General features: G+C 47.0%; 5 protein-coding genes and 1 pseudogene across 5 annotated transcripts; 1 reads left to right on the forward strand and 5 right to left on the reverse strand.

Annotated features, from left to right (window-relative positions):
• Positions 1-3,582: 3,582 nt before the first annotated feature.
• LOC132592043 (olfactory receptor 52K1-like) lies at positions 3,583-4,578 on the reverse strand. Its single transcript, XM_060274018.1, has one exon. The coding sequence runs from the start codon at positions 4,576-4,578 to the stop codon at positions 3,583-3,585; it is 996 nt and encodes a 331-aa protein (XP_060130001.1).
• An 8,092-nt stretch (positions 4,579-12,670) lies between these two features.
• LOC132592044 (olfactory receptor 52K1-like) lies at positions 12,671-13,666 on the reverse strand. Its single transcript, XM_060274019.1, has one exon. The coding sequence runs from the start codon at positions 13,664-13,666 to the stop codon at positions 12,671-12,673; it is 996 nt and encodes a 331-aa protein (XP_060130002.1).
• A 4,649-nt stretch (positions 13,667-18,315) lies between these two features.
• LOC132592045 (olfactory receptor 52K1-like) lies at positions 18,316-19,288 on the reverse strand (annotated as a pseudogene).
• Positions 19,289-34,565: 15,277 nt separating this feature from the next.
• Positions 34,566-35,528, forward strand: LOC118085000 (olfactory receptor 52M1-like). Its single transcript, XM_035115247.2, has one exon. The coding sequence runs from the start codon at positions 34,566-34,568 to the stop codon at positions 35,526-35,528; it is 963 nt and encodes a 320-aa protein (XP_034971138.1).
• A 6,024-nt stretch (positions 35,529-41,552) lies between these two features.
• Positions 41,553-42,500, reverse strand: LOC118084999 (olfactory receptor 52I2-like). The gene has a single exon (XM_035115244.1). The coding sequence runs from the start codon at positions 42,498-42,500 to the stop codon at positions 41,553-41,555; it is 948 nt and encodes a 315-aa protein (XP_034971135.1).
• A 7,525-nt stretch (positions 42,501-50,025) lies between these two features.
• Positions 50,026-56,371, reverse strand: LOC118084696 (olfactory receptor 52P1-like). The gene is made up of 2 exons (XM_060274162.1): positions 55,460-56,371; positions 50,026-52,463 (listed from the first exon to the last, which is right to left on the reverse strand). The coding sequence occupies exons 1-2, from the start codon at positions 56,369-56,371 to the stop codon at positions 52,407-52,409; spliced, it is 969 nt and encodes a 322-aa protein (XP_060130145.1). The 3' UTR covers positions 50,026-52,406.
• Between the last annotated feature and the right edge of the window lie 11,623 nt (positions 56,372-67,994).

Consider the following 67,994-nt stretch of genomic DNA (forward strand, 5'->3'; position numbering starts at 1 on the left):
TATTCTGCTCTGGTCAGACCTCACCTGGAGTACTGTGTCCAGTTCTGGGCACCACAGTTCAAGAAGGATACTGACAAGCTGGAACGTGTCCAGAGGAGGGCAACCAAAATGGTCAAAGGCCTGGAAACAATGCCTTATGAGGAACGGCTTAGGGAGCTGGGTATGTTTAGCCTGGAGAAGAGAAGGTCAAGGGGTGATATGATAGCCATGTTCAAATATATGAAAGGATGTCATATGGAGGAGGGAGAAAGGTTGTTTTCTGCTGCTACAGAGGATGAGGAGGAGCCATTGATGAGCACCCTTTGGGTTCGGTCACTAAGCCAGTTACAAATCCACTGAATAGTAGCATTGTCTAGCCCGCATTTTACCAGCTTCTTTACAAGAATATCATGGGGCACCTTGTCAAAGGCCTTGCTGAAATCCAGATAGGCTACATCCACAGCGTTCCCTTCATCTACCAGGCTTGTAATTCTGTCCAAAAATGAGATCAGATTAGTCTGACATGACTTATTTTTCAGAAACCCATGCTGACTTTTAGTGATCACACCGTTTCTTTCTAGGTGCTCACAGACCGTTTGCTTAATGATCTGCTCTAGAATCTTTCCTGGTATTGACTCTAGAATCTTTCCTGGTATTGAGAAGGTTAAGGGGTGATATGATAGCCATGTTCAAATATATAAAAGGATGTCATATAGAGGAGGGAGAAAGGTTGTTTTCTGCTGCTCCAGAGAAGCGGACACGGAGCAATGGATTCAAACTACAAGAAAGAAGATTCCACCTAAACATTAGGAAGAACTTCCTGACAGTAAGAGCTGTTCGGCAGTGGAATTTGCTGCCAAGAAGTGTGGTGGAGTCTCCTTCTTTGGAGGTCTTTAAGCAGAGGCTTGACAGACATATGTCAAGAATGCTTTGATGGTGTTTCCTGCTTGGCAGGGGGTTGGACTGGATGGCCCTTGTGGTCTCTTCCAACTCTATGATTCTATGAGACAGGCACATCTCGCAAGGGAGAGCGTTCCACAAATGGGGAAGCACAACTAAAAAGGGCTTACAAGCTCGGTGGCGGCACCACCAAGACTCACCTGCCAATCCTAGGTTGCCAGGTGGTTGATAATTGGGAAGGTGCTCTTTTAGGTCCTTGGGTCCCAAGCCGTTTAGGGCTTTACATGCTAGTACTAACCTTGAATTGGGCCCAGTAGCTCACTGGCAGTCAGTGCCGTGTTTTCAGGACTCGTGGGACATGGGGCTGCCCCACTTGCCAGCCTGGCAGCCTCTGGACCTTCAAGGGCAGCCCCACAGGAAGTGGGTTACAGTAGTCCAAGTGGGATGTCATTGGGGTGTGGACCATGGAGACCAGGCTATCCTGTTCCAGGAACAACCATGGCTGCTAAGCCAGTCCAAGCCAGGCATAAGGGTACCAATGGTACCAAGTTGTATGGGAAACAGCCCTGCTAGAAAAACTAACCAGTAAGCTGAAACTGACACGGGGACAAACAGAAGAAGACACCTTCACCCCAGTATGGTTCCCCTTCATCACTTATACAACCCAACAGGACAATGACAAAAACTTACCGTCAACATACAAATCAATATGGCTAACCTGATCAAAACATCCTCCCTCCCCACTCACGCAAGAAACTAAGGATCATCACAGCCAACCACAAATGAACAACCACATTCTGAGACAAATCCTGACCTCTCTCACCAACAGAGAAGCACGAACAAACAACAGAGAACCTGCACAAACGACGCTGACGTCGAACCCCTACACATACCAAGAAAACAGAAACATCGGCAATCCACCACACCCAACTCCCCATCCCACCCACCTCTTTCCCCCCCTTCCTCATAATGTCTCAACAAGTAAAATTGATGTGTAAAAATGATGCATGGGGGAAAAAATGAGACATTGCACTACCTTTGTAACCCAAGAAAATCTTTAATAAAAATAATTACAAAAATATATATATAAGGACTCCTAGCCACAGAAACCACTCGGGGTGACAAGTTGGAATTTCAGGCTACAGTGTCGAAAGCCACTGAAATGAAGGAGAAACTGGATGACTGGTGGTGCCCAAACCAGGCCTGGATCCCACTGGAATGGATATAGGAAGGGTTCCCAAATTTTGGGGAGCGACTCCCCGTTTGGTTTCATAAACTCCTCCCCAGTGCCCCATACCTTAATATAAAAAAGCATTCAGAGTAGCTGTTTGCATTACCCTATAAGGAAAGCAATAGCTGGTCACTTAATTGTCCTTGTCACTATCCCCAAAGAATGAGCCCAGCTGGAAGAGCTACAGCCAAATGGTGCCCTCCAGGCCTTTCTTCCAGTCTCCTCACCTAGCTGCTACCTAGAAAAGGAGCCAGAGAGCTGAGTGTGAGCTGAGCTGGGAGCAGGCTGGGAGCTGGAGACACAGAAACCTGCTTGCCCTGTGCTGGATCCAAAGCTGCGAAGAACTGTTGGGGTGTTGATGCTGTGAGCCTCTCAGTCTTATCCTCTGGTTGTAGATATGGGGAAAGAAAACCATCTATCCTAAAGACACCACAGTCTCCGCTGACCTTCATTCCAAGGAAACCAAACCTGGGTAAATAAGTGGAACCCCCGGAGACTCTCACTGCTCAGAGATTGGGGTGGCAGATAACAATATTTGTATACCCTCCATGCTGTTTGATGCCTGTGCTACTTATTTAAAAGGAAAGGTCCCTGTTCTAAGGTGGGTCACCTGGTCACGAAGCAGCTCCCATGTTGCCATTATTATTATTATTATTATTATTATTATTATTATTCTCCACTCATCTGACTAGGTTGCCCCAGCCGCTCTGGGCAGCTTCCAGCACATACAAAAGCATAGTAAAACGTCAAACATTAAAAACTTCCCTATTCAGATGTCTTCTAAAAGGTGTGTAGTTCTTTATCTCCTTGACATCTGCATTCTACAAGGTGGGTGCCACTACCAAGAAGGCCCTCTGCCTGGTTCCCTGTAGCTCCAGAGAAGGGTAACTTGTGTGGGGTGTGAGGAGAGAGGTAGGTAGTACCTGTAGTGGGGGACAGCATCATCATCATGCTAAGCATTGTAATGAAGTGAGTGGTTCTGAGCCTGCACAGACTGACTTTCCCAAGCTGCAGATTGGCAGAAGCCTAGGATTAGGAACCCAAAGGCATAGTTTTTCAGGAAGGTTCAGCCAAAAGTATTAACCCCTTCTTGCCTAATTCATTTGGCCCAGCCACTCTGTGGGACAACAAAATCAATTCAGGTGACAAGGATACTGTCTGATCATTCCTCTGCTAAGGCAGATGAAGCTGCTTGCCCAGACACAAACCTGGAGCAAAAAGCCAGCAGTCCTCTGACTCTAATGATGGCCAGGGCAGGACCTTCAAAGGAATGTGTTGCAGAATTCTTCCATGGAGGTTAAAAGAGACCCAACCTGCAGACTTCTGTCATTCGTTCCCTGTGCCTTATGAACACCCTTGAAAACCCCTTTACATTAATCTAGACAAGACTTGGAGAACCTGGTCACCAAGTGTGGAATGTCTGCTCTAGATAGTTCTGCTAAACCCGCCTCGTATCCACACATACAGATTGATCACTTGATTCTGCTCACAGCCACAGCTTTCCTGGGGACCAAATGAGCCCATTTCCTCCTGAGCAGCTTCCAGAGACTGTCCTGGATCTCCTTAGTCCTCATGCCATAAATGATGGGGTGCAGGACCCAGGGAAGAAACAGGTAGATCGCGCTGATGAGATTGTGGACGTCCTGGCTGGCTGACTTGGCTAAGCGGTAGACAATGGAGGAGATGATTCTGGAAGAGTAGGTTGTGAAGATGACCATGAGGTGGGTGCCGCAGGTGTGGAAGGCCTTGTGTCGGGCGTGGCCAGAGCTCATCTGCATGGACACCTGGAGGATGCAGCCGTAAGAACCCAGGAGGAAGCCAAAGTCAAAGAGGGCGGTGATGGTTCTTGCTGCCAGGCCTAGGAGCTTGTTCCTGGAGATGTCGCCACAGGACAACCTCATGAGGGCCATGTGCTCACAGGCAAAATGCCCAATGATGTTGGACCGGCAGAACCTCACCTGGGAAGCCAGGATCACTACTGGGCCGACGAAAGCCACGCCCCGGGCAAGAGCGACCAGTGTCAATATCACCAGGAGCTTCTTCGTCATGATGTCTGCGTAGTGCAGAGGGTGACAAATGGCCACGTACCTGTCCAGAGCCATCAGGAGAAGAAGATTGCAGTCCTGCATGGTGGCAAAGTAGAGGAAGAACATCTGGAGCAGGCACTCCGTCAGGGAGATGTGGCTGACTCCGAGAAGGAAGCTAAGGAGCATCTTGGGAAGGATGACGGTGGAGCCACAGAGGTTGACCGCGAAGAGCAAAGCAATCAGGACGTACATAGGCGAATGGAGACTGTGATCTGTCCTGACGGTGTAGATCAGGATGGAGTTCCCTGCAACAATCATGAGGTAAAGGCAGAAGAAAGGGATGGCGAGGAGATATCTGGACTCTTGGAGGCCTGGGAAGGCGAGCAGAAGGAATTCTGTGTAGGAGACGTTGCCTGTTCCGTTCTGGTCCCCTCCAGCCATCTTGGCGCTGATTGGAGGTAACAATCCTTAGATCTGAAAAGAGGGAAGAGAGGAACAGTTCCACCGTCCTATTTTTGTTGTTAGGTAGCCTCAGAATCAATTCCCATCTGTAAAACAGGAGCATCTAAATGCTGGAGAGGCTGCAACTCCATAGGCACATGCCTGCACATGAGGTGGAAATGCCCCAAAGTTCATTCCTACAGGAAATCTCCAAAATAACGAAAGAGATAATAAAAGTAAACTGCAGAAGAACTAGCCCAATGAAATACGGCATCTTCCAGGACAACAATGCACTCATACATGTCGAAGAACTCATAAGACACTTACTTTCAGCAGCTAGAAACACCACAATTTGATGCTTGCTTTCTCCTGCTCTGAGGGAGCAATGGCTTCAAGTTACAAGACTGGAGATTCCAACAAATCACCAGGAAGAACTTTCTTATGGTAAGAGCTGTTCAGCAGTGGAACAGGCTCCCATGAGTGGCGGTGGGCTCTCCTTCCTTGGAGGATTTTAAACAGAGGCTGGATGGGCCATCTGTCATGGATGCTTTAGCTGAGATTCCTGCATTGCAGGGGGTTGGACTGGATGACCCTTTGGGGGTCCCTTCCAACTCTATGATTCTATGACACTGGAAGGACCTATCAGGAGTGAGCATAGACCAGGCGTATGGGAAACCACCCTAGCAGCAGCTAGACTGGTGGCTGGGAGCGGCCGCCGAGACCACATAACACCGGTCTTGAAAGATCTACATTGGCTCCCAGTACGTTTCCGAGCACAATCCAAAGTGTTGGTGCTGACCTTTAAAGCCCTAAATGGCCTCGGTCCAGTATACCTGAAGGAGCGTCTCCACCTCCATCGTTCTGCCCGGACACTGAGGTCCAGCACTGAGGGCCTTCTGGTGGTTCCCTCGTTGCAAGAAGCCAAGTTGCAGGGAACTAGGCAGGGAGCCTTCTCGGTGGTGGCGCCTGCCCTGTGGAACGCCCTCCCAAAAGATGTGAAAGAGGAAAACAATTACCAGACTTTTAGAAGACATGTGAAGGCAGCCCTGTTCAGGGAGGCTTTTAATGTTTAATAGATTACTGTGTTTTATTTTTCTGTTGGAAGCCGCCCAGGGTGGCTGGGGAAACCCAGCCAGATAGGCGGGGTATAAATAAATTATTATTATTATTATTATTATTATTATTATTATTATTATTATCTATTAGAGAAGTTAACCAACAAACTTAAATTAGCACTGGGACAAGCAAAGGAAGCTACCTTCATCCCAGTGTGGTTCACCTTCATCACATACACAGCACAACGAGACAATGTCCTGTTCCCCACTACAGCATATGAATCAATAAGTCACCTGACCCAACAACCCACCTCACCCTCCATACAGACAAGCCACATGGCAACCAATTGAATGGAACCGACCAAACTCTGGACCCTTCAACACCCCCCCCCATGCCAATAAAAATAAGTAAGGAAGTAAATAGGTAAATTGGCAAAGGACCTACCCCTGTGATGCTGACACGAATGCCCACACTAGTACTAAGAAATTGAATGATAGAACAATGCCCTCATCTCTCTCCCCCTTTTCTTCCCCCCTTCTCTCCCCCCAACTGTAAGATGTTTCTGACATTAGTGTCATACTGAACATTAACAAACTGTGAAACAGACTCCAGGAATTCAAAGTGGAGATGCCATATGGACTTTCCCTTGTCTATTTGTTTATTTTGTAAAACAAGAAAATCTTCAGTAAAAACAAAACAAAACAGCAGCTCTTTCCTTTCTCCCTTCGAGGTGTGGACAAGACAGACTCAAGAGAGCAAGATCTCAGCAGCTGAATCAGACCGAAAGACTCTCCCGCCCACCATCCTGTTCTCACAGTGGCGCCTTCTGCTTTTGGACTCCCCATCACCCCTGACCACTGGTCCTGCTAGTCAGAGATGATGGGAGTGGTAGTCTAAATCCCAAGACCCAAGTTCGGGAAAGGCCACAAGCAGGATCTGAGCCCTCCCCAGCATCTTGCCCCTTATCCTGAAAGGAGGACACAGTCATTATGACTGAGGCCCGTATCCTCCAAGAACTTCCTGAGTCACTTCCAAGGCAAATATCAACTAACCTTTACAAATGAGCAACTTGCAAGAAGCCAAGACTTCCTGCTGACAGTCCTTTATTCAGACCAGGCGCTCCTGCACAAAACCTTGGACTTGAAATGAGGCTGGATCTGTTCCAAGGTTGGTCTGAAGACCCACCGACCCAGGGAGCAAGATTCTGCTGCCAGTTCTGAAGGCAGGGCACAGAATGTGTGGAAAGCATCTACAAAGCATTCCTGGAAGGGACCTCCAACTTTCCCTGGAATATACATCCAAGGACTAAAGGAGAGCCTGCTGGATCCGGCCAATGGTTCTCACAGGGGCCGACCAGATGCCCCAAGCAGGACCTCCTCCCCACCTGCATTTTCCAGCGACTGGAATTCAGAAACTTTGCTGCCTCCAGCTGTGAAGAGCAGAGCAGAGCCATCCTGGCTAATAGCCATTGACAGGAATCAAGTGGCGCAACAGACCTAGGCAAACTCGCTTTCCACCCCTCCTTTTCTCCACAACTTTCCTCCTTACATCTTCCTCCAGATTCTCCCCTAAATCCACATCAAATCAGCTCTTCTTGAAAGAGGGTGCCCAAAATAGAATGTGGGCTTTCCAGACTCTTGTCTGTCCAACTTTGAGCCTTGTAAGTCCTGCATAAGGCAACCTGGATAATGTTACAACTAAAACAGGAGCCCAGCACCCTAGTTTGACTCAGCCACGTCCCTTCCCTTGTCCTCTTTCATTTCAGCATCCTCCTTTAGGGATATAGATGCTGCAGTTTTACCTACCTTGATGGCTGAGAAGCATCCAAGGGCCCAGCAGAGCTTGAAGGATGCCGTTGAGCCAGACAGGATTAAGTAAGCTCAGCTCTGTTCTCGGAGGAGTCCCAGGCAAGATGGTCCCCTCTTGGGAGCCGTAATTGATGGAGTCCAAATGGGAAACGCTGGCCTGCGAGCTCTCCAGTTGGAGAACAGCCTTTACCAAAGGTGTCATGGGCTTTGAAGACACTCGAACTCAGGACGCAAGGGAGAAATGTGCTAAGAGGAAGGCACACTTGGCAAATCCGCACCATGATCAACTCCAGCCCAGAAACCATTGGCCCCACTGTGGAAGGATGTGTGGATCCAGAATTGGCCTCCACAGTCACTTAGGGACCCATTGTTAAAATTGTGCTTATGGAAGACAATCTTACTCAGATATGAGGGATAGAAGAAGAAGAAGAAGAAGAAGAAGAAGAAGAAGAAGAAGAAGAAGAAGAAGAAGAAGAAGAAGAAGAAGAAGAAGAAGAAGAAGAAGAAGAAGTGGCTGAGACACTGGGCTAAAAATCCAGAAGCCCACAGTTTGGCTCTCCCTTTTGCCATGAAGGCATGAGGAAGGCTCCGCTTGGGGCAAATAATACGGTAATTCCAAAAGTCTTTACAGTGCTGCTGTAAGGACTATGACAATATAGTCCATGAAACTGCCCTAACCATTACAACAAGGTAGTGTTTGTACACCACCATTCCCAAATCCTCATCGGGCAAGTCCAATGTCTTTGTGTTTATATGAGGCCCTGAGAACTTTGGTCCGGGATATCCTGAAGACCACCTCATATGATAATAGAATTGTAGGGTAGGAAGGGACCCCAAGAGTCTTCTAGTCCAATCTCGGCCTGGAAGCCAAGCCTGATGAGGAACTGTTGAGGGCCTTGGGTACGTTTAGCCTGGAAAAGAGGAGACTGAGAAGGAGATATGATAGCCATCTTCAAATATCTCAAGGGTTGTCGCATGAAAGATGGAGCAAGCTTGTTTTCTCCTGCTCTGCAGGGTAGGACTCGAACCCCTGGCTTCAAGTTATGAAAAAGAAGATTCCCCTAAACATCAGGGGAAACTTTCTGACAGTAAGAGTTGTTTGACAGTGGGATGGACTCTCCTCCCTTGGAGGTTTTTAAGGAGAGGTTGGAAGGTCATCTGCCATGGATGCTTGAGCTGAGATTCCTGCATTTCAAAGGGATGGACTAGATGGCCCTTGGAGTCCCTTCCAACGCCACAACTCTATGATTCTATATGCAGGCTTGATCACTGAGATAATCCAGAAGAGCACTGTTAATTGTCCCCTGTGGTGCAGATGCCCAATTGGCTTCAACCAGAATTTGGGCATTTTGTGTCCCTGCTCCCATACTGTGGGAAATGTTTCCAGGAGAGATTCAGGAGGCAACCTCAATCGCACTCCCCTTTAAAATTAAACTAAATTTCATAAAACACTCACTTTGAGACACAGCGCCAAATCTCGCTTAGTATTTTTTGCTGGCAATTTAAGTTATTTTTCAGTTGAAACAGTTTATTTATTTTTTACATATTGTATCTAGGACAGTTTACAAGTCATAAGATATGTAGCGTAACGTTTATCATTTATACAGTGATGAAAATAATATAAAAGAATACCAACACCATATTGCAACAGTGCATGTTCTCCGGGAGCTTAGGATTCCAAAACATAATAAAAAAATGACTATTATTCAATAGATGATGTTTGCTGATTCTTTTTTCTTTCCTGTGATAGTAAGTTTTGAGAATGTTCCTACATTCCATATTCTTTCAAAGACTGAAGTTGCTGTGTTGTGCCGCTGCGAGAGCTATTTTGGCTGCAATCAGTACACTATTAATTTATCAAACGTATAACAAACTAACAAAATATTCCAACAATTGAAAGAAAGAAAGAAAGAAAGAAAGAAAGAAAGAAAGAAAGAAAGAAAGAAAGAAAGAAAGAAAGAGTGTGCGCCTAACAAACTCTGTCATGTAAATTCACCATCTTCACTTTTGGCTTCCAGGCTCCTCTTGAAGACTGAGAGCGGTCAGGCTGAGCTGGGAGAAACCCTTCATCTCCCAGATGCCCTCTGGCCCTAATGCTTCAGGGCAGGACCTTCAGAAGAATAATAAAAAAATTCCTTCAGTAGCACCTTAAAGACCAACTAAGTTTTTATTTTGGTATGAGCTTTCGTGTGCATGCACACTTCTTCAGATACAGTGAAATGGAAGTTTCCAGGCACTTATGTAGAGAAGGGGTGGGGAGGGGTGGGGATGGGGAGGGGGGATCACTCAGAAGGGTGGTGGAAATGGGTGATTGACTGACTGATAGCTGTTGATGACCGCAAACGACTGCAAATGGTTTTGCATGAAAAAGCAAGGGTTGAGATGGCTGAAGATCGCTTATCATGTATAATGAGATAAGAACCCGATATCTCTGTTCAAACCAGGTCCCTCCATGGTTTTGAGCTTGGTGATAAGTTGCAATTCAGCAACTTCTCTTTCCAGTTTATTTCTGAAATTCTTTTGTAGTAAGACAGCTACTTTGAGATCTTGTATAGAATGTCCTGGGAGATTGAAGTGTTCTCCTACTGGTTTTTCTGTCTTCTGGTTCCTGATGTCAGATTTATGTCCATTTATCCTTTGGCGTAGGGTTTGGCCTGTTTGTCCAATATAGAGAGCTGAAGGGCACTGTTGGCATTTGATGGCATACACAATGTTAGAGGATGAGCAATTAAATAGTCCTGAGATGGTATGTTGGATGTTGTTGGGGCCAGTAATGGTGTTGTCTGGGTGTATGTGGCAGCAAAGTTGGCATCTGGGTTTATTGCAGGCTCTGGTACCAGTGTCCATGTTAAGTCTGGTGGTTGTATTATTGTGGGTGAGGAGTTGTTTAAGATTGGGTGGCTGTCTGTAGGCAATGAAAGGTCTTCCTCCCAGAGCTTGAGAAAGGGAGCGGTCATTGTCCAGGAGAGGCTGTAGATCTCTGATGATGCGTTGTACTGTTTTAGCTTGGGAGCTGTATGTGATGACTAGTGGTGTTCTGTTATTTTCTTTTTTGGGTCTGTCTTGCAGCAGGTTCTCTCTAGGTATCTGTCTGGCTCTGTTGATCTGTTGTTTAACTTCATCAGGTGGATATTTTAGTTCTAAAAAGGTTTGCTGTAGATCTCTTAGGTGAGATTCTCTGTCTGTAGAGTTGGAACAGATGCGGTTGTAACGTAAGGCCTGGCTGTATACGATGGATTGTTTGGTATGTTTGGGATGGTAGCTAGAAGCATGTAGATATGTTTGTCGGTCAGTTGGTTTTCTGTATAAGGTGGTGTCTATACGTCCATCCTGTATTTTTATAGTAGTGTCCAAAAAATGTATTTCTTGCATAGATTGGTTCATTGTTAGGTTGATGGTGGGGTGAAAGTCATTGAATGTCTGGTGGAAGGTTTCCAGGGTCTGTTGTCCATGTGTCCAGATAATAAAAATATCGTCAATGTATCGCAGGTACAGGAGAGGTTTGAGTGGGTAGGAGTTAAGGAAACGTTGTTCTAAATCTGCCATGAAGATGTTGGCATACTGTGGGGCCATGCGGGTGCCCATGGCTGTGCCGCTGATCTGGAGGAACAGGTCATCACCAAATTTGAAGTGGTTGTGGGTAAGGACAAAGTGGCAGAGTTTGGTAGCAAAGTCCGCTGTGGTTTTATCTGAAATGGTGTTCCTTATGGCTTGTAAACCATCATTGTGTGGGATGTTGGTATATAGAGATTCCACATCCATAGTGGCTAGTATAGTATTGTTAGGAAGATTGTTCAAATATTGTATTTTCCTCAGAAAATCTGTGGTGTCACGTACGTAGCTGGGAGCACTGATAGCATATGGTTTCAGAACAGAGTCCATATAGCCGGAAACACCCACTGTAATGGTGCCAATACCTGAGATGATGGGGCGTCCTGGGTTTCCTGGTTTGTGTATTTTGGGTAGAAGATAGAAAGTTCCTGGCCGAGGTTCCGCTGGTGTGTTTGTGAGGATCTGTTCTTGGATGTGTAGGGGTAGCTCCTTAATAATCTTGTTCAGTTCTTTTTTGTATGCTTGTGTGGGGTCTGAGTCCAATTTCATGTAAAAGGCAGTATTGGAAAGTTGTCTGTGGGCCTCTTGGATGTAATCAGTTTTGTTCATGATGACGACAGCTCCACCCTTGTCTGCCTCTTTAATTATAATGTCTGGGTTGTTCCTGAGATTTTCTATGGCTCTCCTTTCAGCATGGTTTAGATTTTGTTGTAAGCGATGGTGTTTTCTGGTCACATCCGTTTGGATTCTGTGGCGGAAGCATTCGATGTACAGATCTAGTGTGGTATTGCGTCCATCAGGAGGGGTCCATGTGGAGTCCCTTTTTGTGTAACTTCTTTTCGGTGGTAGTTGGTGGTCAATGTTCTGTTCATTGATGCGTTTGGAGGGTGATGGTTGTTCCCCAGTAAGTTGAGAGGTGTTGTGTTGTGGGGATGTAGTTTGTTCTACTTTGTCTTGTTCTTGTGTGTGATGAAAATACTCCTTCAGGCGTAAACGGCGGAAAAATGCTTCCAGGTCCCCGCAGAACTGAATCATGTGTTGGGATTTGGCAGGGCAGAATGATAGTCCCCGTGAAAGGACGGATTCCTCAGCTGGGCTGAGTGTTTGCTGTGAAAGATTGACAATGTTGTTGATCTTGTTTTGATTGGTGGCCTGTAGGTTGGAAAGGTTGCAGAGTTTTTTATTTTTCTGGTTCTTCAGTAACTCCAGTTGAGAGTGGTAAATGGTTTGTTTTTCCTTGTGGAACTTCTGCCAGGCCGGGTGATTCCTGATGGAGTTCTCCAGTGCAGAGAGTTCCTCCTTTATTAACTTCTGTTTGGAATACAGAACGCCGATAAGATGTTTCAGCAGTTTCTTAGATAAAGTCTTCAGAAGAATGTTTGGCAGAATCCTTCCACAGCCTTTCAAGAAAGACCCAAGCAGTAGACTTTTGTCATTTGATCCCTGTGCCTCATGAACACCCTTGAAATCGTCTCAGGTGGCTACCTGTTTGCATGGTTCCAGACCAGCCTGGGTCGACCTTCTGCAGCCCTCCATATGTTTTGGACTATAGCCCCCATCATGCTGGCTGGGGCTGGTGGGAGTTGTAGTCAAAAACAGTTGCAGGGTAGCAGATGTACAACGTCTGCTCTAGATGGTTCTGCTAAACCTGGCAGGTATCCCCACAGGCAGATCGGTCACTTGGTTCTGCTCACAGCCGCTGCTTTGCTGGGGACCAAATGAGCCCATTTCCTCCTGAGCAGCTTCCAAAGACTGTCTTGGATCTCCTTAGTCCTCATGCCATAAATGATGGGGTTGAGGATCCAGGGAAGAAACAGGTATACTGCGCTGAGCAGATTGTGGACATCCTGGCTGGCTGACTTGGCTAAGCGGAAGACAAGAGAGGAGACCAGGCTGCAGGAGTAGACTGTAAGGATGACCATGAGGTGGGTGCCACAGGTGTGGAAGGCCTTGTGTCGGGCGTGGCCAGAGCTCATCTGCATGGACACCTGGAGGATGCAGCCGTAAGAACCCAGGAGGAATCCAAAGTCAAAGAGGATAGTGATGGTTCTTGCTGCCAGGCCTACGACCTTGTTCCTGGAGATGTCGCCACAGGACAACTTCATGAGGGCCATGTGCTCACAGGCAAAATGCCCAATGATGTTGGACCGGCAGAACCTCACCTGGGAAGCCAGGATTACCACTGGGCCCACTACAGCCAGGCTCCGGGCGAGAGCAGTGATCGTCAATATCGCCAGGAGCTTCTTCGTCATGATACCTGCGTAGTGCAGAGGGTGGCAAATGGCCACGTACCTGTCCAAAGCCATCAGGAGCAGAACATTGCAGTCCAACATGAGGACAAAGTAGATGAAAAACATCTGGACCAAGCACTCCGTCAGGGAGATGTGGCTGACTCCGAGAAGGAAGCTAAGGAGCATCTTGGGAAGGATGACGGTGGAGCCACAGAGGTTGACCGCGAAGAGCAAAGCAATCAGGACGTACATAGGCGAATGGAGACTGTGATCTGTCCTGACGGTGTAGATCAGGATGGAGTTCCCTGCAACAATCATGAGGTAAAGGCAGAAGAAAGGGATGGCGAGGAGATATCTGGACTCTTGGAGGCCTGGGAAGGCGAGCAGAAGGAAGTCTGTGTAGGAGACGTTGCCTGTTCCGTTCTGGTCCCCTCCAGCCATCTTGGCGCTGATTGGAGGTAACAATCCTTAGATCTGAAAAGAGGGAAGAGAGGAACATTTCACTTGTTATTTTACAATCTGTGGGTAGTATGGCAGCAGCGACCATTCCTGGACTGGGAGAGCTTGGCCACAGTAGTTCAAGCACCGGCAGCTTTAAGACTGGATCAGTGCAACAGATTCCATATGTAGCCCCCCTTGTGCTCAATTCAGAAGGTGCAGTTTGTGCGGAATGCTGCAGCGCAATTGCTTGCAGAGTGAGACCCTGTCATCTTTTAGCACCTCTGCTCAGAGATCTGCACTGGCTGCCAATTGGTTACAAGACCAAGTTCCAGGTGTTACTATCAGTACTTAAAGAACTTTCCACTTTGCTCCTGGATTTGCCTCACTGCATAGGAATCTACTTTATACCTGTTCTGCAGCTGTAAGAAATTAATCTTTTAAAGTGTGGCATCACCTCCCCTCTGAAATTCCCTGCCTTTTGATGTTTGCCGGGCATCTTCACTGCTAAAAAAAAATCTGTTCAGGCAAGCCTCTCCAGATACGTACATGTTGTTGTGCTTTAATCTCTTTTTGCTTACTTTTGATTTTAATAGCCTTTTGAATGTTTTTTTTTAAATCTGTCTTTTGTTAATCATTTTACTGCTTTTTTTTTGGGGGGGGGGTAAACTGCTTAGAGGTTTTATTATAGTCAAGCAGTTTGTTAATGTTGTGAGGAGAAGCACATGAAGTTGTTTGGTCCCTCTAATCTCAATATTGCCCACACTGACTCAGGGGCGAATGAAGGCTAACCGACACCCGGGGAGGGGCAAACCACCGGCTGCCCATGCGTTGCGCCACTATGTACGATGCATGCATGGCGTCACAACATAGGGCGCATGTGCAGCGTCGCTACGTACAGCGCATGCGTGCGACACCGCACGTGCATTGTATGTAGAGGTTTGCTGCCGGTGCCGCTCAAACGCCGTATGGACGGTGGTAGGATCCTTTGCTCATGGCTGCAGCCGCAAACAGAATCCTCCACATGCGGTTGTGGCGGTGCAATGGCTGCTCGCGCCGCCTCACCTGAGGGCGGCGGGGTGCCTTCTTGTCACCTCCCAGACATGGCACCCGGGGCACACCACCCCACGCCCCCCCTTGCAACGCCACTGCACTGATTAGCCATGGCTGTCCAGGGTTTCTGGCAAGGGGAACCTCCAACCCTACTTTCAGTTGCTGGGCTTGCAAGGGTTGATGGTAGTTGTAATCCAAAATATATTGGTGGTTGGTGGAGGCTGATATGAACGGCAGGGAAAGATAGACACTAGAAATAAAAGGAGGCAAGATGGCACCACGATGAAAGGGAGGGGGAGGTATCTTGCGGGTAAAAGGGATCATTCCCAAGCAGCAAAAAAAAGGAACTCAGGATCAGTCCCCATCTGTAAAATGGGAGCAGCAGCCTGAGCCAGTTCCAGACAGTTGCGATTTTCAGGTGGGGTTCGATTACATACTGGCAAATTCAGGTTGTGTAGTTAAAGGTGGTTTGGCTCTCTTGTGCAACAAACCCAGCTCCCCACAAAATAACCAGCATTTTGGGGTGAGGAGAGTGACAGGAACATGCCTTCGAGAGACAGGTGGGCGGGAGGCAGGTAGCAATTGCTTGTAAGGACCAAAGATGCGATATGTCTTTGCCGCAGAGCTCTGCTTATCACCAGATGCAGTTTGACACATATTTTTCCCGGTCTTGTGTAGGCATACTACATTACCATATATTAGTTTCAGGTAGGTAGACGTGTTGGTCTGACATAGTCGACACAAAAAATAAAAAAAATCCTTCCAGTAGCACCTTAGAGACCAACTAAGTTTGTCATAGGTATGAACTTTTGTGTGCATGCACACTTCTTCAGATACACTGAAACGGAAGTCACCGCCCACCAAAACCTCCTCGAGTGGCAAGTGAGATTCTGGGGGTTCCATGCATTCATCCAGGGGTTGTAAGACATGGTGTGTTTTTTTGAGAAAAAAATTAATATAAGACATGTCTTATAATATGAGAAACACGGTATCACCCCTTAACCTTCTCTTCTCCAGGCTAAACATACCCAGCTCCTTAAGCCGTTCCTCATAAGGCATTGTTTCCAGGCCTTTGACCATTTTGGTTACCCTCCTCTGGACACGTTCCAGCTTGTCAGTATCCTTCTTGAACTGTGGTGCCCAGAACTGGACACAGTACTCCAGGTGAGGTCTGACCAGAGCGGAATACAGTGGTACTATTACTTCCCTTGATCTAGACGCTATACTCCTATTGATGCAGCCCAGAATTGCATTGGCTTTTTTAGCTGCTGCATCACACTGCTGAATCATGTCAAGTTTCTGGTCTACCAAGACTCCTAGATCTTTTTCACATGTACTGCTCTCAAGCCAGGTGTCACCCATCCTGTATTTGTGCCCAGAGGGTGCCCAAAATAGAATGTGGGCTTTCCAGACTCTTGTCTGTCCAACTTTGAGCCTTGTAAGTCCTGCATAAGGCAACCTGGATAATGTTACAACTAAAACAGGAGCCCAGCACCCTAGTTTGACTCAGCCACGTCCCTTCCCTTGTCCTCTTTCATTTCAGCATCCTCCTTTAGGGATATAGATGCTGCAGTTTTACCTACCTTGATGGCTGAGAAGCACCCAAGAGCCCAGCAGAGTCTGAAGGATGCCGTTGAGCCCGACAGGATTAAGTAAGCTCAGCTCTGTTCTCGGAGGAGTCCCAGGCAAGATGGTCCCCTCTTGGGAGCCGTAATTGATGGAACCTTTTTTTAGCCTCTAGTTGGGAATTGGCACAGCTCTATCACTCTTGGGCGGGAGATGATGATCAGGCATCATGGTCCATTTGTAGCTCAACCCAAAAATGGGTGCCAGTCGTTCAGGCACTACAAATGAAGAAGACACACAAAATTCTACCTAATGCCCTCAGAGCCAAGTTATTCTCGAAGTGGGAATCTTCCTCATGTAGCCAAACCACCCATCCCCATCCACACACAAGAGGGAGTCACCAGATTTGGGGGAATCCCAAGGTTTGCTGAAATATACTCAGAGTCAAGTGTGAATTTCATGCTCTTTATTCAGCTTGAAGTAGCAATGAATGACTCTTTCCCCAAAACGTCTAGCTGTACAATATATACATTATTTACACAATGGGCCCTGCTTGTTTGGCTAATTCCGGGCTGCTCCTGTAGGCCAATCAGGTTGCGGATTCACTTCCTCCAGAAGCCTGATTGGCTGCCCCTGCAGGCCAATCAGATCACTGATTCACTTCCACCTGGAGCTGGATTGGGTGGCTCCTGCGGACCAATCAGACTGCTGCATTCTGGATCCTATTGTTCTAGGATTCAGCTCAGTACATAACATTTGCGGAAGTACAAACGAATCCCTGGTTATCTCCCGCTTGGACTACTGCAATGCGCTCTACGTGGGGCTACCTTTGAAGGTGACCTGGAAACTGCAATTAATCCAGAATGCGGCAGCTAGACTAGTGACTGGGAGTGGCCGCCGGGACCACATAACACCGGTCCTGAGAGATCTACACTGGCTCCCAGTACGTTTCTGAGCACAATTCAAAGTGTTGGTACTGACCTTTAAAGCCCTAAACGGCCTCAGTTCTGTATACCTGAAGGAGCGTCTCCACCCCCATCATTCAGCCCGGACACTGCGATTCAGCACCGAGGTCCTTCTGGCGGTTCCCTCATTGCAAGAAGTGAGGTTACAGGGAACCAGGCAGAGGGCCTTCTCGGTAGTGGCACCTGCCCTGCGGAACGCCCTCCCAGCACATGTCAAGGCAATAAGCAACTATTTTACTTTTAGAAGACAACTGAAGGCAGCCCTGTTTAGGGAAGTTTTTAATGTTTGATGCTGTACTGTTTTTAATATTCGGTTGGAAGCCCTGGAGGAATGGCAGACAAAGATAATGGATTATGCAGAACTGGCAAAACTGACCTGCAGAGTCTGAAACCAGGACGAATCAAAATTCCAAAGAGACTGGAGTAAATTCATTGACTATATTAATAATAACTGTAGAAGCTTGAAGACACTAGTGGGATTGAAATAAAGCCTACAACATGGACTTGATTTAAAAGACGAAATTGTGAGATATAGACTGGAAAAGGGAAAACCAGATGGCAGGAGGGAAGGAAGTCATAGGCTTGGCAGAGTGGAGGGGAATGAGACTGAGTGATAGATGTTGGAATTTATTGTTTTATGTTTAAAGTGAAAATTTAATAAAAATTAACAACAACAACAACAACAACAACAACAACAACAACAACAACAACAACTACATAGCTGATGATAAGGGATTAAGATCAGGACAATGTAATTGGATTAAGACTTTGGAAACGGGAGGAAATAAAAACTTTGCACCCTGAAACCCAGCACACAGGAAGTCACACAAAATGTACAATTGGCTTTATAATTGATATATATTTGGATGTGAATTGTAATTTGACACTGATAAAATGTGGCTGTTATTGGATTTTGGTAATGAAAATTAATAAAAATGATTTACAAAAAAAGAAAGAAATTGCAACAAGATGCCTTGTACGGTAGGACGTATCCCTCCTTCGTGAATGGACCCTGTAAGCACCCCAGTCCCTAGCTGCAGATGGTCCAAGCTTTCATGAATGAACTGGTCACCTTTTATTGCTCACAGAAGCCAAGACCAGGCCTTTTCTCTGGAAGAGTTTCAAGACGTTCTCCCTGATCTCTTTGGTTCTCATGCCATAGATGACATGGTTGACCGGCCAAGGGAGCATAAGTTAGACAACGCTGATCAGGTTGTGGACGTCTTCAGAGGCTGTCTTGACCACCCGAAAGACGATGGAAGACGACAGAGTGGTGGAATAGGTGATGTGATGATGATGAGGTGTGTGCCACAGGTGTGGAAGGCCTTGTTCCTGTTGGCGCCGGATGAGATCTTGAGGGCTGCGTGGATGATGCGGCTGTAGGAAGCCAGGAGGAAGCTGACATCAAAGAGGATCGTGACCGACCTCAGCAGCATCCCCACAATCTTGTTCCTGGAGAGGACAACCTCATCAGGGCCATGTGCTTGCAAGCAAAGTGGCCAATGATGTTGGAGCGGCAGAAGCTCACCTGGGAAGCCAAGATGATGACTGGGGCGACGAAGAAGATGCTGCGGAGCAGGGAGATGAAGATCAGCAGCGCCAGGAGCTTGTTGGTCATGAGGTCCACGTAGCGCAGCGGGTAGCAGATGGCCAGGAACCTGTCCAGAGCCATCATGAGGAGGACGTTGCAGTCAAATATGAGTATGCAGTAGATGAAGAACATCTGTGTGAGGCAGCTGGTCAGGGAGATGAAGGTGGCCCCAAGGATGAAGCTGAGGAGCATCCTAGGCAGGATTTTGATGATCCCACAGATGTTGACCGCGAAAAGCAAGGCGATGAGCATGTACATGGGGGAATGGAGGGTCTTCTCCACCTTCACGATGTAGATCAGGATGGAGTTGGCCGTGATGATCATGGCAAACAGGCAGAAGAAAGGGATGGCCAAAAAGGGCTGGATGGACTCCTGGAGGCCGGGGAAGGCAAGTAAGCGGAATTCTGTGTAGGAGACATTGACGGGTTCAGTCGGGCTGCCTCTTGCCATCCCACCAGGGCAAGGGACCTGCAGCTGGGAGTAGAAAAGGAAGGGGGGGAAAGCCACTTCAGATTCCAAACAGCACCTTTAGGGGTGATTCCAGCACTGGAGGACTCAGAAATATGTCTCTAGGGATTACCTGTGCTTTCCAGAACCAGAGCCATGGCTTAAGACCTGCTCAAAGTTCTCTGGAAGGTCATGATCTGTGCCGCGATAAAGTAGGAGACAAATGTTATTCAATAGCTTTCGGATTTAATATCTGGGCATAAGCAAGCAGATCGAAGACCACTGATGGTGACTCACCTGTTCCAGGTTCAGAATCTCATTCACAGAGACCAGGTGTCTCCCACCCCCTGGCTTAGCAAGTAATTTAGAAATTGATTTCTGCTCCCTGAGTACAAAATTGTGTTAGTTATCAATGACGCACATATACAGTGAACTCACATTTTTTATTCCAACTTACTTGTGGGCAAAAAAGCCTTGTATTCATGTACTTTGAAGGGGACACGGTAGGATAACTGAGCACTTTTGCAACTGTCATAAGACATGCATATTTTGGGTTTGGGTATCAGAATAGCCCTGAGTTCCCTAGTCTGACACCTACATGATAGATAGTAGATAGATAGATAGATAGATAGATAGATAGATAGATAGATAGATAGATAGATGATAGATAGATATAGACCTGCCAACCTATGGCTTCCCTTCTCTCAGATACATGATACGTGTGTGAATCTAAACTCTTGCAAAATGGACCATTACTTGTTTCTCTGTGTAGATCATCTCTGGCTGCTGGTGTGATGAGCTTTGCTACGAGCAAATTAGGCCATCTTTTTGCCAAGATGGGCTGCGATGGCTTATGATTGATTGATTGATTTCTGAATCACCTTTGACATGTGCAAACATATAATAAGATCAGCTGAAATAGTGTTGTTGTTGTTTTTTAAAAAAACAACAGCCCCAAAATATCATCAATTCTCCATCATGCTGTTGATTTGCATTGTCCTTCCGCCCCTCCCTCCGCATCCGTGCATTGCAACTGATTCTGAGCAAGCGAAGACATCACATGCTTAATTCAACATTTATGGATGGCCTTCCAGGGATGAACCCCTCCAAAGGCACCTCAGACCTTCACTGGGGCTGATTTCCACTCCAGTTCAGTTTGATTTTGCACTTGGAAACAGATCTCTAAACACCAAGGACACACCCTCCGCATAGCTTATGGACGGGAGTTGGTGCAAGCAAAAGAGAGTCAAGTGAGGAGACCCTCCTGGCTTGCTGACTGAGGACCACATTTGCCTCTCAGGGTGAGGAAGGGTTTCCTACCTTCATGGAGAGGCGATGTGACTCAGGGTTTTGCACGCAGGAGGTTCCAGGCTCGATCCCCAAGCTCTCCAGTTAAAAGGAGACTGTGCTTTCCTGCAACTGGGATTGAGAAACATGTTGTGAACTGCCCTGAGATCTTTGGATGAAGGGTGATATATAAATTTTAAAAATAGTAATCATAACAACAAAGTGGCCTCTTGACCATCAATGCTGATGACAAGACACATTTGCCACAAGAAGACTGTGTTTGTATTCCTTCTTCACACAGCAGGTCTATCTATTAATGTTTGATTCCCTGGTCCTGAATGGGGTAACTGTGCCCCTGAAGGACCAGGTGCGCAGCCTGGGAGTCATTTTGGACTCACAGCTGTCCATAGAGGCGCAGGTCAATTCCGTGTCCAGGGCAGCTGTCCATCAGCTCCATCTGGTACGCAAGCTGAGACCCTACCTGCCCGCAGACTGTCTCGCCAGAGTGGTGCATGCTCTAGTTATCTCTCGCTTGGACTACTGCAATGCGCTCTACGTGGGGCTACCTTTGAAGGTGACCCGGAAACTACAACTAATCCAGAATGCGGCAGCTAGACTGGTGACTGGGAGTGGCCGCTGAGACCGCATAACACCAGTCTTGAAAGACCTCCCGGTACGTTTCCGAGCACAATTCAAAGTGTTGGTGCTGACCTTTGAAAGCCCTAAACGGCTTCGGCCCAGGATACCTGAAGGAGCATCTCCACCCCCATAATTCAGTCCGGACACTGAGGTCCAGCTCCATGAACTTCTGGTGGTTCCCTCACTTTCAGAAGTGAGATTACAGGGAACCAGGCAGAGGGCCTTCTCGGTGGTGGCTCCCACCCTGTGGAACGCCCTCCCACCAGATGTCAAGGAAACAAACAACTTTCTGACTTTTAGAAGACATGTGAAGGTAGCCCTGTTTAGGGAAACTTTTAATGTTTGTTGGACTACTGTAGTTTTTAATGACTGATGTTTTAATGTATTTTTAATCTTTTGTTGGAAGCCGCCCAGGGTGGTTGGGGAGACCCAGCCAGATGGGCAGAATACTACTACTACTACTACTACTACTAATAATAATAATAATACTTCTGTTGGGAGCCACCCAGAGTGGCAGGGGAAACCCAGCCAGATTGGTGGGGTATAAATAATAAATATATTATTATTATTATTATTATTATTATTATTATTATTATTATTATTATCCCCCTCTGTCAAAACAGGAAGAGCCCTTTGCTGGAGGTTTTAAAACAGAGATTGGACAGCCACCTGTCAGGGATTCTGCAGCCACGATTCCTGCATTGCAGGGGGTTGGACTAGATGACCCTTGGGGACCCTTCCAACTATATGAATCTGCGAAAATGACATCAGCATTTATTGCCAACTTCTGTGCAAAACTTCCTCATAGCACAACCCGAAATGGCCGCAGTGCCGCCCTCCCCTCCCTCCTGCAGGAATGGTGGGACCCTCAAGATTCCCAGCACCGTAGAAAAGGGCAGGCTGCCTATTTTCTGGCCTGCCGTTCACTTTCAGTTACTGGAATCCAGAAGTGGACAAAGTTAGAAGTTTCTAAAGTTGTTGCTGCTGTTTATCTCCGCTGTCCTTTCGCACCTCCCTGCGGGTGCAGCCAAGACCGCCGAGTCCAATTAGCCTTAACGAGCTGGACAATAACAGTGGCAGAGTCTGGGGGCCGCAGCGGACTTGATTCTCCCTGGCCTGTGTGGCCCCCACGGCCCCTGCCTGTTTGCAGATGGCTCAATTAGCTGCCCTGTTGTAACAATTGCCACCTGCCTCCCTGCGGGGCCAATTTTCCGCAGAGCAAAACGCCTTTCCCTTCAGACCTGAAGTTGCTGTTCGGACCTGTGGAGGGAGAGAGAGAAAACTTTCCTTTAGAGTCCCAAGTTTGCCATGTGGCCCCACACCTCTGCCTTTTCTGCATGGCAAAGCAGTGCAGTACACTGGTTACAGTTAGATTAAAAAATTAAGGATTAAAAAAGTTAGGACCTGGGAGAGACTTGGGTTCGCATCACCCACTCTGCCACGGAGCTTTCACTGGGCTAAGCCTTGGGGACCAGTCCCTCGCTCTTGGCCTGACCTGCCTCACAGGGCTAGTGTTGTGGAGGTTAAATGAGGAGGGGGGTGAACTATGCATGCCACCTTGAGCTCCTTGAAAAGGAGAGATAGAAATGCAATACATTTAAAAGAATGAATAAACCTCCAAGGAACACTACATGGGTTGTAGAATCTGGTCCCGTCTCAGGGTCAATTGCAACATTGAACCGTTCACTTTTGAACGAGTGATGAAATGTGACTTTGAGCCAACAGACCCTCCAAGTGTCCCTATTTTCCAGGGATGTCCCTGATTTAGAGAAGCCGTCCCGGTTTCTGATTTGACCCCAGAATGTCCCGCTTTTCCTTAGGTTGTCCCTGTTTTCACTGGAGAAATGTTGGAGGGTATGGAGTTACCTGGCCCCCGAGCTGCCTGAATACAATCCTGTATAGGGAAGTTTTTAAATAAAAAAATTAAATGTTTTATTATGTATTTATATATGCTGGAAGCTGCCCAGAGTAGCTGGGGCAACCCAGTTTGATGTGCGGGGTATAAATAGTAAAATTATCATTAGGGAATGGGGCATCCCTAATTTTCATTGGAGAAATGTTGGAGGGTATGGGACAATCCAGGCTCCTCATGTATTCTGGGGACAAGCTCAAAGGTCGGATCCTAAGTGGGGGTGGAGACAATAGACACGATGCTTTAAGGCTGCGGTGCAATCCTATGCGCTCGCCTTCCCCAACCGGGTGCCCTCCAAATGTCCCTAAGGACTGGAATCTTAACAGCAATGGACTATTAATTCAGGCTGCTATTATATATATTTTCTTTATGTCAGTGCATGCTATGCTGGTGTGCCAGGAGAAGATGGCAAGTGCGGCAGGAAGATTCAAGGACCATCAAAGAAGCATTTAAAGTTCTTATGCAGCTTGTAGCTGCATTGTTTCAAACTTTCTGGAAGTCCCACAGTCATCATATTACAAAGCCGTTGTGTTCTGTGTTACAAATCAAGCACTACGAAGAGCTTTTCCTTTTCAGTTTTGCAATGTATTTCTTATCAATAAAAAAATAGTTGTGGTGCCAGCAAATTTTTATTCTGGAAGTGAGGCCCAGAGGGAAAAAAGCTTGAGAACCAGTGATTTATGTACCGTATTGGCCTGAATATAAGCCTCACTTCCCCCCCAAAAATTCTGACTGCGAAAAGTTAAAGTGTGGCTTCAATTCACGACCTTACAAAAATGGGCTTTTACGATATCGCTGCTGAAACAGACATATGGTAAAACGCAACGGGTGTGAGTGCCTGCAGAATTTTAAGGGAGCGGTGCCGGCTCTTTTTTCTCTCTCCCCCCTTGAATTTTAAAGGTGCGGCTTATATTTGGGCCAATACGGTAAATCATTTCTCTCCCCATGGCGTTTGGCAGGATGGTCCTTTAGGATGGCTTTCCAGTGGTACAAAATGAAGTCAGCCCACCCAAGAAACAATAGCCCAGTTGTAGGCCTGAAAATGCGTATACTCAAACCGCCCCTGCAAAATCATCCTTAGCCTTCCAGAGCCAGCGTGCTTGAGGGGCAAGGCGGACCCAGAGCCAAAAGACCATTTAAGCTTCCCTGCCTTGCTTGGTGGTTGGGGGAAAGGCCTGCCCCACAGCGCCCCAGATCCGGAAGGCTTTTGATGCTCATTCAAGATCTCGTGGGAATTTGAACAGCGCCGCCAGATCTTGTCAGAGCATCCCAGAACCAGCGTGCCGAGAGGGTCCTGCCATCCCCCTAAGCAAGGCAGGAAGACTAAAGGCTCTTTTCGAGCTTCTTAAGCTTTCTGGCATGCTTGCGTCCGACTTGTAGGATTTCAACTAGCTGTCCTTCAGCCGTGTATGATTGAAATTGCACCAGGTTAAATGCACAGAAGATGTGATTGTACCATATAAAACAACAAATCAACAACCCTGCAGATAAAACATTGAGCAAGCAGATTGTCCAAATGAAATATCTGATAAAAGTAATAGAATCATAGAATTGTAGAGCTGGAAGGGACACCAATGGCCATCTAGTCCAACCCCCTGCAATGCAGGAATCTCAGCCAAAGCATCCATGACAGATGGCGGCCCAACATTGAAGTCTAAATAACTAGCTAAAGCCTATAAACACACACACACACACACACTGGTGTTAATATTTTGTTGCATTTGTAATTGTTTTAATTTTGTGTAGTATTTTTATTTTTTCCTCTGTATTAATAAACATGCATGCACACATGATGGGATTGATTTTGTGTTGCATATTTGTTTAAACTTTGTTTTTTATTTTTTACACGGACAAGCATATTGTGTGTTTGTTCTGGTATCTATTCAGTTTAGGTTTCAAAAGATAATTCAATGTAAGATAATTCAATGTAAGGTATCTGGTTTCTGCACATTTTCAAAAATAACTGCTGTTTTCCCAAAACCCACTAGGTGGCACTGCGGTTTAATTTGTTTGAGTTTGTGAGTCCAATACTGTAGCTACAAGAGAGACAAAAACAGAGAGATATAGGTAGGTAGCCTGTTGGTCTGAGTCGAAGCAAAATAAAAAAATTCCTTCAGTAGCACCTTAAAGACCAACTAAGTTTATATTTTGGTATGAGCTTTCGTGTGCATGCACACTTCTTCAGATACACAGAGAGATATAACCTTCATTATTCATTATTCCTGTTTAAAAACTTACTTGCCTCTTTCTGTAACAGAAGTGTCCAGACTTAAAATTAATTTCCTGCGTCATCTGAACTGTGTTATTATTGTAGACTGCTTTGATGTTTTTAAACGATCAAGCAGTGTATCATTTTTCTGAATTACATTGCCTCAGTTTCCCTTTTAGAGTTTTTCGCTGCAGGAAGGTAGTTGTTTCATTGTAGTGGGCTTGGTGTGAATAATTCTTTTATGCCTCTTGTATGCTGCAAAGGAATCCCTTTTGGAAACAGGGTGGCTTACAAATATCTCCAATGAAATAAAACAAAACACAACGCTTTATTCTTTTATGACAGAAGTTGCAGAGTGCCTTGAAATCTAATTTGATGCAGGGCAGAAATGCTGGCAACAAAATTATGCATGGTCGATCTGTGGTTCCTTACTTTGGTGTTTGCTACGTATGGCGGGTGAGAGGAATGGCAGATCTGTGTTTTGAGCCTCCGTCCAATCTTACAGTTCTCCAGTTTCTTTCTTTTTTTTTAGCTCAACCTGAACCCCTGGGGCCCGGCTGCAACCTAGGATGCCGCCCCAGGCAGTGGTGGCACAATGGCTAGAGCGCTGGGCCTGCGAGAGACCAGGCTTCAAATCCCCACTTTGCCATGGAGCCACTGGGCCACCTTGGCCCAGCCACTACCTCACAACAGGGCTGGCCGCAAATGAGGCATGGGGACAGCAGGCAGGGACAACAGATCCAGGCCCCTAGAAGTGTGCCTCTTGCCAGGGGCACCATCTCCTAGGGACCAAGCTCTTTTGCTGACCCCCAATGTCCAAAAGTGGTGGAAGAGGCCAAGCACAAAGCCGAGTGTGGCCCCCAGATGTCTCCTCCTCCTTTTCCTCCTGAACCGCCCTGAGACCTCTGGGTATAGGTAAAGGTAAATGTACCGCTGACCGTTAGGTCCAGTCGCGGATGACTCTGGGGTTGCGGCGCTCATCTTGCTTTACTAGCCGAGGGAGCCGGCGTACAGCTTCCGGGTCATGTGGCCAGCATGACTAAGCCGCTTCTGGCGAACCAGAGCAGCACACGGAAACGCCGTTTACCTTCCCACTGTAGCGGTACCTATTTATCTACTTGCACTTTTACGTGCTTTCGAACTGCTAGGTGGGCAGGAGCAAGGACTGAGCAACGGGAGCTCACCCCATTGCAGGGATTCGAACCGCTGACCTTCTGATCAGCAAGCCCTAGGCTCTGTGGTTTAACCCACAGAGCCACCCACGTTTAGTTAGTATAAAAGGTAAAGGGACCCCTGACCATTAGGTCCAGTCGTGACCGACTCTGGGGTTGCGCGCTCCTCTCGCGTTATTGGCCGAGGGAGCCGGCGTACAGCTTCCGGGTCATGTGGCCAGCATGTCAAAGCCGCTTCTACCTGCACTTTGACGTGCTTTCGAATTGCTAGGTGGGCAGGAGCTGGGACCGAGCAACGGGAGCTCAAACCGCCGACCTTCTGATCGGCAAGCCCTAGGCTCTGTGGTTTAGACCACAGCGCCACCCGTGTTCTGGGTATAGGGCGGTATATAAATTCAATAAATGAAAAACAACAACAACAATGGAGGCGGGAAGCAGCCCCAGGCCGGTGGCGGCAGCAAGAGGAGCCACAGCCATTGAAGAAACACTGCTGCCACGTTTAGCTCCACCCCCAGCTCCTCCCACATCCTGAAGCCATGCTCAGAGCGTCAGATGTTGTGCATGTGTGAGGGTCACATGCTACATGCCACCTGCCCCCCCGGCTCTTCTTGGGAAGCTGGCGGCTCTGTCCCCTGCTGTCTCCTGGACTTGTCACCCTCCTCTTCCTCCTCTTTTCTCCCCCAGTACCGGAAATGCGCTGGGGCTTCCCTGGGCCACACACAGAGGTCTCAGGTGGCAGTATGGCAACAGAGGAGGAAGCATCAGGGGGGCGTCAGGGGGGGAGGTTTTGAGGCGGTGGAAGCAGGAGCAGCAGTGGGGTGCCAGCCACCACGAATGGGACTTACTTCCAAGTAAATGCAGACAGGATTGAGGTGGCAGCATTTATGGGGTTGGCAGGAGAGGCTATGAGCACACAGTGGCAGGTCTTCCTCTTAGTGACTGACACCCCCATCTTTCTCCCCCCACCCTGGTTGTATTGTCATTACACACCTTTCGGCGACAGGGGAAAACGTCCCTTTTTAACCAGGCCTTTGCTTGACCCGATCAACCTCCCATGCCCTTTTAAAACGTGGCTCTTTTTTGGGTGGGGGAGGGGTATTATTTATTGGGTTATTGCTTTTATTTTAATTTTATATACTGGGATCTTTTTATGCGAATCGCCCCGAGGCCTCCAGGTATAGGGCGGCATATAAATTCAATAAATGAAAAATAATAACTGATATTCCCGACAAGACCGGAATAATTGGTAATTGCTTTTGAAATTTACAATAAGGTTTTTAATTTAAGAAAATGACAGAGGTTCTCGGGGTGGAGAGGGAGGGAGGTGCTGGGTTTTTAGAACGAGATCCTTGCTGCATATTCTGCTGTCCTTTGCAACAGTCAGCTCTGCAAAAGTTCCTTTTGGTGCCCAAAGGTCACATTAAAAGTTCCTCAAGCCGACAAGTTTGCAAATGAGTCGTGGTGCCCAGGGCTTAATTACGTGGCCTCTGTTCTCCGCTCTCCAGTGGCCGAGTCCGGCCGGCACTAATGAGGCTGGAGCTATTAAGCATCGCTGGTAAACAAAGGAAGGATCCTGTCTCCTCTGGGCCCCACTTAACGGCGAGTGGACAAACATGTCGGCCTCAGGAGCAGGTGGGTGCGGGGAGATTTGCCTGCTGCCAACATCTGACCCCCCTGTGCCCAAGGCTGGCTGGCTGGCAGGCAGCAGGTCCCCAGATGGCTGCTATGTGGAAAACAAGAGCACTGAGCTATGACTTTTCTGCAGAAATCTAAAAATATACTACACACACCAGAATAAGAATGCTAAGAAAAGACATGAACAAGAAGTGAGCTCTCTTGGTAAAAAATAAAAAAAAAACACGCAGGCTGTTCCTTTCCGTGCAGGACACAGAAAGTTTCCCAAAGTGGTTCAGAAAAGTGAGTGCGGCAGCCCCTAAAGGCCTTTGCTAATTGCAGGTGGGATTTCTCAGGACCCCTTTCCTCTTGTGGGCAAGGCTGTGCAAGGAGCAGAGTTGATCCCTAGTGCCCTTTCCAGCCTCAGGTGGAGGTGGGGTAGCTTGCAGCCCGATCTTCTCCCACACGATGGAGCCCTTTCCGCAGACGAGAGAAGCAGGATAAACTCCTTTACCTGCTTCCCCCCTTTTTCCGCTGAGAAGAACTTGAAAATCAAGAACAGGGATTTTCATAAAGACACAGGCTGGACGGAAATTGCGATGGGTCCTTTCTGCAAGCCCAAATTGCCGACTGCCCTGCCTGCAAAACTTTGCACCTTTAATTTGGTTTGATATGCTTTTCCAGCAACAGATGTCAAAGTCAAAATGGCTCGTGATCATCACAATAGCATTACAAAACAAACAGGCATTGCAATCACTGTAATATCAAAATGCAGCAGCGTACATAAGTAGAGTAAACAGCAGCAACAACTTCATCACAGCAATTAATACAATTCAATATAATAATAATAATAATAATAATAATAATAATAATAATAATAATATATTATTTATACCCTGCCCATCTGGCTGGGTTTCCCCAGCCACTCTGGGCAGCTTCCAACAGAAATATTAAAATACACTAATTTCTTAAAGATTAAAAACTTCCCTAAACAGGGCTGCCTTTAGGTATTTTCTAAATGTCAGGTAGTTGTTTATCTCTCTGACCTCTGGTGGGAGGGTGTTCCACAGGGCGGGCGCCACCACCGAGAAGGCCCTCTGCCTGCTTCCCCGTAACCTCCCTTCTCACAGGGAGGGAACCGCCAGAAGGCCCTCGGAGCTTGACCTCAGTGTCTGGGCAGAACGATGGGGGTGGAGACGCTCCTTCAGGTATACTGGACCGAGGCTGTTTAGGGCTTTAAAGTCAGCACCAACACTTTGAATTGTGCTCGGAAACATACTGGTCATAGTGATTCTTGTTGTTGTTACTGGCACAATGACCTAGATGTCCTATTCGGGGCTTGAAAGAGGAGCACAGGCCTCAAGCATTCTACAGGCTAAATCCACCTTTGCTAATTTGTTGCTTTCTAGATCCACCTTCCATCTCTCACCCCCCCCCCCCCCCACATCAGACAGTGGTTCAGACAGGGGATGATGGAAGTTGTAGTCCCAAACATCTGGAGGACTACACGTTGACGAAGGCTGGTGCTCATACCGGGGGTGGGGTGGGGGAGAGACCCCAAAGGGGAGAGTAATAAATCGAGACAGGAGGCTTGAGGTAAGGGAACGTGAGCCATTGCTCCTATTTTACAGCTGAGGAACTGAGGCTGAGAAGAGTGACGATGCCTCTACAATTGGAGGCAGTAAACGCTTCTGAATCCCAGTTTCTGGAAAAGGCAGAAAGGGAGAGTTGCTCTTGTGCTCAGGTCCTGCTTGTGGGTTTCGCGCAAGAGGCATCCGGTTGGCCTCTGTGAGAACAGGAAGCTGGACTAGATGGGCCTTTGGCCTGATCCAGCAAGCTGTTCTAAGCTCATGTGGGTTCCTGGGCAGGCCTGGTGCTTAACTTGAATAGAGAGCTCCCCCACCGAATGAACCCATATCTCCTCTGTCCCCTTTCATGTTGAAGGTGGTCTGCATGGTCACATGCAAATTCAGTTCCACGGAGGGATTTTGGAACACATGAAGTGGCCTCCATCTCAGGCGGAGACCCAGGGGGGGCCTCTCAGAGCCATATGAATGCAAGCACAGAAGAGGAGCCTTTTGCAGATATTAATATTGTGTAGCTTGAAGCAATAGGATGTGCAAAAACTAACTCTTTTTGGAATGAAACGTTGTTCAGACGCATTCGATATTATACAAAGCTTTACTTGCAGAACTTTCTTCAAAGCAGAACAAAAAAGTCAAAGATGCACCCAAAGAATTCCATACAATATCTTGTGCCTGTCCGGCACAGGGTCAGCATCTTAGAAGAAAGAAGAGATCATTCCAAGCAGACTGTGTGTGACGGAAAAAGTTTGGTTTTGCTGGGGCTTGTTGGGTCCCCAAGTATTTTCTTTTTCTTTTCCCCGTGCCAGAAAAGGGTTAAAGTACAGCAGCCTCTGCAAGGGCGTACCCAGGATCAAAACTATGGGGGGGGCAAGGGAGGGGAAGAGAGAGGGAGGGAAGGAGGGAGGGAGGGAAGAGAGAGAAGGCAGGCAAGCAGGAAGGGGTGGGTGAGCATAGCTGCCAAGTATCCCGTATCTGCCGGGAAAACCCCTTTTTTCTTACTGTTTCCCAGCGGTCTCCCGTTTGGTGATGAATCCCGGCATTCTCCCTTAAATTCGCTTCTTCCCGGCGGCCATTTTTCTGGTGCCGCTTTGCCATTCTATGGGCACCAGAAAATGGCGGCGCCGGCGCCGGAAGTCGCTTCCGCGCATGACCGGAAGTTGCGTGACGCGACTTCCGGTGGCGCTTCGCCCTTCTATGGGCATCAGAAAATGGCGGCGCCGGAAGTCGCTTTTACGTGTTTCCGGTCATGCACAGAAGCGACTTCCGGCGCTGGCGCCGCCATTTTCTGGTGCCCATAGAATGGCAAAGCGGCACCAGAAAAATGGCCGCCGGGACTTGGCAGCTATGTGGGTGAGAGAGAGAGAAGGAAGGAAGGAAGGAAGGAAGGAAGGAAGGAAGGAAGGAAGGAAGGAAGGAAGGAAGGAAGGAAGGAAAGAAGGGGTGAGAGAGAGAGAGAAGGGAGGGAGAGAGAGAAAAAAAGGAAGGAAGGAAGAGGGGGGAAGGAAGGATGGAGCTCCCGTCTGCCCCCCCCAGCTCAGGTTGCTCCTCCCCCCTCCCACGTTCCTGTCGCTGGCTGCAGCCGCGGAGGGGGTGGAAACAGCCCAATTTCCATAACCTGCAGCAACTTTTCCCCTTCTGTTTTCGGAGGGAAAAAGTGTGGGTTATGGTCCGTAATACGGTATTAATATGGTAAAATACGGTAATTATTATTTTTTGCCTCTGGGGCGGGGCAGCTGCCCCCCCGCCCGTCGCTGGGTACGCCCATGAGCCTCTGCTTGGCCGAGGTTCCAGGAGGGGGAGTTGGAAAGGAGAGGATTTGGAGAGAGCGAGGGAGTTTTAGGGGGAGTGTTGGGATTGGCACCTTCTGTGATGCAGAAATCCTCTCCCTTGCTGGGATGCCATGCCATATTCCAGGGCCAGCCCCCGGCTCTTCAATCTCAGCGTTGGCACTGTGCACACCCCTGGGCAAGCAAGAGGAAGGCAGAGGCCAGGAGCAAGTGCTGTTTTTGTTTGTTTGTTTGTTTGTTTGTTTGTTTACTTCCAATATTTATATGCCTCCTCTGGGTGTTTCACAAGTGAAAACACAAAACACAACAGGAAACTAAAATCTATTACAGACTTAAAAGCAGCATGATGGCCAGTACAACAAATACCGGTACCAAATGCAGTAAAAGAAATATTCACGACTGACAACGTCGCCTTGTAGGCACTGAGCAGACCTCTCTGGGGGTGCCAGCACTGAAAAGGCCCCTGTCTTTAGCAGCCGACCTCTGCCTTGTGTGCCTATGTGGAGGAAGAAATATTCACAGGCCCAAAAAAGTCATGCTCAAGATAATGGGTATGGACTTAAATGAAATTAAATGAAAATCATATTATTTGGAAAGAATTGCTCTCCACAAGAGTTGTTCTCCACAAAGAAGACCCCAACCCACCCCCTTTGAATGACTTCAATGTTGGATGGTCATGGATGCTTTAGATGAAATTCCTGCACTGCAGGAGGTTGGACTAGAGGACCCTGGAGGTCCCCTGAACATTAGGTCCAGTCGCAGACGACTCTGGGGTTGTGGCACTCATCTTGCTTTACTGGCCGAGGGAGCCGGCGTACAGCTTCCAGGTCATGTGGCCAGCATGACTAAGCCACTTATGGCAAACCAAAGCAGCGCACGAAAATGCCATTTACCTTCCTGCCGGAGCGCTACCTATCTGTTTGGCAGTGGAATTTGCTGCCAAGGAGTGTGGTGGAGTCTCCTTCTTTGGAGGTCTTTAAGCAGAGGCTTGACAGCCATCTGTCAGGAATGCTTTGATGGTGTTTCCTGCTTGGCAGGGGGCTGGACTGGATGGCCCTTGTGGTCTCTTCCAACTCTATGATTCTATGATCTATCTACTTGCACTTCATGCTTTTGAACTGCTAGGTTGGCAGGAGCAGGGGCCGAACAACAGGAGCTCACCCCCTCGCGGGGATTCGAACTACCGACCTTCTGATCGGCAAGCCCTAGGCTCTGTGGTTTAACCCACAGTGCCACCTGCGTCCCGGGGGGTCCCTTACAACTCTACAATTCTATGATTCTACACACCACAATGCCCTGAATTGTTTGAGGGAGAAATTGTGCTTTAAAGGTACATAGCCAAAATAAAGAAGACAGTTTTTACAAAGGCTTTCCATTTTCAATATCTGTAGTCCTTGCTTGGTGCTTTGAGGTTTGGCAGCCAAAGAGCCACTAAATTGTCCCAGGCCCCAGTTGGCTTGGAAGGTCCCTCAAGGTCTCTGAAATATGCAGCACAAATACCTCGCCAAATGGCCAAAGCCAGCATTTGCTTAGGAAGGACCAATGCTGGCTCCATAATTTGGTAACTTGAACCTCAGGATCAGACCTGTTGTGAGACAGCTTCCTCAGGAAGTAGGATTTTCGGCGTCAGTAAGGCAAGAAAGGGTTAGCTATTTGATTTATTATTACTGTATATTTTTTGCTGTATATACTGTATATTACTGTATATTTTTTGCTGCCAGAGAGGAGGAGAGGTTCTGGTTGGGTATTCTGCTTCTGCCCAAATTACCTGACTGGTATTGAGTACTTTGAACTGGGTGGGAGGTCCAAAATGTATTGGGTTGTACCTGCTGCAGGCCAATGTCTGTCTGAAAGTAACTCTTCAAGATTTCCAGGACCAGGCGATTTCTTGAAGAAGATTTCACTCTGGTGGGGAACTTGCCACCCACTCAGTCATAGAATAATAGAATTATAGAGTTGGAAGGCACTCCAAGGGCCATCTAGTCCAAGGCTCTGCAATGTAGGAGTCACAGCTAAAGCACCCATGGCAGAATGGCAGGTGGTCATCCATTGATGCTCTTCTTCTTCTTCTTCTTCTTCTTCTTCTTCTTCTTCTTCTTCTTCTTCTTCTTCTTCTTCTTCTTCTTCTTCTTCTTCTTCTTCTTCTTCTTCTTCTTCTTCTTCTTCTCTCAGACTTCCCATGGCTTTCTGCTCCCAAAATCTCAGCCGCCACAGGGCAAAGTGGCTCCCCTCTTTCCACACAACCTGGGTTCAGAAGACCCTCTGGACCAGCACTTGAGATGCAGGTATTCAATAAAACGAGCAGATAAAAAAAATTGTTGGAACAACAGCCTATGGAACACACATTTTACCACTCACTCTGCGCATGGACACCCTGTAACTGCCAGGGTATAAAAGCAACTCAGCTGGCATCTGAAAGAGAAAGTGTTGGCTGCACCTCCGAAGGGGAGGGCATTTCCTAAATGGGATATGCCATCATAGAGAGGGCCTTCTTCCATGTCAAGTTCAAGGTATATTTGGGTTATGTACAAACTTGCATTTGTGAAAACAGTTTATGAAGGTAAGCAGATTTTATCTTCAGCTATGGGTGCTCCTGAATTTCCCTTTTGAATCCCCCATCCCTCCATTGCAGGGGGTGGGGCAAGATGATTCTTGGGGTCACTTCTAATGTTACAGTTCTATGATTCCATTGAAAAGCTTGTAAACACCCGGGAAACATCTTGTAAGGTGATGGATTCTCCTTCCTCGGAGGTTTAAAAGCAGAGGTTGGATGGCCATCTGTCATGGATGCAGGGGGTTGGACTAGATGACCCTTGGGGTCTCTACCAACTCTACAATTCTTAGATTTTATGCCTTCAGTTGCTTCTAAAATACTACAAATAGTGGGTACCTCCCAAGTCTCAGCAGGACAGACTGTTCCACAAATTGGGGGCGGCCTGATCTGAGCTGCTCTTGAGGGACAGCACCTGAGATTTCAGGGTCTTCAAGGAGAAAATGCATTAAGTACAATAACAGGACTTCTCCCCTGATTTGTTTCCAGTCACGTGGAATGATGGTCCCTCCCGTGGCGTAAGATGCCAGCCTTCTACAATGCCTGCATCAGCCCGTCCACCTTCTCCCTCACGGGCATCCCTCAGCTGGAAGCCGCCCATGTCTGGATCTCCATCCCTTTCTGCTCCATGTACGTCATGGCCGTGGTGGGCAACTGCACCATCCTCTTCATCATCCGGGCCGAGCCCAACCTCCACGAGCCCATGTACCTCTTCCTCTCCATGTTGGCCGTCATCGACTTGGTCCTCTCCTCTTCCACCATGCCCAAGCTGCTCAGCATCTTCTGGTTGGACAACAAAGACATTGCCTTCCACTCCTGCCTCCTCCAGATGTTTGTCATCCACTCTTTTGCCACCATTGAATCTGGGATCTTCCTGGCGATGGCCTTTGACCGCTACGTGGCCATATGCACCCCCTTGAGGCATAGGACCATCCTGACCGACTCGGTGGTGGCCAAGATCGGGCTGGCCGCTGCTCTGCGGGGCTTCCTCTACATTGCTCCACTGCCTCTTCTCGCTCATCGATACACCTACTACCACACCAACATCATTGCACACTCCTACTGTGAGCACATGGCTGTGGTGATGCTCTCCTGCGAGGACACCTCCATCAGCAACATCTACGGCATGGCCATTGGCTTCCTGGTACTCATTGTTGACTCCCTGTGCATTGGGGTGTCCTATGTCCTCATCTTCCGGGCAGTGATGAGCTTATCCACCACGGAGGCCCGCCTTAAGACCTTCAGCACTTGCACCTCGCATATCACCGCCATCTTGGCCTTTTACATCCCCATAGCAGTTTCATCTTTGACTCACCGGTTTGGGCACAATGTGGCTCCCCCAACTCACATCCTCCTGGCCAACTTCTATCTCATCTTCCCTCCCGTCTTGAACCCTATCGTGTACGCCGCCCGGACAAAAGAGATCCAAAGAAAATTGGCTAAGATGATGTCTTGGTCCCGGAGACGAGCTAAAGGCCTGATGTGAGCCTCAGGGTGATTTGTGGCTCAAATCAAATGCAAGGAGAAAGCTAGCTCTAGAGGGGGAGTCTGAACTAGCTCTAGAGGGGGAGTCTTTTACCAACCCCCCCCTAGCATATACTAAGGACTAAATTAGTCATAGGATATAAAAGGCTGACCCACGTTAATGGTGTTAAGTATAATTGCTTAATTGACACTGAAATGAAGAATGCTTATGTGCTTTGCTGAAAGGATTTAAGCGGGAGATTCCACTGAAGCTAAAGAACAGCAAGAAGTGGTCTCTGAGCTCCTTGGTGGATTGATAACTCATGAGTGTTTAACCTTAAAGGCAAAGGTACCGCTGACTGTTAGGTCCAGTCGTGGATGATGCTGTGGTTCATCTAGCTCTGTAGACCGGCATGACTAAGCCGCTTCTGGCGAACCAGAACAGTGCATGGAAACGCCATTTCCCTTCCCGCTGGAGTGGAACCTATTGATCTACTTGCACTTGACGTGCTTTTGAACTGCTAGGTGGGCAGGAGCTGGGACCGAACAATGGGAGCTCACCCCATCGCGGGGATTCGAACCGCCGACCTTCCGATCGGCAAGCCCTAGGCTCCGTGGTTTAGACCACAGTGCCACCTGCATCCCTTGTGTTTAACCTTAGATCAGGTGTATTTCTAAGAAGATGAACTTGTCCTGGACCTGCACAATATATTGTACGGAAATATTTGGATGTATCTTTGATGTTTTTTGTTCTGTTTTGAAGAAAGTTTTGCAAGCAAAGGTTTGAACACTCTAATGAGTCTGGGCAATGCTTCATTCCAAAGGAGTCAGTTGTTATGCATCTAGTCACTTCAAACTGTGCAATATTAATATCTGCAATAAATGTCTCCTGCCTTCGCTGCCATGCTTAAATGCACATATGTTGCGTGTTACCTCATTCACATGTGACTCCCCTCGGCCTCCAGTTTGGCATGGTAAATTTGGAACGTAAAATCCTTCTTTACCCATCTCTCCTTCCTCTTCACTCTGTCCCAGCTGCCTTTGACCTCACTATAGTTTACAGCAGTGAGGAGTCTGTGTGTGCAGCAGGTTTTCTCGTAGCATCCTCCTTGTCAAAGGGATTGGTCACTTAATAAAGATGAAACTCAATAAACTGAAGCTCAGTCCAAAGACTGAGATACTGCTATTGCCCAGTGGTTCTCTAGGTAGGATGGGTTGGAGGTGGTCGGCTTTTGATGGGGATAGGATCCCTCTGAAGAAGCAAGCACATGGCTTTGGGGTACTTCTGGATCCATCACCGTTGCATGAAGCTCATGTGGCCTCCTGGGGAAAATATCTTCTTCAAACCTCTAGCCTAATGATCCACTCCAGGGCCGTCTTAAGCACATCCAGAGCCATGGTGCAAAGGTCCATCCAGCACCCCCTTCCCTTTCCCCAAATTTAGAACTTGCGGACCAACTTACGGACCACCTCGGAGCCCCAGGAGCCGCTGCCCACAGAAGGCGTCGGCGTCCAGCGTCCAGGTGGAGCAGCTCAAGCAGGAGACACCTGCACAGGCAAAACGGGAGGGGGGTGTCAGGCAGCGGAGCGAGAAGCTTCTGCCAGGGGGCGAGGGGGGGCTCCGGAGCTGGACCAGCTTTTCTCGGAACCAGACCAGCAGCGGGGTCAGGTGATGGGGAAGAGACGGTGTCGGGGCCGGGCTGCCTCTCTCGCGATGGGCTGCTTTGCTAGCGGAGTCCCCGGCCGGGTCTGGGGTGGAGGGCACTGTTGGGGCTGCCTGACTACAGCCCGCCAGCAGCCTGAGGAGCAGGAGGCAGTTGCCACGCTGCCACCTCCAGGACATCTCCATCAGCAACATCTATGGTGTGACAATTGGCTTCCTGGTACTCATAATTGATTCTATGTTTATTGGGTTGTCCTACGTCCTCATGTCTGTTGTCTTTGTCCATGGAGTTTTCTTGGCAGGGATACTGGAGTGGCTTGCCAGTTCCTTCTCCAGGTGGATCACATTTAGTCAAAACTCTCCACTATGACCTGTCCATCTTGGGTGGCCCTGCATGGCATAGCTCATAGCTTCTCTGAGTTATTCAAGCCCCTTCGCCACGACAAGGCATTGATCCATGAAGTTCCAGAAAAACGTCTACTTCTGCTTCATTGACTATGCAAAAGCCTTTGACTGTGTCGACCACAGCAAACTATGGCAAGTTCTTAAAGAAATGGGAGTGCCTGATCACCTCATCTGTCTCCTGAGAAATCTCTATGTGGGACAAGAAGCTACAGTTAGAACTGGATATGGAACAACTGATTGGTTCAAAATTGGGGAAAGGAGTACGACAAGGTTGTATATTGTCTCCCTGCTTATTTAATTTATATGCAGAATTCTGGCGCTGGAAGGAGCGATGCCCTTTCAGCTTCCTCCCTCAGCAGTCGGTTCCCCGGCTCTGCAGTATCCCTAAGCGACTGCCTGCATCCCTCCGCCTCCAAGCTTTCCCATTGTCCCTCACTCTGATTTCTCTCCTCCTCCAAGTCTCTTCCTCCCCCTCTGGCTGCTTCAGAACCACTGTACTTGACGAGGTGGACGTCAGGATGATGGGGGCTGGCTCCCTGTAGGGAGTCCCCCTTACATGAATAATATCACACCCAAGTCTTTTGAGCTGTTGTTTTATTATTTATTGTTTTTATTATTATTTATTAAATTTGTATACCTATACCTGCAGTTCCTTGCTATTGTTTTGTGAGATATAGTGCTATTTTTCTAGAGAAAGAGGTGCCGGAATTCAACATGAACACTTCTCCTGTTCTCTTATAATGGCAGTAGCGCCCATCGGTGCTGGAGGAGACTCTTGAGAGTCCCATGGTCTGCAAGAAGATCAAACCTATCCATTCTTAAGGAAATCAGCCCTGAGTGCTCACTGGAAGGACAGATCGTGAAGCTGAGGCTCCAATACTTTGGCCACCTCATGAGAAGAGAAGAATCCATGGAAAAGACCTTGATGTTGGGAAAGATTGAGGGCACTGGGAGAAGGGGACGATAGAGGACGAGATGGTTGGACAGTGTTCTCGAAGCTACGAACATGAGTTTGACCAAACTGCGGGAGGCAGTGGAAGACAGGAGTGCCTGGCGTGCTATGGTCACGAAGAGTTGGACACGACTAAACAACTAAACAACAACAACAGCGCCCATCGGAGAGGATGTAAGGTTACATCCTCTTCAATTCAAACTCATCTCACTGGGGCTATTTCTCAGCCAGAACTTGCCAGAACTCAGTTCTGGCACCTCTCAGATGGGCGTCATTGCCATTATAAGAGGACAAGAGAAGCGTTCATGTCTTTATCTCTGTAGTTCCTGAATAATAAATGTACTGTAAAGGAGATTTTCATTGTCTGTTTACAGGGGGTGAAGGTGACGATGATGGAGTTTGTGTGTGTAAACAAGGTAGGACAATTGGAGGGAGGAGAAGGCATGGAAGCAGGGAGTAATCCCTGGTGAGTAGAATTGCTTAATACAGTGTTTCCCAACCTTGTGCCTCCAGATGTTTTTGGACTACAACTCCCATCATCCCTAGCTAGCAAGACCAGTGGTCAGGAATGATGGGAATTGTAGTCCAAAAACATCTGGAGGCACAAGGTTGGGAAACACTGGCTTAATAGACCCTGAAATGAAGAATCATAGAATCATAAAGTTGGAAGAGACCACAAGGGCCATCCAGTCCAACCCCCTGCCAAGCAGGAAACACCATCAAAGCATTCTTGACAGATGGCTGTCAAGCCTCCGCTTAAAGACCTCCAAAGAAGGAGACTCCACCACACTCCATGTCAGCAAATTCCACTGCCGAACAGCTCTTACTGTCAGGAAGTTCTTCCTAATGTTTAGGTGGAATCTTCTTTCTTGTAGCTTGAATGCCTGTGTGTATTGCTGAAAGGGTTTAACTGGAAGACGTAACTGAAGCAAAAGAAAAGCAAGAAGAGCTCTTTGAGCTCCTTGATGGGTTTGATAATAAGAGAAAGAGAAAACAACTTCAGGCCAATGGCAGTTCTAAGGAGAGAGAGAGACCTTGGATTCTTGGTCTGTTCGGAATTGTCTTTTATTTCTAAGATGCTGAGCCTGTGCTGGACAGCACAAGATATTGTATGGAATGATTTGGATGCATTTTGATGTGTTTGTTCTGAAGAAAGTTCTGCAAGTAAAGCTTTGAACAATCTAATGGGTCTAGACAATGTTTATTCCAAAAGCAGTCAGTCTTTGTGCTAACAGTCGTTTCAAGCTGCGCAGTCTTAATATCTGCAATATTCCCTGTGCAAGGGAGAGATAAAGAAAGCAAGGAGGAGAGCAGAGAGGGAAAGGGGTGAAGGTGAAAATGGGGGCGCAGAGGGGGTTGCAAAATAGGAGGGGTTAGGAGGCATCCCCAGTTGTGAAAGCAGGGGCATGCAAGGTCTGAACGACAGGCAGGGATGTTGCCATCATAGCTGGGTGGAAGGCAGGGCCCTCCCACCCATGAGGCAAGGTGAGGTGACTGCCTCAGGTGGCAGGATCCATGGGGACAGCAGGTATGCCCTCCAAGGAAAGCACTGCCTGCTGTTGCCGCCACAGACAGTGACAGCTGCACCGCACTCCATGGAAGCCAGATCTGTCGCCTCCTTGGCAGCATCCCATGCTGAGTCTACAGTGATATCTTGGCAAATAGGAGGTTCTGCTGGTCTCCTCCCACCCTTGTTCCCAGTGTAGATCTTTATTCCCCGCCTCCTTTCTTCCTGATGTCCTGTAGATGTTTTGTTTCTTCTTCTTCCAAAGCAACTACTCTATTCTGAACATAAAAATGGAAAGCATAATGCTGGTGGTCAACAAAAGAGGTTCAAAGACTCTCTCTCTCTCTCTCTAAAAGAATGTAGTATAAACACAGACAATTGAGAAACAGTGGCCTGCAAGTGCTCCAGTTGGAGAACAGACTTTACCAAAGGTGTCATGGGCTTTGGAGACGCTCAAACTCAGGACGAAAGAGAGAAACGTAATAGAGGAAGGCACACTTGGCAAACCCCCACCGTGATCAACTCCCGCCCAGAAACCAATGTCCCCACTGTGGAAGGACGTGTGGATCCAGAATTGGCCTCCACAGTCACTTATGGCCTCACTGCTAAAACCGTGTTTATGGAAGATGAAATATACTCGGAGTCGAGAGTGAATTTCATGCTCTTTATTCAGCTCGTAGTCATCAAGGAGAAGAAGAAGAAAAGAATAGCCCTTTCCCCAAAACCATCTGCTTATATACATTATTTACACAATGGGCCTTGCGTGATTGGCTACTTCAGGGCTACACCTGTGGGCCAATCAGTTTGTGGATTGACTTCTGCCAGCAGCCTGATTGGCTGCTCCTGCAGGCCAATCAGGTTGCAGATTCACTTCTGCCATCCGCCTGATTGGCTGCTCCTGCAGGCCAATCAGGTTGCGGATTCACTTCCACCTGGAGTTGGATTGGGTGGCTCCTGCAGACAAATCAGACTGCTGATTCTGGATCCTATTGTTCTATGATTCAGCTCAGGACATAACAGAAGACAATCTTACTTGGCTACGAGGGATCGCCAAAGAAAGAGAAGACTGTAGATGTTCACTCAAGCGTCTTCCCTGGCAGGGGTGGTGACATGATCTTGTGGTTTGCCTCCGGTACCAACATGTCTTAGGCCGGCCCTGGTGGAAGCTGAAAAGGGTGCTTAGCAGCTGCAATAAATGCAAAGGGAGGAAGATGCAGGAGGTGACCATGGGGGCAGTTTGCACGCAGAGTGGGTTGCACGAAAGGAGCGGGGAGGACCCTTGGGCATGTGGGGGGTGGTGAAATTGGGTGCAAAGCAGAATTGCAGAACAGGAGAGAGAAACGGCTTCAGAAATGAGGGCGAAAAGCAATCTCCGTAGTCACATGGCATGGGAAGGGGATGCTCTCGAGAGTTAATGTGGGCGGAATGGCAGAAGGGTTGGTGAGCAGAGGGAGCCTGTCAATGAAAAATAATTTTTCCTCCTATGGAAAAAGCTCCTCTTGCTCCATCCCAAGCTTGCTCATTGAGGACCCTTGAAGAAGGAAAATACTTTGCACAGAGCCTCACGCACCTGCTTTGTCCGGATGCTGTAAATGATGGGGTTCAACATGGGAGGGAGGCTGAGATACAGATCCGCCAGCAGGACCTGCACATGTGGTGGCACCGTCTGGGGAAAGCACTGGATGTAAATGGAGGCCAAGCCTGGGAGGTAGTAGAGCAGCATCACACAGATGTGGGAGCTACAGGTGCTGAAGGACTTGAGCCGCTCTGTTTTCTCGGCAAGTTTCCCCACGACCCCGAGAATCAGTCCGTAAGACAAGGCGATGAAGGCTGTGTCGGTCCCCACAATGAGGGTGGTCCCCACCAAGTTGTAGGTGCTGCTTGCAGAATAATCTGCGCAGGCCAATTTCATGACCACCATGTGCTCGCAGTAGGAATGGGATAACACTTTGGAAGCACAGTATGGCAAATTCCTCAACTCCCAGGTCAAAGGCACCATGAAGAGGATCCCTCTTGTCAGAATGGCCAGCCCTATCTGCACGACCCTTTGGGGTGTCAAGATAGTCTCATATCTTAGCGGGTGGCAGATGGCGATGTACCGGTCAAAGGCCATGGCCAGCAAGACTCCTGATTCCACAGCTGTGGTGGAGTGGACGAGGAACATCTGGGTGAAGCAAGCATCAAAGCCAATCTCTTGAGAGCCCATCCAGAAGATGCTGAGCATCTTGGGGACCACAGATGTGGCCATGACCAGGTCGATCATTCCCAACATGGCCAGGAAGAAGAACATGGGATGGTGCAAGGTGTGAGCCAGTAGGATTGTCAGGAGGAGGACGCAGTTTCCTGCAAGTGCCACCAAGTACATTGAGCAGAAGAGGGCGCCAATCCAAGGATGGGCATTTTCTAGCCCAGGGATGCCAACTAAGAAGAAGGCAGAGGGGCTGGAGTTGAACTTGTCTGGATCCATGAAGCTGAGCGTGGTGTTCTAGCTTAACGAAAAATGAAATCCCAAGAAAGAGAATTTGCATTTGAGGTTGGTTTCACAAAAGGGAAGCAACACCCCGGCCGCGGGATCACATTCATCCAGTGCTTTACCAGCTGCACTGGCTCCCGGTGGAGTACAGGATCAGGTTTAAGGTGCTGGTTTTGACCTTTAAAGCCCTATGCGGCTTGGGACCCTCGTATCTACGGGACCGCCTCTCCTGGTATGCCCCGCGGAGGACCTTAAGGTCCACAAACAACAATATTCTGGAGATCCTGAGCCATAAGGTGGCTAGATTGGCCTCTACTAGGGCCAGGGCCTTTTCAGTATTGGCCCCAACTTGGTGGAACGCTCTTTCACAGGAGACCAGGGCCCTGCGGGATTATTCATCTTTCCGCAGGGCCTGCAAGACAGAGCTGTTCCACCTGGCCTTTGGGCTGGACATAGTCTGACCCCTGTGTTTTCCTCCCTCATGGCTTGGATTTATGGACTACTTAAAATGAGGCTGCATTTTAAATTTTAATATTGTATTTTAATCTGCATTTTAATTAATTGCTTTTTATGTTTTATTGTAATTTTATTGGTGTTAGCCGCCCTGAGCCCGGTTTTGACTGGGGAGGGCGGGGTATAAATAAAAATTTGTTGTTGTTGTTGGTGGTGTTGTTGTTGTTGTTTCCTACTGACACCTTCTCTCTCTACAACCCCAAGGGTCCCTGAGGATCAGTTGCTGCCTGGGGCTGAGTTCTAGGAGAGCCCTAGTAGTTTCTGCTTTGCTCACCGGTACACAAGTCAGTCAGTGAATGGAACTCGAGCTCCTTCATACAAACACGCCAGTATCCCCCAACCTGGTGCCCTTCAGATGCCCATGCTGGCTGGGGATGGTGGGAATTGAAAGCCAGCACACCTGCAACATAAGAAGAGCCTACTGGATCAGGCCAGTGGCCCAACTAGCCCAACATCTTGTTCTCACAGTGGCCAACTAGTTGCCCCAATGAGAAAGCAGCAAGCAGCCCCTCTTCCCTCCTGGAGTTTCCAGCAACTGGGATTCAGAGGCATTATTGCCTCCATCCATGGCTGGTAGTCGTAGTCTTATCCTCCATGAATTCATCCAATCCTCTTTTAAAAGCCATCCAAGTTTGTGGCCTCCGGTGGGAGTGAGTTCCAAAGTTTGTGCTGCATGAAGAAGTCCCTTCTCTTGTCTATCCTGAATCTTCCAACATTCAGCTCCCTTGGGTGTCCAAAAGTACTAGTGCCAAGAGTGAGGGAGAAAAGCTTCTCTTTATCCACTTTCTCCATGCCAGACATAATTTTATTAACTTCTATCATGTTGCCTCTTGCTTGCCTTTTCTCTCAACTAAAAAGTCCCCAACTGCTGCAACCGTTCTTCACAGGGGAGTCACTCTACCCCCTTGATCGTTTTGGCTACCCTTTATCGAACCTTTCTCAATTCTACAGTATCCTTTATTTGTGTAGCAGCAATAGGACACCAACAGTTTCATTTTGAATGCCTTTCCTAATGATCCCTAGCATGGAACCTGCCTTTTCCAGAGCCATCATCCATTGTGTCTACATCTTCTTCAAGATATCTTCTACGACCTCAAGGTCTCTCTCCTGGCCTGTCACCTCCAGTTCAGACCACATGAGCACAAAAGTGAAATTAAGGGTTTATTTCTTTCTTTTCCATTTGCTGCAACATGCATCCCTTTACACTTATTTTACATTGAACTGCATTTGCCATTTTACTGCCCATTCACTCAGTTTGGAGAGGTTCTTTTGGAGCTCATCGCAATCTCGTTCTGTTTTACCAACTCTGCGTAATGTATTATCATCAGCAAAGCTGACGGGCTCACTACTCACTCCCAACTCTAGACCATTTATGAACAAGTTAAGAAGCACAGGTCTCAGTACTAATCAAAGAGGGACTCCACTTTCTACTCCTCTCTGTCCATTCAATCCTACTCTTTGCTTAGAATCATAGAATCATAGAGTTGGAAGAGACCACAAGGGCCATCCAGTCCAACCCCCTGCCAAGCAGGAAACACCAGCAAAGCATTCTTGACATATGCCTGTCAAGCCTCCGCTTAGACCTCCAAAGAAGGAGACTCCACCAGACTCCTTGGCAGCAAACTTAACCAACTTCTGATCCACAAGAGGACTTCTCTTCTAATTCGGTGACTGCTCAGCTTACTCCCTGGTGAGGTACTTTATTATTATTTATTACTTAAATTTCTAAGCCACCTTTCATCTGAGGATCACAGGGCAGTTTACAACATAAAGGAACAGAAATATACAACAACAACAACAACAACAACAACATTTATACCCTGCCCATCTGGCTAGGTTTCCCCAGTCACTTTGGGCAGCTTCCCAGCAAATTATAAAAATAATAATAAAATGTCAAACATTCAAAACTTCTGGATACAGGGCTGCCTGTTGTGTAAATCTTTATCTCCTTGACATCTGGTGGGAGAGCATTTCACAGGGAGGGTGCCACTACTGAGAAGGCCCTCTGGCAAACAAGACAATGTACTTTGCTTAAAGTTTCCTCATCCACTGAGCTTGAATCGGGCGTCTCCCTGTCTATGGGCACTGGAAGGTCATATAGCTCATCTCTAAGCTGCTCTTTAACGCCAGACCTACCTGAGTCAGTCACAAAATGGTCCAGATCAGGTGAAGGCAAAACTGTAAAGGAGGCCTTGTTCTCTACTTGCAACTGGAAATAGGGTGCCATGTCAAGAAGATCCCATCATGAATAATTGCATTTCCCTCCTCGCTTTTTATGAGCTCCAGGAAAACCACAAGGGCTAAACACCCTTGTCTTGTCAGGAGCACAGAGGATAAACAGATACTCAGATACCTGCCTTGTCTCCCTGCAGTTCTGATCCCCAACAGCCCTTTCCCTATTCCTGAGTTACGTCTTCTGATACTAGGTGGCAACAGCTGAGTTATATGAGGTCAGATGAGCATCCTCTAGGACTAGCACACCAATTGCAGCAGTGACCTGGTTTTTGTCCTGCTCCAGGAATGCATCAACTGCATGCAAAGCCATTGTGTTCAGCTGAGGCGCTGTAAGGGTATTTATTACCCGGTTGATCCCCAAACTCATCCTCTTCAGGGAGGGCAGCAATGAGAAAGGATTCCGTGTGGTGTGAGGAAGAAGCACCTTGGGACCACAACACTTTCTGTCCTGGTTTTTTAAATAACAGTATTTATGTTGTTGTTGTTTAGTCGTTTAGTCGTGTCCGACTCTTCGTGACCCCATGGACCATAGCACGCCAGGCACTCCTGTCTTGCACTGCCTCCCGCAGTTTGGTCAAACTCATGTTCGTAGCTTCGAGAACACTGTCCAACCATCTCGTCCTCTGTTGTCCCCTCAATCTTTCCCAACATCAGGGTCTTTTCCAGGGAGTCTTCTCTTCTCATGAGGAGGCCAAAGTATTGGAGCCTCAGCTTCAGCATCTGTCCTTCCAGTGAGCACTCAGGGCTGATTTCCTTAAGAATGGATAGGTTTGATCTTCTTGCAGTCCATGGGACTCTCCTCCAGCACCATAATTCAAAAGCATCAATTCTTCAGCGATCAGCCTTCTTTATGGTCCAGCTCTCACTTCCATACATCACTACTGGGAAAACCATAGCTTTAACTATACGGACCTTTGTAGGCAAGGTGATGTCTCTGCTTTTTAAGATGCTGTCTAGGTTTGTCATTGCTTTTCTCCCAAGAAGCAGGCGTCTTTTAATTTCGTGTCTGCTGTCACCATCTGCAGTGATCAAGGAGCCCAAATAAGTAAAATCTCTCACTGCCTCCATTTCTTCCCCTTCTATTTGCCAGGAGGTGATAGGATCAGTGGCCATGATCTTGGTTTTTTTGATGTTGAGCTTCAGACCATATTCTGCGCTCTCCTCTTTCACCCTCATTATAAGGTTCTTTAATGCCTCCTCACTTTCTGCCATCAAGGTTGTGTCATCTGCATATTCTGAGGTTGTTGACAATTCTTCCGGCAATCTTAATTCCGGCTTGGGATTCATCTAGTCCAGTCCTTCGCATGATGAATTCTGCATATAAGTTTATAGCCCACTCATTATTGAATGTTTTCAATCCCAGAGTGGGGTACAAAGAAATAAAAAGAAACAGAGGGAAACTATATACAATGGTACCTCATGTTGCGTACAGGATCTGTTCCGGAGCCCCATACCCAACATGAGCAGTATGCAACATGAAGCGCCACGTCTGCGCATGTGCGTGGAGCAACTCGGCGCTTCTGTGCATGCACATGACGTCATTCATCGCGTCTGCGCATGCGTGAACCGCCAAACCCGGAAGTAACCCGTTCCGGTACTTCTGGGTTCAGCACGTACGTATCCTGCTGCATTCATAACAAGAGGTATGACTGTACAAAAATTACAAAATCATATCAACAGGATCCATAAACAGCTAAACCATTCTATCATAAAGCAAACTCTGCTGCTCCAGAGAAGTGGACACGGAGCAATGGATTCAAACTACAAGAAAGAAGATTCCACCTAAACATTAGGAAGAACTTCCTGCCAGTAAGAGCTGTTCGGCAGTGGAATTTGCTACCAAGGAGTGTGGTGGAGTCTCCTTTGGAGGTCTTTAAGCAGAGGCTTGACAGGCATATGTCAAGAATGCTTTGCTGGTGTTTCCTGCTTGGCAGGGGGTTGGACTGGATGGCCCTTGTGGTCTCTTCCAACTCTATGATTCTATGATTCTAGCAGAATTACAACATACAGTAATAACAAAATATGGGCCTCAAGCCAAGATTTGTTGCTGGTGCCCCCACCACACCCCTGATTCAGGATCTGTGGGGTGGGAGGAGACCAGTGGCATCTCCTGCCCCCCTGTGGAGCATGGTGGCCTCATTGGTGCACCGGCCATGTGCAGGTCAGCTAGGCTGCCCGGCTGCATTGTGGTGAGATGGATTTGAGGGCTTCCCCCATCTCACTTCTGCTTCCCAGCATTCAGAGTCCTCCAGGGTCCCGGGAGGAACGGTGCAAACAGCACCAAATGCGAAGCTGTTGGTTATTGTCACTCTCTGTGTGAGAAACGGAGAAGAACTGAGAAGAAGTTTCAAGAAGCAGCAGAAGGCTGAGATTTGTTTTGTCTGTTTTATGGATAAAGTAAAGCTAAAGGGACCCCTGACCATTAGGTCCAGTTGTGACCGACTCTGGGGTTGCGGTGCTCATCTCGCGTTATTGGCCGAGGGAGCCGACGTACAGCTTCCAGGTCATGTGGCCAGCATGACTAAGCCACTTCTGGCGAACCAGAGCAGCACACAGAAATGTCGTTTACCGTCCCACTGTAGCGGTTCCTATTTATCTACTTGCACTTTGAGGTGCTTTCGAACTGCTAGGTTGGCAGGAGCTGGGACCGAGCAATGGGAGCTCACCCCGTCACAGGGATTCGAACTGCTGACCTTCTGATTGGCAAGCCCTAGGCTCAGTGGTTTAACCTACAGCACCACCCACTTTATGGATAAAGCTCACATCAAATGATACAGTGAACTAAAAGGTGGACAGGAGAACAGTGTTTGGCCCATATCTCACCCCAGCCAGCAGCCGTCTCCGAAGTCACGTAACCAGGAAACTCAGAAAAACCCCCAAAGGGGGCTGCGAGTGTGTCAGGGGTCTGTAACTGCTTGCAAGGGTTGCTCATTGATAGAAGACCCCCCAATGCTGATCAAAGAGCAGAATTTGGAGAAGAACAGGAAGAATAGATCTGGGAGGGGAGAGGAGACAGGGGTAGTCAAAATGTCTGGAGTTGTAAATAAAACGTGTCTGAATAGGAATGGCGGATCAAGACAGGCAATTCACAAAGTAGCCTGATGGACAAATTTGAAAATCATGGAATCCCACAGGCCCCAGTTTTGCTGAAGAATCCCCCCTTCCATGACATTTTGTGATGTAATAATAATAATAATAATAATAATAATAATAATAATAATAATTTATTTATGCCCCGCCCATCTGGCTGGGTTTCCCCAGCTACTCTGGGTGGCTTCCAACAGAAAAATAAAATAAAATAATCTATTAAACATTAAAAGCCTCTCTAAACAGGGCTGCCTTCAGATGTCTTCTAAAAATCTGGTACCTGTTTTCCTCTTTGACATCTGATGGGAGGGCGTTCCACAGGGCGGGTGCCACCACTGAGAAGGCCCTCTGCCTGGTTCCCTGTAACCTCCCTTCTTACAGGGAGGGAACCGCCAGAAGGCCCTCGGAACTGGACCTCAGTGTCTGGGCAGAACGATGAGGGTGGAGACGCTCCTTCGGGTATCCTGGGCCAAGACCATTTAGGGCTTTCAAGGTCAGCACCAACACATAGAATCATAGAATCATAGAGTTGGAAGAGACCACAAGGGCCATCCAGTCCAACCCCCTGCCAAGCAGGAAACACCATCAAAGCATTCCTGACAGATGGCTGTCAAGCCTCTGCTTAAAGACCTCCAAAGAAGGAGACTCCACCACACTCCTTGGCAGCAAATTCCACTGCCGAACAGCTCTTACTGGCAGGAAGTTCTTCCTAATGTTTAGGTGGAATTTTCTTTCTTGTAGTTTGAATCCGTTGCTCCGTGTCCGCTTCTCTGAAGCAGCAGAAAACAACCTTTCTCCCTCCTCTATATGACATCCTTTTATATATTTGAACATGGTTATCATATCACCCCTTAACCTTCTCTTCTCCAGGCTAAACATACCCAGCTCCCTAAGCCGTTCCTCATAAGGCATCGTTTCCAGGCCTTTGACCATTTTGGTTGCCCTCTTCTGGACACGTTCCAGCTTATCAGTATCCTTCTTGAACTGTGGTGCCCAGAACTGGACACAGTACTCCAGGTGAGGTCTGACCAGAGCAGAATACAGTGGTACTATTACTTCCCTTGATCTAGATGCTATACTCCTATTGATGCAGCCCAGAATTGCATTGGCTTTTTTAGCTGCTGCATCACACTGCTGACTCATGTCAAGTTTGTGGTCTACCAAGACTCCTAGATCCTTTTCACATGTACTGCTCTCAAGCCAGGTGTCTCCCATCCTGTATTTGTGCCTTTCATTTTTTTTTGCCCAAGTGTAGTACATTTCTCCTTGTTAAAATTCATCTTGTTTGCTTTGGCCCAGTTGTCTAATCTGTTAAGGTCATTCTGAAGTGTGATCCTGTCCTCTGGGGTGTTAGCCGCCCCTCCCAATTTGGTGTCATCTGCAAACTTGCTCAGGATGCCCTCAAGCCCATCATCCAAGTCATTGATAAAGATGTTGAACAAGACTGGGCCCAAGACAGAACCCTGTGGCACCCCACTAGTCACTACTCTCCAGGATGAGGAGGAGCCATTGATGAGCACCCTTTGGGTTCGGTCAGTAAGCCAGTTACAAATCCACTGAATGGTAGCATTGTCTAGCCCACATTTTACCAGCTTCTTTACAAGAATATCATGGGGCACCTTGTCAAAAGCCTTGCTGTAATCAAGATAGGCTACATCCACAGCGTTCCCTTCATCTACCAGGCTTGTAATTCTGTCAAAAAATGAGATCAGATTAGTCTGACATGACTTATTTTTCAGGAACCCATGCTGACTTTTAATGATCACAGAGTTTCTTTCTAGGTGCTCACAGACTGTTTGCTTAATGATCTGCTCTAGAATCTTTCCTGGTATTGATGTCAGGCTGACTGGGCGGTAATTGTTTGGGTCCTCTCTTTTCCCCTTTTTGAAAATAGGGACAACATTTGCCCTCCTCCAGTCTGCTGGAACTTCGCCTGTTCTCCAGGAATTTTCAAATATTATTGCCAGTGGTTCTGAAATCACCTCTGCCAGTTCTTTTAATACTCTTGGATGTAGTTCATCTGGCCCTGGAGACTTGAATACATCTAAACTAGCCAAGTATTCTTGTACTACCTCCTTACTTATTCTGGGCTGTGTTTCCCCTGCTGAATCATCTGCTCCATATTCTTCAGGTCGGGCGTTGTTTTCTTTCTTGGAGAAGACTGAGGCAAAGAAGGCATTGAGGAGTTCTGCCCTTTCTCTGTCCCCTGTTTGCATTTCACCATCTTCTCCTCTGAGTGACCCCACTGTTTCCTTGTTTTTCCTTTTGCTACGGACATACCCATAAAAGCCCTTTTTGTTGCTTTTAACCTCTCTAGCGAGCCTGAGTTCATTCTGTGCTTTAGCTTTTCTGACTTTGTCTCTACACGTGCTGGCTATATGTTTGAATTCCTCTCTGGAGATTTCCCCCCTTTTCCATTTTTTGTACATATCCCTTTTAAATCTTAACTCGGTCAAAAGTTCTTTAGATAGCCAGCCTGGCTTCTTTAGGCACCTTCCATGTTTCCGTCTCATTGGTATTGCCTGAAGTTGTGCTTTTAATATCTCCCTTTTAACAAACTCCCAACCATCATGAACTCCCTTCCCTTTTAGTATTACTGTCCATGGGATTTCACCCAGCGTTTCCCTAAGTTTTCTGAAGTTGGCTTTCTTAAAGTCTAGAATTTGGACCTTAGTATGCTTGGTTGCTCCTTTCCGCTGGATAATAAACTCCAGAAGAGCATGGTCACTCCCACCTAATGATCCTGCCACTTCTACCCCACTAACCAAGTCATCACTATTGGTTAGGACCAGATCTAAAATGGCTGTTCCTCTTGTTGCTTCTCCCACTTTCTGGACAATGAAGTTGTCTGCAAGGCCAGTGAGGAATCTGTTCGACCTTATGCTCTTGGCTGAGTTTGACATCCAACAAATATCAGGATAGTTGAAATCCCCCATTACTACTATCTCACTTCCTTTGGAATGCTTGGCCATCTGTTCCAGGAAGGCATCATCTGTGTCCTCAGTTTGGCTTGGGGATCTATAGTAAACTCCCACAATGAGATCACTGTTGTTTTTCTCTCCCTTAATTTTGACCCAGATACTCTCAATTTGGCTTTGAAGTTTTAAATCCTGGATCTCTTCACAGGTATACATATCCCTAACATATAAAGCTACTCCTCCTCCTTTCCTGTTTGGTCTATTTCTCTTAAATAGATTGTATCCCTCTATTACTACATTCCAGTCATGAGACTCATCCCACCAGGTTTCAGTGATGCCTATTATGTCATATTTAGTTTGCTGTACCAAGAGCTCAAGTTCATCTTGTTTATTTCCCATGCTCTGTGCATTAGTATACAGACATTGAAGACCGTTGATCATTCCCCCATGTCTCTTATTTAAGGGTATTTTCGTCCCACCACTAGGTCTGCATGCTGCTTGCTCCATTTGGTCCTTGACATTTGGATGATCATCTTCAGCATTTGATAGACTCCTACCTTCAGGACCACTGTCTCCCTCCCCCACATAAGTCAGTTTAAAGCCCTCCTGATGAGGTTTTTGAGTTTTGTGGCAAAAACATTCCTCCCAACTTTTGTGAGGTGCAGTCCATCACTTGCCAGAAGTCCATCTTCAAGAAACTGCAGACCGTGATCTAGGAATCCAAACCGTTCCTGTTTGCACCATTTGCGAAGCCAGTTGTTCACTTCCCCTATTTTTCCCTCTCTCCCTGGGCCATGTCATTCAACTGGGAGGACAGAAGAGATGACAATTTGTGCATCTAATTGCTTCAACTTCCTGCCCAGAGCCTCATAATCATTTTTGATCTTCTGTAAGCTATGGCTTGCAGTGTCATTGGTTCCCACATGCACCAAAAGGAAGGGGTATTTGTCGGTGGGTTTTATGATTCCTTGCAGCCGTTCTGTTACATCTTTGATCTTGGCCCCAGGTAGACAGCACACCTCTCGAGACATCTTGTCAGGCCCACAGATCACTGCTTCTGTACCCCTCAGTAGGGAATCCCCTATCACCACTACACGCCTCTTCATAGGCTTGGTTGGGATTCTTCCATGTGCTGTCCCTTCCAAGGTTACCTGCATATTCCCGGAGGACTGACTTTGCTGCTCGTCTTCATATTCCTCATCAACTGTGATGAGGGAGAGATCCTCAGGTGGAGTCTGTTCCTCGTCTTCCATGAGCACTTCAAAACAGTTGTGTAATTCTAAGCATTCAGAGCGATCCCTGGGCCTTCTACTTCTATGAGTCACGTTCCTCCATACATCTGGCTGCTGTGTTGGGGAACTGACCTCCTCAGGGAGATCCCCTGTCTCCTCCTTGGTGCAGACAGTTTGAATTGTGCTCGGAAACGTACTGGGAGCCAATGTAGATCTTTCAAGACGTTCTCAATACGTTTTGGGTGGGTGGGTGGGGGGTCATACTGACAGGACTGAGGGACTGGACCTTTTCTGAGGTTTTAAAAGTTGCTCCCCACTTTGCTCAAGCCTCTTCTTTCTGCTGCTGGAGGGAGGGAGAGTCTGTAGCAACAGAGGTTGTCAACTCTGTTCACTACCTCTGACCGACAGCGGATATTGCAGGGTCTAGGGGGTTGATCTGCAAAAGCGAAGCCTCCTTTTTTTGGGGGGGTAACAGGTTCATGAAATGGTGGTGTTTTCATGACAATGGCTCTCTTTGAGGAAAGGACAAGGAACCAGGGGAAGGAGAGGTGGCTAATGTTTTTGAGAATCTTCATCACTCAGTCAGTTATTGAGCTTAGAACCGGCCTGCGGGACAGACAGGGCAGTCCGCCACACCTGGAGAAAACCTCTATGTCAGTTTGCATTTCTTAGTGCAGAAAGTATTGATCTGATGTGTAGAGATTTCTTATGGACTGTGCCAATTCTGAATGTATTGGATTTGGGACCATTATGCTCGTCTGTCTTCAGTAGCAGTAAAGCTCTGCCTCTGGTCTATTTTTGGGAATCCTGTAACGTGTTTAGGTTTTTACTCTGCTAACTATACATTGGAGTTCTGCTCTGGATCAATACTGAGTAGAATTCCATGACACTCTAATCAGCAAATGGTAGAATGCAGCAGGTAAAAAGCTTGAAAAGCAGGCAGATTAAAACACGGAAGGGTTATGAAGTCAAGCACAGATTACAATGTACCTCAAGAACAGTTTCCATTTTTATTGAGGAAGAGCCTAGCAGCCATTACATTTATGTCCCATTTATATTCCTCCTCCACAAAGCTCAAGGTGAAATCATATAATCATAGAGTTGGAAGAGACCACAAGGGCCATCCAGTCCAACCCCCTGCCAAGCAGGAAACACCATCAAAGCATTCGTGACATATGCCTGTCAAGCCTCTGCTTAAAGACCTCCAAAGAAGGAGACTCCACCACACTTCTTGGTAGCAAGTTCCACTGCCGAACAGCTCTTACTGTCAGGAAGTTCTTCCTAATGTTTTGGTGGAATCTTCTTTCTTGTAGTTTGAATCCGTTGCTCCGTGTCCGCTTCTCTGAAGCAGCAGAAAACAACCTTTCTCCCTCCTCTATATGACATCCTTTTATATATTTGAACATGGTTATCATATCACCCCTTAACCTTCTCTTCTCCAGGCTAAACATACCCAGCTCCCTAAGCCGTTCCTCATAAGGCATTGTTTCCAGGCGTTTGACCATTTTGGTTGCCCTCCTCTGGACACGTTCCAGCTTGTCAGTATCCTTCTTGAACTGTGGTGCCCAGAACTGGACACAGTACTCCAGGTGAGGGCTGACCAGAGCAGAATACAGTGATACTATTACATAGCTCTCCCTCTCCCAGTTTTATCCGCACAACAACCGTCTGAGGTAACCAGGGCATTCTACAGCTTATCACATTTAAGTATCTTTTGTAAGTAACTTGTCAGTTGTTTTAACACAGAGAATCATAGAACTGTGGAGTTGGAAGGTACCCTGAGGATCATCTAGTCCAACCCCCTGCTATGCAGAAATGACAACTAAAGAATCCCTGAAGAGATGGTCACTCAACCTCTGTTGAAAAACCTCCAATGAAAGCGAGTCCATTGCCTCCTGAGATGGTCCATTCCACCTAACTTTGGACAGCTTGGTTAGCAGTTAAAATCTTGCAATGTGGGAAGTGTTGGATGATCCTATTATAAGTTGGAATAGTTCTGTCTATAGATTCCGTGAGAGGCAAATACTTGGCTGAAAGCTAGGAGGTGATGCAGGGACCAATAAGTGTTTAGAACTACTCTTCTTTCTCTCTCTTTCTCGTCCCCCCCCCCCATTACTAACAACTCAAAAGTGTAGTAGCAAGGTATTACATCATACCATAGCCAGAGCAAGCAAGCAAGCAAGCAAGCAAACAAAAAAACAAAAAAAACAGTAAGAGAAAGAAATGATGACACACAAATATAAATCTATATAAATCTAGACACCCATATTTCCCAAACTGGTATGGATGGTGAATGTTGAGCATCGAAGTTTGAAGCATAGAGAATAAAATCCCACCAGCTGACATAAAAATGTTCTGGATCCCCCATCCTCTGGGAAACATGCAATTTATGTGTGATTTTTTCCACAATGGCCAAAATCCATATGTTCTTACATTACAATGATAAGTGTAGATTTTTCAAGGTTTCCCATTACAGTAATGGGCTACTGAAATCCTGGCTGCAGCAAAAATCCATGTCAGGAGCTCTTCAACAAGCTGTCATATGTTGTCCATCCACATATTCAGTAATGACAGTTGTGAGGAAGCCTGGACAGGCAAATTAATTAGTTTAGATATTTCTTGGTATACTTGAGACAAGAATAATGAAACTTGAGCCACACTTCTAATAACTGAGCTACCCAAAGCTTGGAGGCTCCAGCTGGCAGGTGGATCTAGATGCAGATAAATCGTAACAAGTTCTAACCTTCTCATCGACAGAGGACGAGATGGTTGGACAGTGTTCTCGAAGCTATGAACATGAGTTTGACCAAACTGCGGGAGGCAGTGGAAGACAGGAGTGCCTGGCGTGCTCTGGTCCATGGGGTCACAAAGAGTCGGACACGACTAAATGACTAAACAACAACAACAACAACACCAGTTGGAGTCAGGACTCAACCTTGACTCCTTTTGGGTAGAAGGGCTTCAATACTTGCTCCCGAATCTGCTTTGTTTTCATGCCATAGATGATTGGGTTGAGCATGGGGGGCACCAGGACATAGAGGTCAGCCAACAAGATGTGGATGTGGGCAGGGATGTGGTGACCCCAGCGTTGCGTGTAGAAGGAGAAAAGGGCAGGAGTGTAGAAGATCAGGATGACGCAGATGTGGGAGCCACAAGTGCCGAAGGATTTCTGCCGGGCCCCCTTAGAGGAGAGTCCCATGACTGCCCTGAGAATGAGGACATAGGAGACAGCAATGAAGATGGAGTCTGAGCCCACCACGAAGGTGGCTGCCGTGATCCCATAGATGTGGTTGGGTGTGGTATCTCCACAGGCCAACTTGACCACGGCCATGTGCTCGCAGTAGGAATGGGCGATGACGTTGGGCCCATAATATGGTAGATGGCTTACCATGCAAGTCAAAGGGGTCATCAAGCCGATGCCCCTCACGAAGGCTGCACACCCAATCTTGGCAATGACGGAGCTGGTGAGGATGGCGGTGTAGCGCAGAGGGGCGCAGATGGCCACGTAGCGGTCAAAGGCCATCGCGAGCAGCACCCCTGACTCCACAGCTGAGAAACCATGGATGAAGAACATCTGGATGACACAGGCCTTGAAACCAATGGAGTGGGATCGGAACCAGAAGATGGCAAGGATCTTGGGCACCGTGGAAGAGCACAGCACCAAGTCGAGGGCGGCCAACATGCACAGGAAGTAGTACATAGGCAAGTGGAGGCTGGGCTCCTTCTTGACCACAAAGAGGATGGTCAAGTTGCCCAGCAAGGCTACTAAATACATGGAGCAGAAGGGGAAGGCCATCCAAAAGTAAGCAGCTTCCAGGCCAGGAATGCCCACTAGGATGAAAACGGAGGGGTTGCTGTTGGAGCGATTGTTGCATGCCATGGCTTCCACCTGGCTCCCGGAACCATTTCATAGCCTGCTGTTAAGGCGAAAAGGAAGTTAGATAGTGCTACTACGCTCACTGCTTAAGGCTAGGTGAGACCAAGGTGGTTAGGAACATACAGTAGTGCTTTAACACTTGGTCTTCTGCACCAGCTCTCTTTGTCTCTGAGGTAGAAATTGTTCAAAACCCATTATCAGTAAGGCCAGATCCATATCTTCAAGTGTATGGCCTAACCACAAAACTAGGAGCAAGCAGTTTAGGAGGGACTTCATTGATTGGGAATGAACACCCAGTTCTTAAAAGCACCACACCAGAGGTAGAAAATGAGAATAAAACTGGAGCAGCTCATTCCTCTACCGCTTTTTTTTTATTAAAAAAAATAGCAATACTATGAGCTACAGAGTTATTATAAGAATCAAGATACTCCATCAGGCTAGGGGCACTGTTCACCCCTTTCCACTAAGTCCTGTATCAGAACAGAGGTGTTGAGCTTGGAAATGGAAGTGGTAGGTCTACTTGGACCCCTAACCCCCATGAATAGCTAGCAGTTCTGGCAATGATAACAGGGAGGCCTGGATCATTAGCTGCCTCCCTTCCTTGGAGCCAGTTTTCAGTGGCCTCCAGCGGGCTGCTGGCATCACCCTTCTGCTCCCCTCTGTTGTTACCTTATCATGGGCTCCTCAGTCTCAGTCAAACTCCAGCTCTCAAGCAGACGAATGGGGCCATCTCAGTTGTTGCCCTTCCCAAGGTCTGTTGGAGATGCTGCCTGGCTACACTCTTAGCCTGTGCTTGTGCTATGATGGCCAGCCGTGTCCTTTTGCGTTTCTGCAGCCATGTGCGGAGAACCAGTTGCAAGCCAGTTGGGAGCGGAGGAAGTTATACTCTCTACTGACACTCCTAGGGGACAGCATTCGGCCCAGAGCCCATGAGATCATCAACATTAACGGCATCAATTTTATCATCATCAAGCTCATGAAACAGCTCTTTGTGACCCCATGGACCAGAGCACGCCAGGCACTCCTGTCTTCCACTGCCTCCCGCAGTTTGGTCAGACTGAAGTTGGTGGCTTCGAGAACACTGTCCAACCATCCCATCCTCTGTCGTCCCCTTCTCCTAGTGCCCTCCATCTTTCCCAACATCAGGGTCTTTTCCAGGGAGTCTTCTCTTCTCATGAGGTGGCCAAAGTATTGGAGCCTCAGCTTCACGATCTGTCCTTCCAGTGAGCACTCAGGGCTGATTTCCTTCAGAATGGAGAGGTTTGATCTTCTTGCAGTCCATGGGACTCTCAAGAGTCTCCTCCAGCACCATAATTCAAAAGCATCAATTCTTCGGTGATCAGCCTTCTTTATGGTCCAGCTCTCACTTCCATACATTACTACATGAAACAGCTACGGTATGTGAAAGAAAGCATGTTACACAGTGCATAACTAAACTATAGAACTCACTTCCACAGAAGGCAGTGATTGCCACCAACCTAGATGGCTGTAAGAGAGGATTTGACAAGTTCATGAAGGAGGAGAGGGCTCTCAACAGCTTCTCGCCATGAGGGCCGTGTTCTGCCTCCACAGTCGGAGGCAGAAATGCTTCTGAATACCAGTTGCTGGAAACCGCAGGAGGGGGAGAGGGTCCTGCTGGGGTGCTTCCTATTGAGGCATCTGGTTGGCCACTGTGAGAACAGGATGCTGGACTAGGGGGCCATTGGCCTCATCCAGTAGGCTCTTATGTGGTAATTGCACTGAGGTCCAGTACCGAGGGCCTTCTGGCGGTTCCCTCGTTGCGAGAAGCCAAGTTGCAGGGAACCAGGCAGAGGGCCTTCTCGGTGGTGGCACCCACCCTGTGGAATGCCCTCCCATCAGATGTCAAAAAGAAAAACAGCTACCAGATTTTTAGAAGACATCTGAAGGCAGCCCTGTTTAGGGAGGCTTTTAATGCTTAATAGATTATTTTATTTCACTTTTCTGTTGGAAGCCGCCCAGAGTGGCTGCGGAAACCCAGCCAGATAGGCGGGGTATAAATAATATATTATTATTATTATTATTATTATTATTACATGTCCCCATTAGCCCCAAGGGTTCTTCAGGGAGCTCTATTTGTAGGTTTGCGACCCACCATCAGAGTTCCTGCAAACCACAACTTTGTATTGGTAAACTGTAGCAAATATTACCAAGTTCCTCTAGATAAAATTAAAAATCTTACCAACCTGATTCTGTGTTTTAAAAACCTAAAGGATGCTCAAGTGGAAAGGAATCTACACTCTCTTCTGCAATGGCTGCGTTCAGATGATTCTCTGAAGTCAAGACAAGACAAGATGTAGGCCAAAACATCTGGAAGGCCGCAGTTTGGGGATGCCTGCTTTACTTGGTCAGAACTACAGCTGAAGAAGAAGAAGAAGAAGAAGAAGAAGAAGAAGAAGAAGAAGAAGAAGAAGAAGAAGAAGAAGAAGAAGAAGAAGAGGAAGAAGAGGAGGAGGAGGAGGAGGAGGAGGAGGAGGAGGAGGAGGAGTAGTTTGGATTTGATATCCCGCTTTATCACTACCCTAAGGAGTCTCAAAGCAGCTAACATTCTCCTTTCCCTTCCTCCCCCACAACAAACACTCTGTGAGGTGAGTGGGGCTGGGAGACTTCAGAGAAGTGTGACTAGCCCAAGGTCACCCAGCAGCTGCATGTGGAGGAGCGGAGACGCGAACCCGGCTCTCTGGAGAATATAAATTACGCAGGCTTATGTAGAGGCGTTCCCCCACTTAGCTTTACATATGCGCAGAAATTAAGCCATGTAACAAGGAGAGCTACAATCAGGTATTTAAGGAAGGGCCTTGTCAGAAGAGCAAAGGTGATATCACAGGCCAAGACTTGAGGAAGAACAAGGCCATAGACTCACCCACCAAGGATTTCATGGGCATCCCGACTCCTTTTATAGAATCATAGAATCATAGAGTTGGAAGAGACCACAAGGGCCATCCAGTCCAACCCCCTGCCGAGCAGGAAACACCATCAAAGCATTCTTGACATATGCCTGTCAAGCCTCTGCTTAAAGACCTCCAAAGAAGGAGACTCCACCACACTCCTTGGCAGCAAATTCCACTGCCGAACAGCTCTTACTGTCAGGAAGTTCTTCCTAATGTTTAGGTGGAATCTTCTTTCTTGTAGCTTGAATCCATTGCTCCGTGTCCGCTTCTCTGGAGCAGCAGAAAACAACTTTTCTCCCTCCTCTATATGACATCCTTTCATATATTTGAACATGGCTATCATATCACCCCTTAACCTTCTCTTCTCCAGGCTAAACATACCCAACTCCCTAAGCCGTTCCTCATAAGGCATCATTTCCAGGCCTCTGACCATTTTTGTTGCCCTCTTCTGGACACGTTCCAGCTTATCAGTATCCTTCTTGAACTGTGGTGCCCAGAACTGGACACAGTACTCCAGGTGAGGTCTGACCAGAGCGGAATACAGGGGTACTATTACTTCCCTTGATCTAGATGCTATACTCCTATTGATGCAGCCCAGAATTGCATTGGTTTTTTTAGCTGTTGCATCACACTGCTGACTCATGTCAAGTTTGTGGTCTACCAAGACTCCTAGATCCTTTTCACATGTTCTGCTCTCAAGCCAGGTGTCACCCATCCTGTATTTGTGCCTTTCATTTTTTTTGCCCAAGTGTAGTACTTTACATTTCTCCTTGTTAAAATTCATCTTGTTTGCTTTGGCCCAGTTGTCTAATGTGTTTACACCACCCTCTTCTGAAAACCCTCTCATAACTTTAGTTTACTCTCTTTGCACCTTCAGTGTAAATGCCATAACCTCCCCCCTCCCCTCCAGAGGAACTTGGACAGGAAATTTTGGTGTCTAACCAAAAGTTTTCACAGTCAACAATGGTTTCTGGTACAAATGATATCAGATTATCAGAGGCTGCCATGACAACAGTGGTTTTGCTCTCATGGCTGGTCTTTGCAGTTAAGGCCCCCCCCAAACCAATGTAGAATAATAACATATCAAGACAAATAAATTAGGATTGCAACTGCCAACACATTTGCCAGGGATAAGCCCTGCTGAACAGATAGTCAAAGGAACAGAGGAAGGTGCCTTTTGACCCGGTCAGTCCATTGAGGCCAGTATTACCTGCACTTGAGGGAAGAATCGAACATAATTTATTATGAACCCCAACTTTCTGTAGAAAACTAACAAGCCTGTTTGCAAAATGAACCCCAGCTAGCCGCTTTTTCAGATCTGGGCTTGTCATAGTCTGGATCCATCCCATTTATTTATTTAATGCTCCAGAGCCCATTTATGCATAAGCGTGAAGTAGAGAAAGGGAATGTTCTGTGACTCTGTTCTGACCTGAGAAGGTTGTGGACTCTCCTTCCTTGGAGGTTTTAAAGCAGATGTTGGATGGCCATCTGTCAGGGATGCTTTAGTTGAGATTCCTGCATTGCAGGGGGTTGGACTAAATGACCCTTAGGGGTCCCTTCCAACTCTAAAGTTCTATTATTCTAACTAGTTGTGGGAGCCACCCTTGGAGTGTCTCATAATTTATTCAATTTTATCTGTTGCCTTTATATCCCATCTTGTCTTTCCAGGGAGATCCAGGCAGAATAAACATTTCTACCCATCCCAATTTATTCCTCTCAACCACCCTGTGAGGTGGGTTAGTCTGAGAGGCAGTGACTGGCCCAAGCTTCATGTCTGAGTGGGGGATTCGAATCCTCGTCTCCAACGCTCTAACAACTACACCACACTGCCCCCTCTTGCTCCTCAGGTTGAGATGCTTGGATGATGCCGATTCCTATGGTTTAGCCCTTCAGTAATTCCATTCCCATGGATCCATTTGTGAAAGGCTGCCAAATTCTCCAGGGGCGTGCCGGAGAGGTTAACATCCTCTAGTTAGGGAATTACTCCTGGCCCACCTTGAGATCTGAGGGCTATGTATAGAATCACAGGCCACTCTTTGCCCAGTGGAAACCCAAAGGGATTATATACACCAAAGCTTTATAAACACATTCTCACATTCTATTCTGAAAGGAAAAAACTGGCACCAGGCAGACAGCTGGTGATGAACAGAGATCCTGGGAGCTCCTGGGCTTTCGTAAGTTAACAGTTTTCTCTATGGTCAGATCATAGAATCATAGAATCGTAGAGTTGGAAGAGACCACAAGGGCCATTCTTCCTGCCAAGCAGGAAACGCCATCAAGGCATTCCTGACATATGCCTGTCAAGCCTCTGCTTAAAGACCTCCAAAGAAGGAGACTCCACCACACTCCTTGGCAGAAAATTCCACTGTCAAACAGCTCTTACTGTCAGGAAGTTCTTCCTAATGTTTAGGTGGAATCTTCTTTCTTGAAGTTTGAATCCATTGCTCCGTGTCCGCTTCTCCGTGTCCGCAGCAGAAAACAACCTTTCTCCCTCCTCTATATGACATCCTTTCATATATTTGAACATGGCTATCATATCACCCCTTAACCTTCTCTTCTCTAGGCTAAACATACCCAGCTCCCTAAGCCGTTCCTCATAAGGCATCATTTCCAGGCCTTTGACCATTTTGGTTGCCCTCTTCTGGACACGTTCCAGCTTGTCAGTATCCTTCTTGAACTGTGATGCCCAGAACTGGACACAGTACTCCAGGTGAGGTCTGACCAGAGCAGAATGCAGTGGTACTTCCCTTGATCTAGATTGATGCTATACTCCTATTGATGCAGCCCAGAATTGCATTGGCTTTTTTAGCTGCTGCATCACACTGCTGACTCATGTCAAGTTTGCTGACTCATGTCAAGATCCATCTGTTCTTTTAAGAATGGCCACATGCCATTAAGATATTCACCGGAGGGATCTTCCTTCTCTTAATGTTGGCGGTGTAATTTATTTCCAAATGAATAAAAGACAAGAGATGCTTGATAGACATGATGTTGAACATGATCAGTCCAGTGAATGGTGAAATGTAATGTTTTGAAAATGGGAATTGACTGTGCTTGTTCCTTGAGATGTTTCACTTGGCACATGCCTTAGCTACATCCTGTTTGGACTACTAGGGGAACTTGCTCTGGGCGGGGCTGCCTTTGAAAACTGCAGCCCTTGGTTAACCCGGGCTGCTTAAAAGGAGCGTTGTCAAAACAGCTCCATTCTCTACCGCTCTGATTTTGGGCACAATTAAAGGGGCTTTCTATGACCTGTAAAGCCCGACACGGCTTAGGTTCAAGCTGCCTGCTCCAGCTGACTCTTCTTAGGTTCTTTCATCTGAAATGAGCACCAAAAACAAAGCACTTCAGTTCAATTTCAATAATAACTGGTGGTTGTTGTTGTTTAGTCGTTTAGTCGTGTCCGACTCTTTGTGACCCCATGGACCAGAGCACGCCAGGCACTCCTGTCTTGCACTGCCTCCCGCAGTTTGGTCAAACTCATGTTCGTAGCTTCGAGAACACTGTCCAACCATCTCGTCCTCTGTTGTCCCCTTCTCCTAGTGCCCTCAATCTTTCCCAACATCAGGGTCTTTTCCAAGGATTCTTCTCTTCTCATGAGGTGGCCAAAGTATTGGAGCCTCAGCTTCACAATCTGTCCTTCTAGTGAGCACTCAGGGCTGATTTCCTTCAGAATGGAGAGGTTTGATCTTCTTGCAGTCCATGGGACTCTCAAGAGTCTCCTCCAGCACCATAATTCAAAAGCATCAATTCCTCAGTGATCAGCCTTCTTCATGGTCCAGCTCTCACTTCCATACATCACTACTGGTGGTTACTAAAGAGTAACTGGGAGTTTTAGATAACTGACACATAAATTCTATTGGAAGCTGAGCGGAAAAAAACCGCAAACTGTATTCTCAAATTCTACAGAACTCAAGGGGGCTTCTTCGTTCCGGCGGCCCTTAAGCTATTTAAGGCCAAAACGTTGGCTCAGCTCCTCTATGGAGCCTTTCTAGGCCCGTCCTCCTCCTCCTTCTCTCCCTTGGAGCGTGTACAATCCAAATTCCTTAGAGCCCTCCTCCACGTCCCCAAATGTGTATCCAACGCATGGGTCAGACTCGAAACGGGAACGACGAGAGTGGAGGCTTTAATCTGCCTATCATCAATCTATAAATGGCTGGCTCTAAATCTGAAACCCCAAGGGATCGTGCCACTGATCCTATGTGACCAGTTCCAGTCCGGTTGGCAGCTAAAGGTTCTGAACTCTCTCCAGAATATGGGCCTTGCCCCCCAAGCCCTCCTAAGGATGGACCTAAGGCAAGCTAAAGCAACAGTCAGACAATGAATCATTGACATCGAAAGACAACAGGACTGCTCAAGATGCCCTGAATACAGAACTGGAGAAATCGAGAGATACATAGCCGCCCCGGCACCTTACCTCTCCTATCTCTTGTCAAAAAACACAAGGAGGGCTTTTACACTTGCCAGAAGCGCGGCATTGCCCACGCCTGTGCTGGAGGGGCTTTACAAAAAAATCCCATACGCCCAAAGACTCTGCGTATGCCCATTAGGGGAAATAGGAAGCCCTGAGCACCTGTTCTTCAGATGCCCCCTCTATGAAGAAGCTCGAAGGGAGATCCTGGACCCCATACTGGTGAGCTTAGCAAGCCTCCCGGAAAAGCAATTATACAACCTGCTCTTGCTAGGCAAAGACCTGAAAATAACCAGGGCGGTCGCCAGATTCTGTGCCCAAATATGCAGACACAGACTTTCTTCCCAGCCCGTCTGATTTTTTCCTCAATGGCACCCCGAGCGAGCTAGGCTCAGCTTTCTGCAGCCACTATTTTAAGGGTTAAACTTTTAGCACTGTTATATAATTAATAATTTTCTTTTAAATTTTGTTCAAAGCAACTTTTATACGTTATGCTCCCGGAAACTGTTTTTCAAAGGGATCCGTTTTATTTTTATTTTATTCTTATTTTATTTTACTTCTAAGAGCTGGTCCTCGACCGTAATAATAAATAAATGAATGAGATAACTGACACATGGAACGGTGTTTAAAGTTGGACTATGCTGATAGCTGATAATGCAATGGTTATATATCATAGCAGTTTCCTTGCTTTTCAAGAGGCACTTTCCTTGTCAATGACTGTTGAGTAACCTCAGCATACATGCCATGAGAATGCTGCTCCTCGCATGTCGTTGGAGCACCGGACCAGTGCAGGGCTTGTAACCCAGTGTGAAGGGAGTCCTTCGACTTCCTGTCTGTCGCCAGCTCCGATCGGCAAGGACTTGCCTCAGCTCTGAGGCAGCCTGGCTCCGAGAGTGGAGGTGAGAGACGCAAGAGCCATTTTGAGCGTCATTTTACCCTCACGGGGCGAAGCCCTGCAGCTGGCGGAGGAGAGCGATGGATTCTTCCTTCAAAGTAAGAATTTGATTTGTGGGATAAGCCCAAGAAGAAAATGTTAATTTGACAAGAAGATTCGGAAATAGGGGGCAATTTAAAAAAAGGAAGTCGGTTGCCACCCTCTGAGAGACAATAAAGCAGTTAATTAACTCTTAGCTGTCAAAAGGAACGGAAACATTCAATTTATCAGGAAGAGGACTTAAAAGCTCCTCTGTAGCAGGCACAGGGGAGAGGGTTAAAGTAAAACTGCCTGCGAGATACTGATATTTGATAAAAGAAAGTTCCTCTGAAAGCTGGACCCGAGTCCCTGGATGGTTTGATGAAAGGATTTGGAGTTAATTGAAGTATTGGATTATTATATTTCATTGGAAATTACTATTCTGGATTTGACGATTTTATGGACTATGTATAGAAAATGGAGGAAGAGTGCATTCAGTTCAGCCTAAAAAATGGCGAATTTCGTGTTGGAATTTGATCCCTGCCATTTCCAGTTCCCTAACTTGTTGGATGTGTATGAAATCTGAGATGCAGAAGGAGGAGGAAGCCATAACAAAAGCACAAGACTGTGTTCTGCAAAAAATTCTCACTGCTCACAGACATTAAACAGGAACTAAAGGAAAATAAAGAACAGCTGCCAGAGATCAACTGTTTATGGAGAGACAGATCCACTCCAGAAAAGGGAAAAGAGAAAGGACTGAAGTTGGAAAACAAGGAAAAAACACAAGACGAAGAAGAGGAGGATGAAGAGCATAATGCCCCACAAGTAGCAGATGTGGGGCAAGACATAGACATATTTCTAGGAGCTCTCAAAAAAGAAACAGTGGTTTCTGCTGAACTCCCAGTGAGAGGGGAGGTCCAGGGGGAACACTGGGAAATGGAAAAAGAGAATTGTTTGTTTTATGTAATACAAAAAGAGATGGCAAAGGAAGGGGAGAGGGATGGGGTAATAGGTGCAGTGAGAAAGGGTGGGCAGATTTTGTGGAAGGAAGGCTGGAGGTGGATATGGGAAAAGGTGGGAGTGGGATGATTATGTAAAGATTTATTTTAATGGTTTGAACTGGGTACGATAAATGGAATTCATTAAACTGCCCTGAGGATTCGGCTTTAGAAGTAGGGGGGATGATTTTAAATTTAAAAGGAAAAACAAAACAAAAATAAGATAGATTGTTTATGATTTAAAATATATTGCATTCCTGATAAAAAATAATAAGAGAAGAAGTATAATATATAATTATGATGAATTAGAATTGAATTAAGGTGAGGATTTGGAATGAATAGAAATTGATTAAACAAATATATAATCATATGTATAAGGTAGTAAAATTGGGAATATGTAAATGGATATATGATGTATGGAAATAATTATGAAAACTGCTGTAAGGATAATTAATAGGGAACCCAGAGGGGGAGGGAACGGGGGAAGTCTAAAGATTTATGGTAATGGTTAGAATTAAGAGATTTTTCTTTTTTGTGTGTATTTTTCTTTTTCTTTTTAAATTTTTCTTTTTTGTTTTTTTAATGCTATTTCTTTTTTCTTGTTATTAATGGAAAATGAATAAAAATTATTTTTTTAAAAAAATGAAGTGAGTCCTTCTCCTCCCGTCTCTTCTCATTGCAGGCAAAGATCCAGAGATCGTAGGCAAGCCGTGTCTCATCTGTTCTTCTCATTGAGAGCCCCCTAATAAGCTGAGGCCAGCCTGGAAGAGTGTTCGAAAATCTGATTTGACAGTATTTTCTAGTATGGCACTCAATAGTTTTAATACAGTGGTACTTTGGTTCTCAAACGCCTTGGTTCTCAAATGCCGAAAACCCGGAAGGAAGTGTTCCTGTTTTCAAACGTTTTCGGAAGCTGAACATCCGATGCTCCAATCAGAAGCTGCACTTTTCAAACATTTCGGAAGTCAAACGGACTTCTGGAACAAATTAAGTTTGCCGCTTTTGTCTTTGCTATTTAGAATCATAGAATCATAGAATCCTAGAGTTGGAAGAGACCACAAGGGCCATCCAGTCCAACCCCCTGCCAAGCAGGAAACACCATCAAAGCATTCTTGACATATGCCTGCCAAGCCTCTGCTTAAAGACCTCCAAAGGAGACTCCACCACACTCATTGGCAGCAAATTCCACTGTCGAACAGCTCTTACTGTCAGGAAGTTCTTCCTAATGTTTAGGTGGAATCTTCTTTCTTGTAGCTTGAATCCATTGCTCCGTGTCCGCTTCTCTGGAGCAGCAGAAAAGAACCTTTCACCCTCCTCTATATGACATCCTTTTATATATTTGAACATGGCTATCATATCACCCCTTAACCTTCTCTTCTCCAGGCTAAACATACCCAGCTCCCTAAGCCGTTCCTCATAAGGCATCGTTTCCAGGCCTTTGACCATTTTGGTTGCCCTCTTGCCTTTTGCGTTTTTGTTTTTGAGGCTTTTTCAGTTAATTTGTTTTTGTGACTGTGTAGAACCCAGTTCAGCTACTGATTGATTGATTGATTGATTGTGTGACTATGGAAATGGATAAAATCCAAACAATGACCATCATCAGTGCAGGCAAGAAAAAAAATAATTTTAATTTTTATCATCTACAATACTGTCTTATTTATTTTATAGTACAGTACATTGATTATTGCTTTCATTTTATGGATCAATGGTCTCGTTAGATAGTAAAATTAATGTTAAATTGTTGTTTTAGGGATTGTTTTTAAAAGTCTGGAATGAATTAATTCATTTTGCACTACTTTCTATGGGAAATGGCGCCTTGGTTTTGGAACGCTTTGGTTTTGGAACAGGCTTTCAGAACGGATTAAGTTTGAGAACCAAGGTACCACTGTACAAAGCTTTCATTCATGGATTCCAAACGATAAAAGAAGAGTATTGAAAACAGTAAATTGGTAGTTAACTGAATTTGTTTTAAATATTTGTTTTAAATATGCAGCTTAGGACCCTCGTACCTACGGGACTGCCTCTCCCGGTATGACCCGCAGAGGACATTAAGGTCCACAAATAATAACATACTGGAGATCCTGAGTCACAAGGTGGTTAGGCTGGCCTCGACCAGGACCAGGGCCTTCTCAGTACTGGCCCCGACCTGGTGGAACGCTCTGTCTCAGGAGACTAGGGCCCTGCGGGATTTGTCATCTTTTCGTAGGGCCTGCAAGACAGAGCTGTTCCGTTTGGCCTTTGGACTGACGCAGTCTGACCCCGGGGTTACCCTCCCCTAAGGTTTTATCTCATAATGGTTTTATCTTACTTGTTGAATTTTAACATTGTATTAATCTGTATTTTAACTGAATTGTTTCTTTTTATACTTGTGTTGATATTTTTGTTGTTAGCCGCC

Source organism: Zootoca vivipara, chromosome 4, assembly GCF_963506605.1.
Source record: "Zootoca vivipara chromosome 4, rZooViv1.1, whole genome shotgun sequence".
Classification (NCBI taxonomy): Eukaryota; Metazoa; Chordata; class Lepidosauria; order Squamata; family Lacertidae; genus Zootoca; species Zootoca vivipara.

Coding starts and splice junctions, on each gene's coding strand:
- LOC118084999 (XM_035115244.1), bottom strand. CDS start 42,500: ATGGATCCAGACAAGTTCAACTCCAGCCCCTCTGCCTTCTTCTTAGTT.
- LOC118085000 (XM_035115247.2), top strand. CDS start 34,566: ATGCCAGCCTTCTACAATGCCTGCATCAGCCCGTCCACCTTCTCCCTC.
- LOC132592044 (XM_060274019.1), bottom strand. CDS start 13,666: ATGGCTGGAGGGGACCAGAACGGAACAGGCAACGTCTCCTACACAGAC.
- LOC132592043 (XM_060274018.1), bottom strand. CDS start 4,578: ATGGCTGGAGGGGACCAGAACGGAACAGGCAACGTCTCCTACACAGAA.
- LOC118084696 (XM_060274162.1), bottom strand. CDS start 56,371: ATGGCATGCAACAATCGCTCCAACAGCAACCCCTCCGTTTTCATCCTA. Junction 52,464..55,459: donor CAAAGCAGATTCGGGAGCAA/GTATTGAAGCCC, acceptor CCCTCATCACAG/TTGATGAGGAATATGAAGAC.